Consider the following 63,041-nt stretch of genomic DNA (forward strand, 5'->3'; position numbering starts at 1 on the left):
TTGAACCATCTCGGGCTCTGAGAACCTCGGGGAGTGGTCTCCTGGTGGATCCCAGAGTCAGGACTAAACATGGTGAGGCTGCGTTTCAGTGCTACGCAGCTAAAGTCTGGAACAGTCTGCCTGGAGATGTGAGGCAAGCATCTAGTATGCCAGGGCTTAAGACTAGGATGAAAACAATTTTATTTGGCAGTGCTAATACCAGCTAAATTTATTTGCTTTATTTCTGTACTATCTGATTTTAATCTTTAAACGTTAATTTATTGCTGTTTAAATGTTTTTACTGTTAAATGTTACTTATATCTGAGTTTGCTGTAGGTACATTGAGTTGCCTTTTTGTAAGAAACAGGCTTAATTGCCTTGCCCTGGTGGAGAAGGTACCTGTTCACTGTTGCTGCTATGGTGGCAGGCCTATCAAGACATGACATCAGAGTGTGTTAGTGATGCGCGGGTCGGGGTTTTTTCCAACCCGCGGGTCCCGCTCTTTTAAAAAAATTTGACTGCACCAAACCACCCCGCACCTCCGCTTCTATGTTTTTAACCCGCCCCGCCCCATTAAAACACATGATATTGACGAATGCTTTTATTTAGTCTGAGAAAGGTGCATATGGTCTCCTAAATTGGCACTGGAAACTGGCAACACAAAATGTATTTTCATTTGAACGTTAAGCCTATAAACATAAATAGGCAAATAAATAAAGTGTTTTAAAGCGTTTAAGTGTTATAAAGCACATAGCCAATGCTGCTGCTGTTGTCTGCACTGATTTCCTCGTTGAACCTGTCCCAAACCTGTGATTTAGCCATTTGACCCGCCTTCTTCTTTTTAAGGACGTAAACTCCCGAACGAATGTTATTCAACACTTCTTCTTCCATCTTTTGTTGCTTGTCTGCTTGGCGCTTTCTGCACGTAGCCTGCGTAGCCTACTACGCGCCTACGTGGACATTACGTTATAAAACGTGGCCTGTGTTTAAATAACTGATAAATATTTTGTCTTACATATTATAGTAACAAAATGTAGACACTGATTAAGGTCTTTATTTTCAGTTTGACAAAAAATAAAATTAATAGATAGAACTAGATATTTCAGAATAGTAAACCACACCAACCCGCCCCGCAGTGAAGCGAAAATTCTTTGACCTGCCCCAACCCGAACCGCGGGTTAGGGGGCGGCCCGCACATCACTACAGTGTGTGGGCCATGTTTTGTCCAACTATGTTTGATCATGAAAGAAGAATACAAGAGAGAACATGAAATTGTAGTCTTTTCACAGCTGACTCATGAATATGGGCCATAAATAGGAAGGTTTTCCAACAAAACTCAGCATGAAGTGGGATCCATTTCCCTCTGTTTATCCAGGACACAGGATGGATGGATGGATGGGTGGATGGGTGGATGGATGGATGGATGGATGGATGGGTGGATGGATGGATGGATGGATGGATGGATGGATGGATGGATGGGTAGGTGGGTGGGTGGGTGGATGGATGGATGGATGGATGGGTGGGTGGGTGGGTGGATGGATGGATGGATGGATGGATGGGTGGGTGGGTGGATTGGGTGGATGGATGGATGGATGGATGGATGGATGGGTGGATGGATGGATGGATGGATGGATGGATGGGTGGGTGGATGGATGGATGGATGGATGGGTGGGTGGGTCAGTTGGTTGGTGGACTATTTGTCCCATAAACTGTTTGAACTTTGCAAATCTGCAGTAGAGTCTTTATTCACATCATGGGCAAATCAAAGCCTGAAGCTTTCCCAGGTTTTCTTGGATCCATGTTTTCTTGGATCCAGGTTTTCTTGGATGCCTCCAGAGCAGACGTGACCACGTCAGCAGACAGTGGAGCTGCTCTGCCACATCACCCAGCAGCAGACTGACGGCTCGGTATGAAGATGCTGGCCACTCCTGATAAGGACAAATGGCGGCAAATGGGGACAGTGAAAGTTGGAGATGAAACGGCAGCGTGATGTCTTGTCTAGGCACATGATAGCCTACACTTGATGGCTAAAGAAAAACAAAGCAGTGGGGGAAAAAGGGAGCAGCTCAATAATCTGTGCAAGTTAACGCCTCTCACTGCACCACCCGGTGGGAAGGCAGCTGGTCTAATAGAGAGAAATTAACTCTGAGATGAAATAAGTGAAATGTAGGATAGAGGGGAAAGAATGAGTCAGTTTTTACAGTATAACTGTGTTAGTTTATATGGAGGGGAACGTCTCTCGTTTCATTTCCCCCACAAAAAACACATCAAATAAATGATTTTATGGAAGTGCAGCTATTTGCATATAGATAAAAAGCCAGTTTAATATCGTAAATGACCTTTTCATACAGCAATCTGGAAGATTTGGCTTTAATCTCTCAATAAATGTCTCACTATGTGTTTTCCTTCCTGGAGAGTGTGGGTGGTTGAAGAGGAGTGGAAGTGGGGTGGGAGGAGGGGGGTAAGGGGAGATATCACACAGGAAAAGGTTTCCCATTCATTTAGCTGCCTCTTCTTTAATTAATAGATTATGTACACATGCATGCTCCTGTCAATCTCTCTCAGCTTCTCATTACCACGGCGACCTCTCTCTCTGCTGCCCAGCAGCTTCTGCCACACACACCAGGCCCAGGCTGATGGCTGAGCAGGGATGCTGGGTGAGAAGCTCCATATGCTCCAGCCTCGGGGCTGCACAGCTTGCAACGTAAAGAAAGATGGCTGTGTCACTACTCCTACTAATTATTGTTTATTTTTTAAATGTTAATGCTGTTTTATGTACAGCACTTTGTGATTTTTATCTGTGAAAAGTGCTTTACAAATAAACTTTAATTAATCATGTATGCAACCAGATCTACTGTAACATATACAGGCATCGTTATGTTTTCAGTGGCGTACGTTGGTCCATATGTCGGCAACAAACATAAATTTATAGATGGAGTTTGATTACATTTTCAGGAAATCTCTGAAGTGGAATAGAGGAACAAGTGATTAAATTTTAGGTGTGATCCGGATCACTGTCTGGATCCAGGAATTGTTTTTAGGATTCTTTACAGGCGCAAACATCCGGGAACATCGGTGAACTTCATCACATCCGGGTCTTTCACCGGGAAAAACTAAAGGTTGCTAACGTAGCATCATTGGATTTTCAGCGTCGCTCCTCAGATTTTTCTCTGATTTTCGTCGTTTCCTGTAAATATGCTGAAAAGTTGTTGTGGTTGGCTGCCATAAACATGGCTGTTCCACAGACAACAAGACGGCGTTCTTCCAACGACCGAAAGGCAAAAAGCCCAGAAAGACGTGAAAGCTGGCTAGCTAGCAGCTTCCTGGTTTTTATTATCACCATTTTAACTATGACATGTTAATCAGCATGACAGTTATTTTAACTTGCTGCACAAACAGAGCAGAGGTGGGCTGAGCTTCCAGGAAAAGTTCTTCAGGAGGAATAACAATATTTAAGTGGAAAGAAGTCATACAAAAAAATGAGACTTAATAAGAGTAAAAGCATTTTTTGTGAGAAAACTACTCAAGTACTGAGGAACTGCTTATGTCTGATTTATTTTCTAAAAATATAATACGATGTGCAAATTTTGGTATTTACAAATTATAAAATTAAAAAGTAAATTAAAAAAAATGAGAAATTTACAAAATAAATGAAAGCACCAAAAAAAAAATAATAATAACAAAATAAATAAATTTCGTATTTGAGAATATAAATCTTGTCATGGTGTTCTGTGTTTCCCACCGACAGCCAGAGAGGGAATCTTGTCACACTCAGCTGTGGCTTCCAGCTCTCTGGCTCTGCCGTTCCCTCGTTAGGTCAACCACGTCCACCTGCTGGTGCCACCTGCCAAGTACTAATCACTGTCTCTATATAACCTGTCTTGTTTCACTCCATAGTTGCCGGATTGTCTTTGCTCCCATGCCCGACTCGCCAGCGTTCATCTCCGCACTGGTTCCCTGTTGCCGACTCTGCCTGCTCCTGACCACGCCTCACAGCTCAGCTCTGTCCTGAATCTGCCTGAAGTCGTCTCTGATTCCTGGTACCGACCTGCCTGTTTCTGACCTTGCTTTTCGTCTCAGCCCTGTTTAATCTCTGGATCACGTCTGGAAGGACATTTGCAGTGAGTCTCACCCGCTTTGAACACTTTCACATCATCCTCACGTTCACTCACCAGTCCTGTCATCTCAGTCAGTCCTGTTGACCCAGAGGAAAGTGGGAGACTGGGGTTCAATACCAACCCGTACCCACAGCAGTTGCAGATGGAGTTTTCTATTGTAGAGTATCTTACTTGTGTTTAGCTTTTTGTTGATGTTGAGGCAAACCCTCTGATCGAACAAATATCAGTCTATGACGCTAGAGGGGATTAACCCATTAAAATCCACATTATGGCACATTCAGCTCATTTGCTAAAGTTAACTTGATTAAAGTCTGATTTGTGGTTAATGGTTTTAATCTGAGCGTGTATGTATGTGTACATAGACAAGAAGCTTCTTTTTGAAATATGTATTGTTTGAGTTGGTTTAAAATGAAATATCTAAATAAAATGCTTGCAATGGTTGAACAATATGAAATCCTTTAAATGTGTACTATGGTGTAGGACTGTAAAGTTCAGATGGGAAATGAACAGGAAGTGAAGGGTGGGATATAATTTTTACTTTTCGAGCATGAACTTGGTTTAATTCTTTTTGTATTTGGAATTTTAATGGCTGTACATTTGGTTTTGTATGTGCTCGAAATAAACTTACTTTAAAAAAGAGAAAAAAAAGATACTTGCCAAGACCTGTTTATGTATCTGGACACTTTGAACCTGCTCTGTACTGCTGTCATGACTGTTTTGTTCTTTTTTTAAATGGCCCCTGGGGACAAACGTTTTATTAAATTGAAACTTATATTTTTACCCTATGGCTAATATGCGTATTAGTCCGATATGGTTAGCTTATGATAGCTAACGCTCATTTATTTCTCTACAGAAAATCTGGCCTGGTTAGCTTATTTATTTCTCTACACATAGGCCTACGCATGTGAGAAGGATGGCATCTCCCTGACTAATGAAATGGTGATCTTAAATATAACCATCAGTGAAATTGACAGGCCTGTCATCCTTTATATATGGACACCAGTCCAACCCACCATAGGCCAGAACTGCTCAGAAGGACCCAGTAGATGTTTTTATTCTGACCAACTTGTCTCTAAAGGTACCAAATCTTTGTGATGTCGTGGCAACACTCAGAACAACAGGTGTGATATGTGAGGAATAAAGTGTGAAATAGGGAGTGAAAGGTACGACAGACCAGAGGAATAAACAACATTTAAAGACCCTTTAACTTTACCTCACCAGTGTGTAAAATAAAGTCTGACCTTAGGTGTGATAGAAATACATTTACAAGTTGTGTGTATTTGTATATTAAATCCATGTGTGCATGTAATCACCAAATCCCATGATAACTTAAATAACAATGTGTTAAGTTATTGCAATATTTGGCGTGAAGGCATGAACCAGCTTCAGTGCAGCTGCAGACTGATGCCTGGATGATGGACATCAGGAAGTGGTTCAATGAGAACGTGGAGAAAGGAACAGTGTCACAGCAAGAATCAGCACCTTCCAGCAGGTTGGATGGTTCTAGCTAGAGATGGGATCTATGGCTCATTGAAGGGAGTCGGATCTTCAGGAGCCAATCCTTTCAAAGAACCATCAAAAGACTGGCTCGTTCTTGCAATATCTTACAAAACTTCACAACATATAAGAATGACAAACAATCAAAATAGTCAGTGCAAATTCTAGAAAATGTTTTAGGTTGGAACTTGCAGTATTTGTTTCTGAACAATTCTCTCTCCCCATAGCTTCACATGAATGGAGCGTGTTGGACGTCAGATGTCTATGATGTCACAAGTGTGATGAAGGCAGTGTGGAAAATTTAGATTTAAAAAGAGTGGCTCACAGCTGTGACTCGGTTCCCATCATTCATTTAAAAGCGCCATTCAAAAGAATCGATTACTTCATGAATGTCGCATCTCTAGTTCCAGCGACGTGACAAGATAACCATAGTAACCACAGGTGCATGTGACAGTCTCTACCTCTTCCTCTGGAGCATTGTCTGCAGCTGGATTAAGTCAGTCTGACTCGTCCTTACTAAGTGCAGTAAGTCCCAGTTCCATGTTCAGTCTGTCCGGTTTCTGTCTGCTGCAGATGTTTCCTGATGTTTTACTGAGATGAAGCTGCACTAAATAGACCAGGACCAGTCTGGTTGAGCTCTAGTTGCCTTTCTCTGAGACCAGCTTATGTAAACATGTGCAGGTTAGCAGCTTGCTAAGCATACCTCGTACCGAGCGTTCCACCACGGTTCCTCTGGCTGGGATGTCGAAGCTTACCGAGCGTTCCACCACGGTTCCTCTGGCTGGGATGTGGAAGCTTACCGAGCGTTCCTCCACGGTTCCTCTGGCTGGGATGTGGAAGCTTACCGAGCGTTCCACCACGGTTCCTCTGGCTGGGATGTGGAAGCTTACCGAGCGTTCCACCACGGTTCCTCTGGCTGGAATGTGGAAGCTTACCGAGCGTTCCTCCACGGTTCCTCTGGCTGGGATGTGGAAGCTTACCGAGCGTTCCTCCACGGTTCCTCTGGCTGGGATGTGGAAGCTTACCGAGCGTTCCTCCACGGTTCCTCTGGCTGGGATGTGGAAGCTTACCGAGCGTTCCACCACGGTTCCTCTGGCTGGGATGTGGAAGCTTACCGAGCGTTCCACCACGGTTCCTCTGGCTGGGATGTGGAAGCTTACCGAGCGTTCCACCACGGTTCCTCTGGCTGGGATGTGGAAGCTTACCGAGCGTTCCTCCACGGTTCCTCTGGCTGGGATGTGGAAGCTTACAGAGTGTTCCTCCACGGTTCCTCTGGCTGGGATGTGGAAGCTTACCGAGCGTTCCACCACGGTTCCTCTGGCTGGGATGTGGAAGCTTACCGAGCGCTCCACCACGGTTCCTCTGGCTGGGATGTGGAATCTGGTAAATGGAGTGAGTGTAACTCTTTACTACCCACCTCTGACCATGGACATGTTTTCTATCAGAATGAGACACTCAGCATGTGGGAAAGTTAATTCCAGGGAACATTTCTGGATGTCACATTCATCTAAACATTTTTTATTTAGTTACAGTAACTCCTAACTAAATCCCAGCAGGTAAACGGGTTCATTTGACTCATTTCTGTGCCCAAATGAGTTTGCCAGTGTGTGAATGAGTGATGATTCATTGGTTTGAAATGTTAATAAATGAATTCTGAGCATCCACATTCATGCCATCTGGTTCCGACCTACAGTGACACATGCAGCTGAAGGTTTAGAGCGAGCCGGAACGTAGGCTTTGCACCAAGATCATTTAGTAAAAATTTCCTGTTCAAGTTTCCTCGTTTTCCACTTAATTCCATGGTCGAGCAGGACGGAGGCACAGCAGGAATCAAATCTGACATTCATCTAGTCTAATTGGAAAAATGGTGTTAATGAGTGAATTCAGAAATGAGTCACTCGGCGTTAATCAGTCAGTGGAGGCTTTCTGCTCTACAGATGAAACACGTTGAAGCTCCTGTCACCGTTAACGTTTGTTTTTCTAAGGAGCATCAGCAGACATTTCCACCCGTTATCACTGCAGAAGATTCACAATTTATTGCTCACAGATAGTTTATAAGAAAAGAAAATGTGGAACTAAAATAAAACTGTACACTGATCTCTACACAGCACTGAAACTCCTCAGCTGTGGTTCAAAGTAATAAAATAGTGGGAATAATTATTCTATTGAATAAATATTTTAAATAAGGTTTTATTACTTTGCATATTTATTTTTTATACCTAATATACATAATTTTATTGCTTTAATTTTTCTTCAGAGACTAATAAAGTATTTTCTATTAATTTCTTTCTTAAATTTAAAAAAATGGTTTAGTGTTAAAGAGTCATTTAATAACCTAAAGGTTCTTTAAAAATCATCAGGAGATGAGGTGAGTGTTTAACACATGGAAAAATCTGGAGGTGATGGAAATAGGTGCAACACACTTGACTAATACTTGGCCAGCGGGCGTGGCCCCTTGGGGCCTCTGCTCCATGATAGTGGCTTTCCTCTGCCATCTTCTGGGTGGGTGCCTGGAGACCCCTGTGGTGGACTGCCTGGGTTTCATGTCTGGGCCCTACAGTTATATGTTCATATATCCGTTGCAGGTGTTATTCATGTTTTTCTTACAGTGTGTGCAGAATTATTAGGCAAATGAGTATTTTGATCACATCATCCTCTTTATGCATGTTGTTCTACTCCAACAGGTACAGGCTTGAAAGTCTACTACCAATTAAGCATATCAGGTGATGTGCATCTCTGTAATGAGAAGGGGTGTGGTCTAATGATATCAACACCCTATATCAGGTGTGCATAATTATTAGACAACTTCCATTCCTTTGGCAAAATGGGTCAGAAGAGAGACTTGACGGACTCTGAAAAGTCAAAAACAGTGAGATGTCTTGCAGAGGGATGCAGCACTCTTAAAATTGCCAAGCTTTTGAGGCGTGATCATCGAACAATCAAGCTTTTCATTCAAAATAGTCAACAGGGTCGCAAGAAGCGTGTTGAAAAAACAAGGTGCAGAATAACTGCCCATGAACGGAGGAAAATCAAGCGTGAAGCTGCCAAGATGCCATTGGCCACCAGTTTTGCCATATTTCAGAGCTGCAACATCACTGGAGTGCCAAGAAGCACAAGGTGTGCAACACTCAGGGACATGGCCAAGGTAAGGAAGGCTGAAAAACGACCACCACTGAACAAGACACACAAGATAAAACGTCAAGACTGGGCCAAGAAATATCATAAGACTGATTTTTCTAAGGTTTTATGGACTGATGAAATGAGAGTGAGTCTTGATGGGCCAGATGGATGGGCCCGTGGTTGGATCAGTACAGGGCAGAGAGCTCCACTCCGACTCAGACGCCAGCAAGGTGGAGGTGGGATACTGGTATGGGCTGGTATCATCAAAGATGAGCTTGTGGGACCTTTTCGGGTTGAGGATGGAGTCAAGCTCAACTCCCAGTCCTACTGCCAGTTTCTGGAAGACGCCTTCTTCAAGCAGTGGTACAGGAAGAAGTCAGCATCATTCAAGAAAAACATGGTTTTCATGCAGGACAATGCTCCATCACACGCATCCAAGTACTCCACTGCGTGGCTGGCCAGAAAAGGTCTAAAAGAAGAAAAAATAATGACATGGCCTCCTTGTTCACCTGATCTTAACCCCATAGAGAAGCTGTGGTCCCTCATCAAATGTGAGATCTACAGGGAGGGAAAACAGTACACCTCTCTGAACAGGGTCTGGGAGGCTGTGGTTGCTGCTGCACGCAATGTTGATCGTGAACAGATCAAGATCCTGACAGAATCTATGGATGGCAGGCTTTTGAGTGTCCTCACAAAGAAAGGTGGTTATATTGGTCACTGATTTGTTTTTGTTTTGTTTTTGTTTTTGAATGTCAGAAATGTATATTTGTACATTTTGAGTTGTTATATTGGTTTCCCTGGTGAAAATAAATAAGTGAAATGGGTATATATTTGGTTTTTGTTAAGTTGCCTAATAATTATGCACAGTAATAGTCACTTGCACACACAGATATCCTCCTAAGATACTAAAACTAAAAAAGCCCCACTCCAACTTCCAAAAATATTCAGCTTTGATATTTATGAGTATTTTGTTTTCATCGCGAACATAGTTGTTGTTCTATAATAAAATGAATCCTCAAAAATACAGCTTGCCTAGTAATTCTGCACACCCTGTATAGGTGCTCCTGATAATTCTCTACTTTGTTTTCTTACAAAAGAAAACAAATTTGTTCTGTAAAGTTTCTTTAGCGGCTGTTTTTTTCTGTTCAGGTTTTGAGTGTACCAATTAAAGTCTGATTTTACATTCTTTTGTCCCACCTGTCAGGTCTAGCAATAATGTGTAATTACACAGAAAACTAATAAAAATCTTAAAACTAATACTAAGGGATCAAGGGAAGCCTGATATCCACAAAGGTCATCTTTGGAATGTAAATGAGTGGTGGCCTAATGGGTACAGAAGTAGACAGAACTGCCGACCAAGGTGAACCACTGTGGGAAAGGCCCTAATAATAATATTAATCCGGACTGGGAAAATTCGGCTCTGCATTGTACCCATCATGTCCTAGAGATGGGTCTCTGTTAATGTCACCGGGTGGGTATCCTGACAACAATGTATTTTAGGCGATAGTGGTTGCACACCTTGATGATCAAAGTAAGTCATAAAAAGCTCTGTGACAGTGAAGCAATCCATCTTCTGGGTCCTCAGTGAAGCAAGACACATAAAAGAAGGGGGCTGTGGGTTTTCATGGCAAATTCCAGGTTTCATTTCTCACCTTGGTGGCGAAGAATGCAAATAAAATCCAGATTATAAAACAGGGTAATGTGTGGGCTTTGCCCCACTCATGTGTGGGATGAGAATATCAGTGGGCCTCTTTTTCATTTGTATGTCCAGCTAAAGAAACTCACTTGAGATGAACGAAGCATGTCTGATGTTACCATGTAATAAAATCTTTACCTCAGAAGGTGGGGCGTCTCACCCCAAAAGATGAAAGAGCATTGGCAGCTTAATGATGCCAGAATGTGGTGGAAAAAAGACCATTATATCTTCCCATCTGTGACAAATCCTGTTAGTAATGTGGCATGTAAGGATGGAAGAGCACGGATGTTCTGTCTAGCAGACATCTTATTCATCTGATTTGAGGATGTAGATCGATGGGAGCATAAAGGAGAGCAATCACCAGTAGGTCTGCTTAATTCTTCTGCTGTGAGTGTAGTGGGCAAACGTAATCACTCCTGGCTGATATGTTGGTCACACAAACAGCTAATAATATTTCACTGTATGTATTTAGTTGTTTTGCTCTTCAATTTGATGTCAGCGATACATTAAGCCTGATGTAAGAAAAACATTTTACAGCTAATAAAGCTGACTGTCACCATATTAGCAACAGTTTCACTTTTTCATTCATCATTGCTTCTTCAGTGTTAACAATTACGTAAATTTCAGGTCATCAAAATAATTTGGGGAAACGGCTGGAGGGAGCATACACTGCTTTATTCTTAGCACCCGGAAACAACACAACACGGCAACACTTCCACTCCAGTTTTAGCTGTATCACTCCGCCTTCTCTCCACTGTTGCAGTAGAACATTATAGTACCAATAGATGTGAAACTTCTGTTCACAAAATAATCATTAACGATCAATTATCAGTAGCATTTAATCGTCAGTAAAAGTTAATCGTCAGTGACATTTATTCCTCAGTAACATTTAATCGCCAGTAACGTTTAATCATCAGTGACATTTAATTATCAGTAACATTTAATCATCTGTAAAGATTAATCATCAGTAACATTTAATCGTCACTAACGATCAATTATCAGTAACATTTAATCGTCAGTAAAAGTTAATCGTCAGTGACATTTATTCCTCAGTAACGTTTAATCGCCAGTAACGTTTAATCATCAGTGACATTTAATTATCAGTAACATTTAATCATCTGTAAAGATTAATCATCAGTAACATTTAATCGTCACTAACGATCAATTATCAGTAACATTTAATCGTCAGTAAAAGTTAATCGTCAGTGACATTTATTCCTCAGTAACGTTTAATCGCCAGTAACGTTTAATCATCAGTGACATTTAATTATCAGTAACATTTAATCATCTGTAAAGATTAATCATCAGTAACATTTAATCGTCAGTAAAAGTTAATCGTCAGTAACATTTATTCCTCAGTAATGTTTAATCGCCAGTAAAGTTTAATCGTCAGTAACGCTTAATCGTCAGTAACGTCAGTAACATTTAATCATCAGTAACATTTAATCATCAGTAACATTTAATCGTCAGTAATGTTTAATCATCAGTGACATTTATTCATCAGTAACATTTAATCATCATTAACATTTAATCATCAGTAACATTTAATCGTCAGTGATGTTTAATCATCAGTGACATTTATTCATCAGTAACGTTTAATCATCAGTAACATTTAATCATCAGTAACATTTAATCGTCAGTAATGTTTAATCATCAGTGACATTTATTCATCAGTAACGTTTAATCATCATTAACATTTAATCATCAGTAATGTTTAATCATCAGTGACATTTATTCATCAGTGACATTTAATCATCAGTAACATTTAATCATCAGTAACATTTAATCGTCAGTGATGTTTAATCATCAGTGACATTTATTCATCAGTAACATTTAATAATCAGTATAATTTTATCATCAGTAACATTTAATCATCAGTATTATTTAATCATCAGTAACATTTAATCATAAGTAACATTTAATCGTCACTAACATTTAATCATAAGTAATATTTAATCATCAGTATCATTTAATCATCAGCAACATTTAATCATCAGTAAAATTTAATCCTCAGTTACATTCAATCATCAGTAAGAATAATAAGTAATGATAAATCATCAGTAACATTTAATCATCAGTATCGTTTAATCATCAGTAACATTTAATAATCAGTATAATTTTATCATCAGTAACATTTAATCATCAGTATTATTTAATCATCAGTAACATTTAATCATAAGTAACATTTAATCGTCACTAACATTTAATCATAAGTAACATTTAATCATCAGTATCATTTAATCATCAGCAACATTTAATCATCAGTAAAATTTAATCCTCAGTTACATTCAATCATCAGTAAGAATAATAAGTAATGATAAATCATCAGTAACATTTAATCATCAGTATCGTTTAATCATCAGTAACATTTAATCATCAGTATCGTTTAATCATCAGTAACATTTAATGATTATTAACATTTAATCATCAGTAACATTTAATCATCAGTAACATTTAATCATCAGTGATGTTTAATCATCAGTGACGTTTATTCATCAGTAACGTTTAATCATCATTAACATTTAATCATCAGTAATGTTTAATCATCAGTGACATTTATTCATCAGTGACATTTAATCATCAGTAACATTTAATCATCAGTAACATTTAATCGTCAGTGATGTTTAATCATCAGTGACATTTATTCATCAGTAACATTTAATAATCAGTATAATTTTATCATCAGTAACATTTAATCATCAGTATTATTTAATCATCAGTAACATTTAATCATAAGTAACATTTAATCGTCACTAACATTTAATCATAAGTAACATTTAATCATCAGTATCATTTAATCATCAGCAACATTTAATCATCAGTAAAATTTAATCCTCAGTTACATTCAATCATCAGTAAGAATAATAAGTAATGATAAATCATCAGTAACATTTAATCATCAGTATCGTTTAATCATCAGTAACATTTAATAATCAGTATAATTTTATCATCAGTAACATTTAATCATCAGTATTATTTAATCATCAGTAACATTTAATCATAAGTAACATTTAATCGTCACTAACATTTAATCATAAGTAACATTTAATCATCAGTATCATTTAATCATCAGCAACATTTAATCATCAGTAAAATTTAATCCTCAGTTACATTCAATCATCAGTAAGAATAATAAGTAATGATAAATCATCAGTAACATTTAATCATCAGTATCGTTTAATCATCAGTAACATTTAATCATCAGTATCGTTTAATCATCAGTAACATTTAATGATTATTAACATTTAATCATCAGTAACATTTAATCATCAGTAACATTTAATCATCAGTGATGTTTAATCATCAGTGACGTTTATTCATCAGTAACGTTTAATCATCAGTAACATTTAATCATCAGTAACATTTAATCATCAGCAACATTTAATCATCAGTAACATTTATTCATCAGTAACATTTGATCGTCAGTAACGATTAATCATCAGTAACATTTAGTCATCAGTATCATTTAATCATCAGCAACATTTAAAAATCAGTAATGTTTAATCATCAGTAACATTTAATCATCACTAAGAATAATAAGTAATGATTAATCATCAGTAATATTTAGTCATCGGTAACGATTAATCATTAGTAACAATTAATCATCAGTAACCATTAATCATCAGTAACAATTAATGATCAGTAGCGCTTTATCATCAGTAACAGTCCATCATGAGCAACAATTAATCATCAGTATTATTTAATCATCAGTAACATTTAATCGTCACTAACAATCAATTATCAGAAACATTTAATCGTCAGTAACGATTAATCATCAGTAACATTTAGTCATCGGTGTCATTTAATCATCAGCAACATTTAAAAATCAGTAATGTTTAATCATCAGTAACATTTAATCATCGCTAAGAATAATCAGTAATGATTAATCATCAGAAATGATTAATCATCAGTAACATTTAATTGTCAGTTCCATTTAATCATCACTAAGAATAATAAGTAATGATTAATCATCAGTAATATTTAGTCATCGGTAACGATTAATCATTAGTAACAATTAATCATCAGTAACGATTAATCATCAGTAACAGTCCATCATCAGCAACAACTAATCATCAGTATTATTTAATCATCAGTAACATTTTATCGTCACTAACATTTAATCATCAGTATTATTTAATCATCAGTAACATTTAATCATAAGTAACATTTAATCATCAGTATCATTTAATCATCAGCAACATTTAATCATCAGTAACGTTTAATCATCAGCAACATTTAATCATCAGTAACATTTAATCGTCAGTAACATTTAATCGTCAGTATCGATTAATCGTCAGTAACATTTAGTCATCAGTATCATTTAATCATCACCAACATTTAAAAATCAGTAATGTTTAATCATCAGTAACATTTAATCATCACTAAGAATAATCAGTAATGATTAATCATCAGAAATTATTATTCATCAGTAACATTTAATTGTCAGTTCCATTTAATCATCACTAAGAATAATAAGTAATGATTCATCATCACTAATATTTAGTCATCGGTAACGATTAATCATTAGTAACAATTAATCATCAGTAACGATTAATCATCAGTAACAATTAATCATCAGTAACGATTAATCATCAGTATTATTTAATCATCAGTAACATTTAATCATCAGTAACATTTAATCGTCACTAACATTTAATCATCAGTATTATTTAATCATCAGTAACATTTAATCGTCACTAACATTTAATCATCAGTATTATTTAATCATCAGTAACATTTAATCATAAGTAACATTTAATCATCAGTATCATTTAATCATCAGCAACATTTAATCATCAGTAACATTTAATCATCAGCAACATTTAATCATCAGTAACATTTAATCGTCACTAACATTTAATCGTCAGTATCGATTAATCGTCAGTAACATTTAGTCATCAGTATCATTTAATCATCAGCAACATTTAGTCATCAGTATCATTTAATCATCAGCAACATTTAAAAATCAGTAATGTTTAATCATCAGTAACATTTAATCATCACTAAGAATAATCAGTAATGATTAATCATCAGAAATGATTAATCATCAGTAACATTTAATTGTCAGTTCCATTTAATCATCACTAAGAATAATAAGTAATGATTAATTATCAGTAATATTTAGTCATCGGTAACGATTAATCATTAGTAACAATTAATCATCAGTAACGATTAATCATCAGTAACAATTAATCATCAGTAACGATTTATCATCAGTAACAGTCCATCATCAGCAACAATTAATCATCAGTATTATTTAATCATCAGTAACATTTAATCATCAGTAACATTTAATCATCAGTATTATTTAATCATCAGTAACATTTAATCATAAGTAACATTTAATCATCAGTATCATTTAATCATCAGCAACATTTAATCATCAGTAACATTTAATCGTCAGTAATGATTAATCGTCAGTAACATTTAGTCATCAGCAACATTTCAAAATCAGTAATGTTTAATTATCAGTAACATTTAATCATCAGTAACATTTAATCATCACTAAGAATAATCAGTAATGATTAATCATCAGTAATGCTTAATCATCAGTAACATTTAATTGTCAGTTACATTTAATCATCACTAAGAATAACCAGTAATAATTAATCATCAGTAATGTTTAACCATCAGTAACACTTAATTGTCAGTTACATTTAATCATCACTAAGAGTAATAAGTAATGATTAATCGTCAGTAATATTTAGTCATCAGTAACGATTAATCATTAGTAACAATTAATCATCAGTAACGATTAATCATCAGTAACAATTAATCATCAGTAGCAATTAATCATCAGTAACAGTTAATCATCAGCAACAATTAATCATCAGTAACGATTAATCATCCGTAATATCTCATTCTCTCTAACATTGAATCATCAATAATGTTTAATCATCACTAACAATAATCATTAATGATTAATAGTAAGTGATAATAAATCATAAGTATCATTTAATCATCAGTAACATTTAGTCATCAGTAACGATTAATCATTAGTAACAATTAATCATCAGTAACGATTAATCATTAGTAATGATTAATCATCAGTAATGTCTCATTCTCTCTAACATTGAATTATCAGTAATGTTTAATCATCACTATCAATAATCAGTAATGATTAATAATCAGTGACAGTTAATCATTAGTAACATTTAATCATTAGTTAGTTAGATTACCCTTTACTGGAAAAAAGTAAAACACTGTTCATTTTGATGCTTTCACTCCCATCATGGACATGAAAGTATGTAGGGATGAGAGGGACATGTCCCTATCATTAAAAAGCTACTTCTGAGTTTTTCCCTACCATTTTCTGTCGCACAAACACCTGAGAGATCTATGCTGTCTATCCTCTAAATGCAACTTTGCTTGTGTAAGTCTTGCCTTGTGACCTATTTCTGCTGAAATGATTGGCTCTGCCTTTTCATTTCTTGCTAACATAATTGGTTGTCCCCACAGTCACTATCTGTTGAAAGAGTTAACCTAGCTAGTGGTTAACAGTGGTTGTCTTCAGTCAGAAACTCAGGAGACAATTAAGTACAGGAGGACATCAGAAGTTACTTTAGAGTTGGTTTTGAAGCTTTAGTCTTAAAGAATTTATTTTCTCATCCGCTACTGAGTCATTAATGATAGTGATAATAAAAATGACTCAGCAAAAAACATGCTGTGTTATTTTGTCAGGTGACATAATCAATGCCTCAGTTCAAAGAGGAGATAATGAGGAAGGTGGAGAGGAAGGTGAGCTTTATTTCCTGCTGTAACATGGTCTACATAATGCAAACTGAATCAAAGTCATACTATGGCACACTGAAGCTTTTACCTGACCTTCACATAATATTGTACCAAATAAAAGAGATATTTTATTTAGGACGGATCCCCCCAAAAATTAGACAGTTTTTTAGTTAAAATGAGAAAAATGATCATATAAAATTTAACATTCTCTCTAACAAACTATGCAATTATAATGATTCAAAATGATCAAATATAGATGTTTTCTAACTTATAACTGCAGGGATGATAATGTACTTTATTTCATTAGATAAAAGAAGAGAGGCAGGAAGAGAGGAAGGAGGAGAAGCAGAAGGAGAGGAAGAAGAGGCAACAACATTCCAGAAATCATTCATTAAAATAATTCTTTTTCAGACAACAAGAAACTTGTCGTCTGTCTCTGAATAGAATGTTCTGGATTCTAAACGTTTACTTTAGATTTTCTCTGCTCTGCCCTCTGTTCAGGACCCGTACTCCTCCAAGACTTGGAGGAGGACAGGGAGCATCATGAAGGCCTCCTCTACTCCTGTCTGGAAAACCAGCTGTGCTCAAACAGACAGAAAGGCTCAAAAAGAGAAGTAGCTAAATCAATACTGCCATCATCAGCCTGAATCAGATGTCTTCCAGCTGCAGGGTTAAAGACGGGGTTTGACATATGTGAACATTAAGAGCGCTTTGATGGAAATGGCTCTGTGTCAATGTGTAATGACAGCAGTAAAACTGGAGTATGAGATCATCTTCTTTACCACAAGGCTTGGAGCTGTTTGCAGACAGCATACAGACTTAGTGAATCTCAGTCTTCAGAGAATCGGGGGGAAGTGATAGAATAGAATAGAAATACTTTATTAATCCCTTCGGAGAGCCCTCAGGGAAATTTGGGTACCAGCAGCAATACAACACCAACAGTAAAGCAGGATAAGTACAAGATATAATATATACAGGTATAAAGTAAAATAGAGGCAATAAGGTGCAAGAAAAGTATAAATAGAATGCAATAAAAAAAAAGATAAGTTAAATAAAATAATATAAACAAGCATTGCACACAGTAGAGGTGGTACAGATTCCCAGTTCACTATTGCATGTATAAGTTATAGCAACTGTTTGTATGGGTTATTGTGCATGTGTTCTATCAGGCGGACTGCACACCTCCCTCTCCCCCCTCCTTCTCCCCCTCCTGCCTAATGCAGAGTTGTACAGTTTGATGGCTCGGGGGACAAAGGAGTCTCTGAGCCAGTTGGTCCTACTCTTGGGGAGGAGCAGCCTGTTACTGGTCAGGCTTCTCTGTGCACTGATGACAGTGTGCAGAGGGTGACTGGCATCAATCACAAAAGCCAGTAGTTTTTTAGTGTTCTCCTCTCTGCCACTGTCACCAGGGAGTCCAGCTTCATGCCAACCACAGAGCCCGCCCACCTGATGAGTTTTTCCAGCCTGTTAGCACACCGTTTTGTCATGTTACCCCCCCAGCAGAAAACAGCATAAAAAAGCGTACTAGCCACCACAGACTGATAGAACATCCACAGGAGTTTCCTGCAGATGTTAAAAGATCCCAGTCTTCGCAGGAAGTACAGACGGCTTTGGCCCTTCTTGTACAGGTGATCTGTACAGCATGTCCAGTCCAGCTTGTTATCCAGCCACAACCCGAGGTACCTGTAGTTCTCTACAATCTCCACCTTATCGTCCCTGATAGTCACTGGACGTGGTTGTGGGCTGAACTTCCTGAAGTCAATAACCAGCTCCTTAGTCTTTGAGGTGTTAAGCTGGAGATGGTTCGTCTGACTCCAGGTGACAAAGTCACTGACCAGATTCCTGTACTCGTCCTCTCCATCATCCCTGATACACCCCACGATGGCTGTGTCATCTGCAAACTTCTGGATGTGACACAGCTCTGAGTTGTAACAGAAGTCTGAGGTGTAGAGTGTGAAGAGGAGGGGGGCCAGCACCGTCCCCTGGGGTGCTCCTGTGCTGCTAATAACAGTGTCAGATGTGGTGTCCTTTAGCCTGACGTACTGCGGTCTCTCTGTGAGGTAGTTACCAATCCAGGACACCAAGCAGGGGTCCACCTGCATCTCCCTCAGTTTGTCCAGAAGCATCAGGGGCTGGATTGTGTTGAAGGCACTTGAAAAATCCAAGAAGAGGATCCTCACTGTGCCCCTCCCCTTATCCAGATGTACTTGGACAGGGTGTAGGAGGTAGAGAATAGCATCCTCCACACCCACACCTGCGCGATAGGCAAACTGTAGGGGGTCCTGGGCCGGTTGCACTTGGGGCTTGAGGAGATTGAGGATGAGCCGCTCCATCGTCTTCATCAGCTGGGATGTAAGTGCCACCGGTCTGTAATCGTTCAGCTCACCAGGGCGTTTTTTCTTTGGAACTGGAACAATACAGGATGTTTTCCACAGGGTAGGCACTTTCCCCAGCTGTAGACTGTGGTTGAAGACATGCTGGAGTGGTTCCTCCAGTTCAGCAGCGCAGGTCCTAAGCAGACGAGGAGGCACTCCGTCAGGGCCAGCTGCTTTCCATGGGTGGAGCTTCCTCAGTTCTCCCCTCACCTGTTCTGCTGTTATGTGTGGAGGATGTTGAGATGGGGGGAGGGGTAAAGGTTGACAGGGGGGCTGCACAGGGGATGAAGTCAGGGAGGTTGTGTACTGCAGTGGGCGAGGGGGGACCGTGGGCTGGTCAAAGCGGTTAAAGAAGATGTTCAGCCTGTTTGCTTCTTCCACTGTCCCCCCCCCGCTGTTATGGCCTTTAATCTGCAGCCTGTGATGGTGTTGACACCATCCCAGACCTCCTTCATACGGCTCTCACTCAGTTTATCTTCCACCTTCCTTCTGTAGGTGTCCCTCGCCACCTTCAGGCATTGTTTCACCTCCCGCTGTGCTAATTGCATTTCCTCCCTGTCATGGTTCATGAAAGCCACCTTCTTCCTGTTGAGGGCAGCTTTGACATCTTGTGTTATCCAAGGTTTGTTATTTGGATAACAACGGACAGTCTTATTGGGGGAGACTACGTCCAGCGAGAAGTTGATGTAGTCCGTCAGACAGTGAGTCTGCTCCTCTATGTCCTCACCATGTTGTCTCAGCAGTACATCCCAGTCAGTGATGTCAAAGTAGTCTCTCAGAGCATCCTCTGCCTCAGGTGACCACTTCCTGATTGAGCGTGTGGTTTTAGACATCCTTTTGACCAGGGGGGTGTACTGTGGCTGTAGGTGAACCAGGTTGTGGTCAGACTTTCCAAGTGGGGTGAGGGGGGTGGCTGTGTAGGCATCCTTCACATTGGAGTACAGCAGCTCTATTGTTCTGTTGTTCCTTGTGGGACAGTCTACAGCCTGGTAGAAGGAGGCCAAGGTAGAGTCCAGGGAAGCATGATTAAAATCCCCAGATATGACCATAAACGCCTCGGGGTGCTTAGTCTGCAGCCTTGCTGTTACTGTGTGTATCTTCTCACAGGCAGCTGATGCATCCGCGCTGGGCGGGATGTAAACACAGAGCACGATCACGTGACTAAGCTCCCTTGGCAAGTAATATGGCCGCAGACTAACGGCTAAGAGTTCCAAGTCATGGCAACACAGTTCCTTTTTCACTGAGACATGTCCTGGGCAACACCAACGTTTGTTCACATAAATGATGAGCCCCCCACCTCTGCTCTTACCTCAGGCGTTCATGTCTCTGTCAGCTCTCACAGCAGTGAAACCCGGTAGATCCACGTAACCATCCGGTATCGCATCAGTGAGCCATGTCTCTGTGAAGATGTATAAGCTGCACTCGCGATAACTCCGTTGATTGTTCGGTGCCAACAGCTCGTCCATCTTGTTAGGTAGTGAGTTGACGTTCCCCATTAGTACAGAGGGGATCACTGGCTTAAAACGTCGTCGAGCAGCCTTTAGCTTAGATCCTGACTTGCAGCCTCTGTACTTCCTCCTCAGCTCTGTCGGGTACGTTGTGCTGCATTCCGACGTCAGTCTTCCATGCAAAAAGTTCCTCTCTTGAATAAACAAGACGACGTGCAAGTTCCATGCTAGAGTTCAAAATATTCAATAGGATATATACATATATAAAATAAGGAATAAAACAATAAGAAAGAAAGAAAGAATTACTCGGGTGCGTAAGAGACACTGGTAAGGCAGCTGTCTCCTACAGTGGCGTTAAAAAAAAAAAATGATGATGAGTCAGCTGTGGACTCATAGGTAATACAGCATTTACGAAAAGTTCTTCTAAAAACTGTTTCTTTCAAACATGTCTTGTAAAACCATTTTTGGCTGATCTCTGATAGTTAATCAGCTTATTTTCATACTAATCCTGCTTCTTTGTGACGATGCATGCGATCTATGAAAGGAAACTGTACGCAGACTGATTCCAGTCAAGGCTGCAGTAACTACACACCGAGCTATCAATTATAAAATTCACAGAAAACGGTCTTTCATTGACTTTCAGGTGACTTTCAGGTATAGTAGGAAGAAGTACAACCCCAAGGAAAAAAATTTGGGATGCTGTTTAAAATATAAATAAAACCAGAGTCTCATCTTTTTATCCCCAGTAGCAGATCACCAACACATCAGAGGATGAAAGGGAGACGTTTCACCATGAGATGAAAATATGAGCTGATAGTGAATCTGATGCAGCAAAACGTCTGGAAAAAGGTGGAACAGGAGCAACAAAAGGCTGGAAAAGTACCTGGTACAAACCAGAAACACCTGGAGGAGCATTGGACAACTAACCAGGTTACCTGGCTACAGGTCAGTAACATGACTGGGTATAAAAGGAGCATTTCACTTATGGGTTGATGGAAATCATTCTGTTTGTATTTACATTTTTGAGAAATATCAAACTTTTTAGGAACTGGGGTGTAAATGCCCAAGTAGGGGAAAAAAAGAACACTTTTTGTTTGTTTAGATGGTTTGAGCCTTCACTTCAAAACCAAAGCAACATACTTTTTCTGAAAACGTGAGATAGTAAGGAGATCACATCTACCACTGCTGACTACCCTCAGCCTCCAGAATATTATTCAAGTTGCTAATGATGTTGCTGAAGGGACTTCTGGGCTGGCAGTCAGCATTTCATTCACTCATCATCGCTCTCAGGGACGTTACCTGGTTCAGTCGTCCTATTGTAAAAGGCTTCAGTTCGAGCTCACTGATGGTGGAGCAGGGTGCCTTCAGGACTGCACAGTTTCCTCCAAGCTCCACAGTCCTTTTTTTTTATATAAAAATAATAATAAACACATTTTGAAAAATATGTTTCCTCTTATTCTTCTTAGTTTTTACCTCCAAATAAGCTGCAGGCTAGTGACCCTCCTGTATTTGATCGAAATTAAACACATGAATTGGACTGACCGACAGTTATGCTGTTCACACGTGGAGGCTGAAAATGAGAAAAATGAAGCCATCGAGGAACCAGGAAAGGTTTTCTTGTTATAGGCACGATTTCAGAGATCTACCGGCTGGTTTTCCTTCTCCGCAGAAAGCAGCAGAAAGCTTCCTTTTCATGGAAAAAAGGAGATCCTCTCATGAAGCCCATGAGACCAAATGTACCGACTGCATTCAGACGTGTCAGCGTTGGGTGAAACGTCTGAGGAACGTCTTCAGGGAGAACAGGGACCTGCTACACTCTACAGACCAGACAGTGTTTATTATCTACTCTTTACAGGAACATAGACAAACTGCATTAAGGCCCATTTCTGCTCCCTTTACGTATGTAGATAGGTACGTTTGATTCGATCATCACTGCCCTCATTCTTCCACGCATCCCTGACGTTAGCGTGGTTGTCAGCCAATACATCCACCAGAGGGCAGTGCGGAGTTCTGATGGCAGGTTTATATTCCTATCATAAAGCACTTTGTGGTTTTAATTTGTGAAAGGTGCTATATAAATAAAATTTCCTTCCTTGCTTCCTTCCAGTTTAAGACAATAAAAATGTGGTGATGATGGCGATCCTAATGATGTTCGTTCTCAGAGACATAAAAAGAGATAGCGCAGTAGACGGTGGTGGTCTGTGTGGCTTTTAAAACATAGACATATATGCGTAGAAGCTTCATTACACGCTGGAGCATGATGCAGCGTCGCCGCCATATTGGATGGGTCTCCGCATTCCAGACTAGCTTCAGAACTAACCGGAGTCCAGACAGCTCCAGCAACTATTTGAATTATTGTAGAAATATTCTTGTGTTCAGTGTTTTTCAGGTCGTAGAGGAGTCACATGGGATGTTTTTGTTTTCAAGATCTCAAAGTTCAGTTTTGAAATTGTTACTAATTGATGGATATGAACAATTTATTTGAAGGAAGAAAATGCTGACATTGATTTACATTCTCAAGACGCACCTAGTACTTTTACAGCCAGTGTTTGTAGTGCACTTGACTCATTTACCAATCAGGGACTGTGCTGCTGCTCTGTCACCATGTTTCGTGTTACATGAGTATTTGTAGAAAAGCCAGTTAACACCTTTCAGTAACTAAAATTACTAGGCGTCTTGTTTTGCAACGATCACATAGATGAAACTTTTTCTTTTGAAGGTATCTGTCGGCTTTGTCATGGACGCCGACACGTTGTTGATGATTCCTGAAGTTCAGCGTTATGCCTGCACGTTTCAGTCAGGATCACCTGTTCAGCTCTGTCAGGGCATCAGGTAGAATTTCCATTATAATTAGTGTTCTTACGTGGGCTAGATCGGATATCAGTGCCATCTAGGTGAGAAAATTTAGCGATTCTTTTTTTATCCTTATACATCACTAGTTTACAGTATGTTTTGATGTGATTGACCTCTCAGACTGGTCACCTACTGGTGGTTATCACCTCATGAAGTAACCAACCCCTAACGTAAACGGCACCTCTGACACCAGTATCTAACGTTTTATACCCGACCTGTGGGGGCATGGTTATACAGTTATTACCTTACTTACCTTTTATAGCCTACCTGTGTGGTCAAATTAGTATACACTTTCTTTATTTGTCTTCAAAGGTAATATTCATTTATACATTTATTAATATTTTACCATATGTCATTGTTAAAGAGCATAATAAAGGTGATTTCAGTGATGAAAGCAGGTGTTTTTATGTAATGGTGACCTGGATCATAATTACATCTCTGCTGTTTCTAACAAACCAAACCATGAGAAAATCGGGTAAAAATTTGTGTTGCGATGATTGTAGTTGGGCATACACCTGAGACATAAATGCACTGGAGGCACATGGGGCACCAAGATGGCAGCCGCATTGATATGTCAGTTCCAATAGGCAGCGTCAGTCTACAAGGCGTCTACGTATATTATGTCTATGTTTCAAATATGTCATGGCTTCTTCTTTGTTCCTTTTGTGGGTCTCACGTCAGCTATCCTGCTCAACACTGCCCCCCATGGTTTCCAATGGTACTGCTCTGTTTGCTCTGTAAGGATATGCATCCGCAAGGGCCCCGAAAATGTAGCAAATTAGGCTTGTAAAGGACACAGAAGACATACTAAATGATCTGTATTCCCCTTTAGCATGGAGCATCAATGGGCCTTTTTTCTGTCTCCATAGAAACCATCTTCTCACACTGACATACCTACAGAGGAAAATAATAACCCAACGTGCATCTTTTAGCTGTGCAGAAGTGAGGGGGGTAATCTCAAAACTCCACGTGAACATGCAAATCTGTGCAAAACACTAACGTGATGCAGACATTATGTTTATGTGTGAAGGTCTTTTATGGGTTCACATTTGTGTTTGGATTTAAAAAACTTTACACATCAATTAGTCCGCATTTGTAACCATCTTGAAAATAATATTAAAAATAATGTCATGTTTGATGAGTTGCAGAAGGGGTCTCCATCCTCAAACTTACTCCTCTTTATCGGTCAGACTGTTCTATTCAGTTAAAGACACATTAGGTTAGGATGCTTCCTGGTCCAGCCTCGTGGAAACCCAGGACATGCTGGAGCAGGGTTAATAAATGAGAGCCTCAATCCAGCAGGTTTGCCATGTGTCCCTGGTCCAACACACCTGATTCAAATTAATGAGTCACTATGTAGAACCTGACAGGCTGTTGGATCCATTTAAACTGAGTCAGGTGTGTTGGAGCAGGTAAACATTGATAACCAGCTGGATGCAGCTGGACCGGACTGAGTAGCCCTGTGCTGGAGGGATTATGTGACTGGCAGCAAAAAGTGGTGACAAGTAGGACGAAATGTGCTGTGAAACCCTTCGGTTCATCCCAGTATGCCTGCAAAGCAGAGCAGGACGTCCACCAGCATCTCTGAGCAAACCAGCCTTCATGTACCCTGCAGCCATTCCTCCTTTTGTTTTTTAGGACATAAGGATATGTAAACCTCCATGAACAACTGGGCCAAGATGCTACTATGAAATAGGAGATTAGCACAGCTAATCAATGAGCTGTCAGTAAGTCACCAATTTCCCTTCGTTAGAGTCCAGAACTCTTATTTATCAGCCATTCGTAAAAACTGCCCAAACCAACATCCTTCAAATGAAATCTATAATGTTCTTAAGTACAAAGATATCTGTATTTATCACACCTGCAGAGGTCAGTTGTAGCTTGTTAGTAAGTAATCAGCTGATTCTACATCACCTGCCGGTGTTATTTCCATTCAGAAACATCCTCATTAACCAGATGTGGTGACAACACGTCTCACGGAAATCACAGATGTTCCTCTGCAGCGATGGAGACTAAGAAAGAAGGACTTTCTGCTGAGACTGAAGCCAAAACATCTGTTTAGTTCACTTGTTCCAGTTTAGTTCATTATTTAAAAAACACAGACGCAAAACTTTCAGAGCCGGAGAGAAATGTGATTTGACAGTCCTCTGAAACTTTGAGCTGCATGAAAGAACAGAAACTAGAAAAAATAAATAAATGCTGTAGAGAGAAAAGAGTGCATTAAATGAGTAGAATTTAATTATGTCTGTTCTTCCACGGGTTTTTAAATGTTCAATACAAAATTAAAATATACAATAAATTAAAATTAAATAAAATATGTGCAAAGTTCCTGCTCAACCTTTTTTCTTACTCTTTACAGGTTAGTAACTATTCAAAGTGACCAATCTATAGGTAACAGTACATGTCAGGTAAGGAAACATGGCATAAAACGCAGCAAATAAAGCCAAACTGTGCAAGGATTCACATAAATAACTGAAATGAGGCCCAGATGTTAGCAAACCAGCCTACAGCATACCTATGCTAACATTTGGCTTTAGCATAATTAGCTTGATTTTACAACTGAAAATACAAAGCTTCAGGTACTATTCTGATGCTCCCAAGTTGGAACCAACTTAAATAAACAAGGAGCAATCCTACTCTCTGACAGATCTACTCCAAGAATCAGACAAATGACCAGGGGAGCTCTCAGCCTGCATGTGCTCTGGGTTCATATAGTCCTCCACGGTGCAATGACACAAGTCACCACCAGAGGTCCCTCACGTTTGCTGAAGAATGACAGGAGTTAGACCAGCGCTCAAAAGATGATTTGGGAAAGTAAATATGATAAACTGCCTATGCCCACTGCTCTGGCTAACAGAGGCTTCTGATGCCCCAGCACAGCCAGAGGAGGATGCCCAGGAAACCGAGCCCAGCACCATCTCCACTGGAGGCTATATGGAGGAAACAGGAGCTGGTCCGTCTTTTCTAATAAGCAAATTAGTCTAGTTGTAGAACTGCTGTATTTAATCAGGCTCATGTTTCCCATGCTGTGCACTAAAACAGGGACATGTTCTTGTTCTTGTGCCTGCCCTCCGTGCGGCCCGCGCTGTGGCACCCGTCGCCCTGTGCTGCCCGGTGCCCCTGCCCCATCGCGCCGGGGGGTTCCGGTAGGGGGTTTCTCTGCTCTGGTCTGAGTGGGCTGCTGCTGATGCTTGGGGGTGCGGTGTGATCACGGCCCCCTTTCAAGCACACATTTCTTCCTTGTTGCATGGCCCCACACACACACGTTACCACGTGCATGCTTACAAACGTGCCCGTCTCTCCATCTGCTTCTACCAGATGTTGCTGATGGTTGTGTGTTGGTACGTTTCTCTGCAGGTACATTTGATGACTACTGTACTTTTTCATATCATCATTATCCTATTTTCTTTATGTATCATGTAGTACTGTGGTAGTTTATATGGTTTTTTTGTGGTGTGTTTTAGGCAGCCTAGACAACTGTTTTTTACACATTTTAATCCTTTTCTCCCTTTTTTGTCCCTCTTCCTCTATCTCCCTGTCAGAATCGGTACTGACATATAAAAACTAAAGAAAATAAGATTACAATAAAAATAATAAAAACATCAAGGGCAGCCATGTATATAACATGTCTCCCTTGGTAGAGCAAATCTGTCCAGCAAAATATGGCACACAGACCACCGTTCTGTATGTTAGGATGCTGGACAGGACAGGGTTAAAAAAAAAAAAAAAGAAAGAAAGAGAATTTTATTCATACTTCGGCCAAAGTCAGTTCAACAATGAAGAAGATATTAACTAATGGCGTGATATTCTTTCATGTAACATTTTGGCACACGATTTTAACTCCCATTTTTAGGCTGCCAAACAGCCCCTTTTTATTCTTTTCCACCTCACAGGTTGGGATTTCGATCTTGACCTCCAAAAAGTTCCTTTTTTTTGGCAGAACATCTCCTCTCCATGGTTTGAACTCACTAAGCGAGGCCACTGGACCACTAATAATTAAGGGTATAACATGTAAATGTCAATGTATTTCAGCTGCTGCATTTATCAAGGCCTGATTATTCCTATGCTCCACAAAATCCACAACATATGTGAAGTTGGGGGAGTTTAAAGCTGGGAAGCCACATTTGCCAGCCTATCTGGGGGGATGCCGAGGTGTTCCCAGGCCAGCCAAGAGACATCCCCGCAACATCTCACCAGGGAGGCGTCCAGGAGGCATCCTAACCAGATGCCCGAGCCACCTCATCTGGCTCCTCTTGATGCAGAGGAGCAGCGACTCTACTCTGAGCCCCTCCTGAATGACTGGTTTAGCTTTACAAGCAATTTAGCCGCTAATAACGTTTTAGCTCTAGAAGGAGTTTAGCTGCTACTAGCAGCCAGTGTTGGGCATGTTACTTTAAAATTTTATTACAATTTCTAGTTACTTCTTGCAAAATGTAATAGCATTAGTAGCAGAGTTGCAGCATTATAAAAGTAATTACTCAGAAAACTAACTAACAGTTACTTTTTTTTTCTGTCCAGCACGGTGGTGACAGAATGATGGTCTGGCTGCTGTGTTATGCAGAACAAATTTGCATTGCCAAGAGGAGCTTTAGGGGTATAAAGCTCCTTTTGATAATTAGATTTTTTTAAAGATCTATTTGTTTATTTATTTAAAATCTTATTTATTTATTTTAAATTATTGAATTTATTTAATCTTGCTTAAACTGACCGGAGGGGACAGAAAAATGAAGAATTGTGAACAGAAGTAAAAAGAAAAGTAGAAAAAAAGGAAGAGGATACAAAGATCTTCAGTCCAACCTAACAGCTGCTACACCTGTACAGAAACACAACAGAGAATTTCCTACAGCTTTTACAGGTAAACTAAGCAGACAATCATCAGGAGTTCCTAAAAATAACCAAGACAGCAACAACAACATGTATCACAACAACAACCAAAGAACCAGAAACACACACACCTGAACCAAAGCATCTCTTAGTGTATAAACACACTGGACACCTCAGTGCTGAGTCAGCATGCAGAGGATGAGGAAGGAGGAGGATCAGAGATGAGTGTGATCCTGCAGACATGATCACAACTCCACAGAGGCTAGAGGAAGACTAGGGTACCCCCCCCCTACCTAGAAGAGGAAGGCCTCAGCCAACCCCCCCCCCCATGGTCACAGGGCACAGGCCCCAGACCCTACCAGGCATCAGCCATCCAGGGTGGCCCGAGTAAAGGGCCCCGACCCCAAGAGCCCAGAGGCAGTCCCACAGTTGCTGGAAAATATTCTCAAATAAACCAAGATCTGTGCAGAAGCACAGCTGATAAATGAGGTTCTGGGGGGCTTTGCCACATACAGCCATTAAATGGCTGCTGAGTTTTAGACATTCCAGTCCTAAGGAGGACTCCTCATCCTTAAATTGAGCTTGAAAAATAAATTTCCTAGGCGGATAGTTTATAGTAAAAAGTATGAACATGGTTGTTGATGGTGTCTGGGTGGGTCTGCGTTCCTGCTGCAGGATCCATCTGCTTCTCTCTTCACAAAGCTCCATATTTGCCTGCTTTATATTCATATCTAAAAAGCTTCTGGCCAGCAAATCATAATTAGTTTGTGACCAGTAAATTAATTATATAATGGATCTACTGAAGGCTGTTTTAGATAACTGAAATTCTTACATGAAACCCGGAAAGCAGACTGCAGGGAGCAAAGCAACATCGTGTGTGGAATCTGAAGCGTTCTTCTCTCCAAACAGATTATTAAGCCCCAAATATGAACACAAGCAGTTAATCATCGGAGCACGGTGACAGTTTAACAGTGAGGAAGTGGAGGAAGCCACGAGGGAGTTCAGGCCTCTGTCCTATGGTCTATGAAGAGAGTGATGGAGAGCAGGATCACAGCGCCCTGCCCTGCTGATGCATTGGCTAGACTAACTATTGATCGGCTCTGCCTGTTCACGTTGATACATCATGTCATCTTTGTTTAGAGAGTGGGATCTAGGACACGAGCACTTCCACTGAGAGCTTGTGAAGTTAAAGCCCTTTCCTCTGGGTGTATGCCACTGTGATGATGGATCAGGTCATCTGCCTGGTCCCAGAGCCTGACTGCGGAGCGTCATCTTCATCAGACGACGCCAGACAGGACGTCCATCATCACAAAGCCGTGCCTATTGGCTGAGCCTCCGCCTGCTTGCATCATCACATCGGCAGCAGCTTCATCATTTTCAGCCATTAAGAGCTGAACTTTTGGCCCAAACTGCAGCTCAGCGCTTCACCGTAATCATCTGGGTTCAAGCACATGGAAACCAAGAGCCTGAAATTCTCACTGTCAGATTCAACATGCTGAGAACTGACAGGATGAATCAAGACCTTCAACTGGAAACTGCCAACGCTCCCACAGAAATGCATGAAACAGCCAGTCTGTGAAAAAACCTGCTCAGAGTCCACGAGACTGAGTAAAAGCAGCTAAACGGAGCCTGTAGTGTCACCTCTGTAGCTGCTCTGGTTGCTAGCATGGTAGCCTCTGTGCATGATGAGTTGGAGCACAACAGAGAGGGAGGAGGAGGAACCTGCAGGCTGTGAATTTCCAAGACACATGCATCCTCCTCTCAGGGTTACTAGGTTCATATTATGAATTATTTATTTTTTTTTACTTTCAAAGCAAACATAGCAGATCAGCTGTTTTTCATTCACGCTTGCACACGCCGCTTCAGTAAAGGACTAAATAAGCAGTGTTGCCAGATTGGAAATGGATCATAGCAGGAGTTGAAAATGATGGTTTTGTGGGGAAAAGTGGTGCAGACGGGGCTCAGGAGCGTGATCATCAGGCCTGAGTAGATTATAGCCGAAGACGTAGTTCCAGCCTTAAAGCTGCAGACTGGAACAAACTCAAAAGTCAAAAACAGAAAAATGTAATCAATAAATACAAACTGTTTCTACTGGTTTCTAATGACTTTACTAAAACAACGGTTATGTTTTTATTCTTTATTAATGAAGCATTTCTGTAAATCTAACACGGAGGCTGTGTACAAGAAGTGGATGAGCAGACTATTTCCTGAGGAAGCTGAGATCCTTCAGCGTGGGCAGCAGGATGTTGGGGTCTTCTTCCAGCCTGGTGTTGCCTTTCTTTGCTGCCGTGTGTTGGGGCAGCAGCATCACAGCCAGCGACACTAACAGACCTGATAAGATCATCAAGAAGGCTGGCTTTGTGCTGGGTCTCAGGCTGGAGTCTTTAGGGACCGTGGTGGAGAGTGCTGGACAGACTATTATCCATCATGGACAATGATCAGCAGCCTCTCCATCACACAGTAGATAGACAGCGGAGGACCTTCTCTCAGAGGCTGCTGCAGCTCTGCTGTGGAAAGGACAGATACAGGAAATCTTTCCTGCCACCCGCCATCTCACTGTATTGTCCCTGTGTGTATTGCTGCTGCTGCATTGTAATCTCTATCTATCCATCTATCTATCCGGCCGCCCGTCCATCTATTTCTATCTACTCACAGTGGGTCCACATACATGCAACTGCCACCATGTTTACTACAGTGTCTCTGAATGGACAGACAAGCTTTAAAATTGCAGTAGCAGCTTTATCTAAAGGAGGTGGAGCTCCACACGGGATCAATAAGCCTTGAAGCACCATAGAAGAAGACAGTACACATGTGGCTGAAATCATGTTGGACTGAAAGGCTGAGATCACAGGTTTAATTGTTCAGAATTTTCATTCAAATATCAGTGAAATTAAAGATGTCAAAATCAATGCCTTAACGGCGATAACTCATTTATATAATTAATTGTGTGAATATTTTTAACGCTTTAACCCATTTCTATCTTTAAACTTATTTTTGCATTTATGATGCTGTGATAAAGATGTTTATCCTAAATCAATGTGCAGAATTTATGTGCTTTTTAATTGTCTTGTATGAACTTAAGAAGAACTTGACTAAACTGATGTGTAGAAATCAAGCATTATTGAGCTCAAGGGGAGGGTCTTAGAGCATTTAAAGGAGAGTGAGAAGTGGAGTGGATCTTTTGGTTGCATTGCTGGCAACGGAAGGATGCTTTGAGGATTGCGGTTGAACTATTTCAATATTTGGCCGGTCGAAGGAAAGACAGAGTTTTTTGTGATTTCTTTTCATTCCTTTAAATAAGTTAATAATCCTTACACTGGACATTTTTGCACTGTTGAGCACAGTTTGGGAGAAACCCGCACAATACACCACCAACTGAAGAGCGACTGAGCCTGTTTTATTGGTTAACGAAGAACCCCGCCACTTGAATATAAACAGAACATTGATGGAGCAACACTCTTCTTCTTTCCTACTGGTTAACAGTAATCCCAACGTCATTATATAAATACGAACTGTGGCGCACACACACACTCGAACATCAGGCCCAGCTTGCTGACACACATCAGCACAATGACAGATCCAGAAGGCAGATTTATAATAGTTACATTATCTAATAAAAAAAATATATATATATATATATATATATTTATATTTTGTAAAGGCCATGACAGATAATAAACATCACAATGAAGATCAAGACAAATGCCACGACGAAGATCATGATGGCCCCTACAAAGATTGTGACAAAGGTCACAAAGAAGGCCTCGACACAGCATGATGAAGGCCAAGATGAAGATCATGACGAAGATCATAACAAAGAACACAATGAATACCCTACAGGTCTCTAGGATGACTTCGAGGATTCCACCACTTCCATCAGAATAGAAATGTTTTCACCAGAAACAAAGGAAATCACAATTCATACACTCATTTGCAGGGATTCTTTTCTGAAAGAAATGGACGTAAAGCACGTCTCCAACCTCTTGAGGGATTCCACATGGTGAGCTAATCAGAATATGAGCATATTGTCATTGTTGCATTGTCGTATCCAACCAGGGATGGATAAAGTGATGCTTCCATACCTGCCAAACAACATATCCAATTCAATGTGTTCTAAATAGCCAATATTTTATATTATTTGTAGTCTAATTTTTATCATTTTAAAGGTATTTTTCACTTCATCTTTAATTTACTCTGATATAATTCATTATTTTCTAAGCACTTCTTTAAGCTTTAGATTTCACATTGTCCTTGGACTAAAGATAGAAAAAGTATCGACATCAATGGAAAATATTGTAAACAGCCAGTGACTCGGGTCACTCGGGCCAGCGACTTTATTCTTTGCAGCAGAATGCTTCTTGAAGTCTTCTTTGTCTCGATCTCAGCCACCAGGAGAGGAAACCTCTGCTTGTTCTTATTTAATTGTTCATTATTTCTTGGTAGATTTTACATTTTCATCTTGTAGCTGGTTATTCTGTTTGGGGATGAACTCTGGGCCTGAAACCAGTTGAACGGTGAGCTGTAAAGACTACAAAGGAGGATAAATGTTCTGATGGAACCCATGCACGTGGGTCACCCTTTAAATGAAACCAGTTTTTCAACAATGCTCCAAAGATGCCAGAAGCATAAAAATGCAGAAAGCATGGAAAAGTCAAGCAAATTCATGCAACGGATATAAGATTTGAGAGAGTAAATAGATCACACAAATGGTGTGGAGGACGTTGGCCGGGTTAGAGAAGAGGCTACTACCAAAGGAGAAAGGAGTAGATGTCGTCAGATGGCCAGGTGGGAAAATGTTCTAGTCCTATGAATTAGCACCATCACAGGACTCAATCAGCTTTATTACAACTGGTTTATAAGTGGCTCCAAAATGGATTTTGGCATCCTTCCCACCCTGGGACTTAGGTTGGCTTCAGAAGTGACAGAAAGAAGGTGAATGAGGAGCTACAGTAGTTTTATTAGTCATGCCACAGAGGTAATGCAGAATACACAAGGCTGAGAGGGACCACTCAAAAAGCAAGAAAGCATGTTGCACCTCCCCTCATCCTTTAATCAGGCCTCACTGGAACATCAAATCATTTTCAGCGGTAGAAAATCTGACTGGAAGAAAAAATATACAGAAATATTTTTCTGACCAACTCAGTTTAACATGGTTCCCAAAAGTTTTTTCCCAAAAGTCAAAAGAAAAAAAAACACTAAAGGCACAGAAACTTTGGTCCAACCGAGTAGCCCTCTCAGGTAAACTGTCACATGACAATGACATCACAGTGGACTGGAACTGCTTCCACAGCATGCAACACATCCTATCATCACTATGCATGCCTCAAAGACATGGTCAACGACGACACCTCACCGCTAGCAGAAAAGCATGGAACGCTTCAAAAACAAACTTCATGACCACATTCAGAGGAGAAACCTTACCGTCCAGTAAGATAGGAGAGCAAGTTAAACTGGCAGTGACATGTTGCCTCGGTCTGAAGCTAACAAAGCTACAGCTGGACAGTCTGGAAAAATGTCCCAGGGATGGTGGAAAACAGACAAAAATATTCTATACCCATGTGCCTCATCAGGAGGACCACCAGGAGGTGTCAGGCTGGTTGAACAGTTGATCTTGTCAAGTAAGGCACGGAAGTACGATATCTGTTCAAAAACACATGATCAGACCAGGGGGACAATCAATACGTCTCCTGTTTGACATATGGAGATTACAGTTCATGGCAGGAGAGATCCAGTTCTTTTTTAAAGAAAAACATGACAAAAGTCAAAGTTTCAGTCCCTTTCAAGGAATGACAGAATGCAGAAAAAAACAAACTGATTGGATCAATGTGGTCCCCCTGTTGTTCCCAGTCGGCCCTTTCTAAACCAGAACAACCAGCAGTCTCTGGGTTGCATTTTTAAATTGTGGACTTGGAGAAAGAAACCCTGAGGTGCTGGTTTCCTCCCATGTTGTAGTTGTGAAGGTCGATCAGAGCCTGGATGGCCTCCTCCACCGTTGACATCTGAATCAGAGACATTTTACGATCCCTGGAAGACATCAGAGGACACTTTAATCCACAGCTGAAAAAGGACCCGGCTAATGTCTGACCATGCTGAAAAGGATCGTCTACGTACTGGAAAAACTTGAATGCTTTCACGGTGCCTCCTGTGTTGGAGAAGAGCAGTCGCAGGTCTTCCTCCGTCACATCTTGTCTGGGAAAGAAAAGGATACAGATCAGAGAGGGAGGAAGACACCATGATGATGACATTTTTAATATTATATACCATACCAAATTTGATAGAAATGAACACAACCACAACTGAAACAAAGTGTTGAATATAACTAGATACTGAAAAATTAAGAGATAAAACATCAGACATGTATAAACATCAGAACTAAAATCCAGCACAATATGACCGATTAAAACTAATCAGCTCAACTAAGGAAATTTAAGTATCGCTTAGATTGAAAGCCAAAGAATAAAAATGTCCACTACTCTGTTTTCCACCAAGGGGGTCCGGCTGGAGATGGGGAAGTTCGGCTTGGTAAACCCTATGTTGTGTTCCCACAGCAACTGTACCTGCCCCTGGCAGCTTGATAGCGACAGAAGCATAAGCTACGTTAAAGCGGCCTTCCTTAAACTAGTGCGTTCCAGTTGTCTTGTAATTCTGAGTGAAGGCGATATCATTACCAAGTAACTGGTGATCCCGAGCCAGTTGCTGAAAACAGGACGTTAGTAGCTACTGGTTTTAGTCCTGGTATTTCAGGGCCCCTCTGAAATCATTTTTACTCTGCACTTTAACCAACTTATCTAAACTGAGCACAATCCGGTAAGCTTTTTTAATTCATAATATGCATAATATTTGTTCAGTAATTGCTGTTTTCCATTTCAGATGAGTAAATTTGTCGACTAGGTAAGAACATCAGTCATTGATCCTAAGAGCATATAGCAAATGACTGAAAAGGCCTAATGTCGAAGTCTAAACAAAATTTGGTCCCTATTCTCGAACATCAGCTCTGAAGGTAGGGTTGATGTTTTTTTGTGATTTCTTCTTTTATAAAAAGCAATAGTGGCATCCAGTCATCAAGCTGGCATTTACTGGGTTAAAATCCTCAAAAGCTTTGAATTATAGATAATTTTATATTGGTCGTGAACATTTTTGTCCTTCACGACTTAAAGAGAGTAGAATTTTTTTCCAGCGCTCTGCTAACCTGTTAGAAAATTTAGAGTTGAACTCTGGGCCACCTCCTCCCTGAGCCGCCACCTTATCGCTGTTTGTGCATCCTGACGATCCTAGCAGCAATGTTGTCGGGGGGCTCATGCCCCTGGTGGGGTCACCCATGGCAAACAGATGTCTAGGGGAGGGCGCAGACGAAGTGCGGCTCAAATCACCCCTATGATGATGAGAAAACAAGGACCAAGGTCTCCCTTGCCCGGACGTGGGTCACCGGGGCCCCCCTCTGGAGCCAGGCCTGGAGATGGGGCACGGAGGCGAGCGCCTGGTGGCCGGGCCTTTGCCCATGGGGCCAGGTTGGTTCTACGTTCCTACCCTCACCTATGGTCACGAGCTGTGGGTAGTGACTGAAAGAACAAGATCACGAATACAAGCGGCCAAAATGAGTTTCCTCCATAGGGTCAGGGTGGCCGGGCTCTCCCTTAGAGATAGGGTGAGAAGCTCGGTGATCCGGGAGGGGCTCAGAGTAGAGCCGCTGCTCCTCCACATCGAGAGGAGCCAGATGAGGTGGCTCGGGTATCTAGTCAGGATGCCACCTGGACGCCTCCCTGGTGAGGTGTTCCGGGCACGTCCTACCGGAAAGAGGCCCCGGGGAAGACCTAGGACAGGCTGGACAGACTACATCTCTCGGCTGGCCTGGGAACGCCTCGGGATCCCTCCAGATGAGCTGGTGAATGTGGCCGTCGAGAGGGAAGTCTGGGTTTCCCTGCTTAGGCAGCTGCCCCTGCGACCCGACTCCAGATAAGCAGCAGAAAATGAATGGATGGACTCTGGGCCACATGTACAAACACAGACGAAATGCTGGCCAGAGGAAACATCCATAGTGATGCATGAGGGTTAACTAAATGCAGGTAATGATTCTTCCTCTTGTGTCCACGCAGTAAAGACGACTGGGTACTGCATATTTTCAGCTGTTCATGTGGAGCTTTACCCTGTTGAATCCTTGGCTGACTCCGTACTTACGGGATATTAGAGAGGTGAAGAGTGGCTGAAGGAGGAAAGATGTTCTGGAAGTTCTTGGAGCCAGGTTTCTTGAAGCGATGGAGAGGGGAGTTGGCGTAGTCCTTGGTGAGGCCCTGGTCATCCAGACCGTCACGCGGCAGCGCCACAGTCTGATGCTTGGATAGCGTCACCCGGATTATCTTCCCATACATCTTCTGGCCATTCAGGTGGCTCATGGCTTAGTTCGGGGTGAAGGAGACAAAAGGTCAGTGCAACAACACTTCTGAGTCTCATCAAACCTAGTTTTGTAAATGTCAAGCTGTTATCCAGACATTCAATAAATTCTGTGTGCTGTAAAAACAAAGTCGAATCTTTGCAGCTTCTTTACTGACTGAAACCCAGATGTCAGATATGTGCCACAATATGGGTGACACCAGGTGAAACCTGATTATACACACAGCGAATCAAATGAGATGAAATAGGATCTTGTGTTGTCTGTTCAGGACATTAACCTCTTCATCACGTACCTACCAAAGAAAATAAAGTATGTTTAATGCTGATCTCTACAGAAAGCTGAGACATGAGAGATTACTACAGAAGTCCCAGAATCCACATGTGTGTTACTGTGTCAGAGTAAATTCACCTGGAACACACCTCCTAAAAAACAAACCACATTACTTTCAGTGGAAACCAGAAGATAGCAGCCCTGTTTATCTAGGAATCAGTAAAATAGTAAATGGTAAATGGTCCGTATTTATATAGCGCTTTTCTGTACCAGGATACCCAAAGCGCTTTACAGTATACAGCACATTCACCCATTCACACACACATTCACACACTGATGGCGGAAGCTGCCATGCAAGGCGCTGTCCATAAAAAGTTAACCTGAGCAGGTTTCCAGGTGTTTAATAGAGGTGTTACGCAGGTAAATATCTCAGGAAGCCATCAGCCAATGATAATGATGGACACCTCTATCAATGGTCAGTCAGGAGAATCCAGGCCCACATTCACCTAAAGCCCGGTACACAAATAGGATTTTCAAAATCTGGTGAGTTGTTTTATCAGTTTCAGACCCCACACATGAACGTAACAATCAGGCATTTAACAATGTTAATAGCACTGTGTGTGGTGGCTCCAATAATCTAAGCACAGAAAAAAACACAGAGTCTGATCTAGAATCTAGTCCTCAAAGCCAGAAATCTCACATGGCCAAATGTGATCCAACAAAAAAAAAACAAAGAAGAACCATGGCAACAACCAGCATAAAAGAAAAACCACAGCAACAACCAGCAAAATGTGAAGAAGAACCAAGACAATAACTAGCAAAAAAACGAAGAACCATGGCAACAACAGGCAAAAAAACCAAGAAGAACCATGGCAACAACTGGCAAAAAATCAAGAAGAACCATGGCAACAACCAGCAAAAAACCAAGAAGAACCTTGGCAACAACAGGCAAAAAACCAAGAAGAACCATGGCAACAACCAGCAAAAAAACAAGAAGAACCTTGGCAACAACAGGCAAAAAACAAAGAAGAACCATGGCAACAACCAGCAAAAAAACAAGAAGAACCTTGGCAACAACAGGCAAAAAACAAGAAGAACCATGGCAACAACAGGCAAAAAACAAAGAAGAACCATGGCAACAACCAGCAAAAAACGAAGAAGAACCATGGCAACGACAGGCAAAAAATGAAGAAGAACCATGGCAACAACAGGCAAAAAACCAAGAAGAACCATGGCAACAACCAGCAAAAAACCAAGAAGAACCTTGGCAACAACAGGCAAAAAACCAAGAAGAACCATGGCAACAACCAGCAAAAAAACAAGAAGAACCTTGGCAACAACAGGCAAAAAACCAAGAAGAACCATGGCAACAACCAGCAAAAAAACAAGAAGAACCTTGGCAACAACAGGCAAAAAACAAAGAAGAACCATGGCAACAACCAGCAAAAAACCAAGAAGAACCATGGCAACAACAGGCAAAAAACCAAGAAGAACCATGGCAACAACCAGCAAAAAACCAAGAAGAACCTTGGCAACAACAGGCAAAAAACAAAGAAGAACCATGGCAACAACCAGCAAAAAACGAAGAAGAACCATGGCAACGACAGGCAAAAAATGAAGAAGAACCATGGCAACAACTGGCAAAAAACAAAGAACCAAGGCAACAACTAGCAAAGAACGAAGAACCTTGGCAACAACAGGCAAAAAACAAAGAAGAACCATGGCAACAACAGGCAAAAAACTAAGAAGAACCATGGCAACAACCAGCAAAAAATGAAGAAGAACCATGGCAACAACAGGCAAAAAACTAAGAACCATGGCAACAGCTGGCAAAAAATGAAGAACCATGGCGGCGACAGGCAAAAAATGAAGAAGAACCATGGCAACTGGCAAAAAATGTAGAACCATGGTAACAACCAGTAAAAAACGAAGAAGAACCATGGCAACAACCAGCAAAAAACGAAGAACCACGGCAACAACCTGAAAAAAACGAAGAAGAACCATGGCAACAACCTTCAAAAAACGAAGAAGAACCATGGCAACAACCGGCAAAAAACGAAGAAGAACCATGGCAACAACCAGCAAAACACAACGCCAGAGCTCTAGATTGCGACCAAATGGTTCCATTTTGCAACTAAAATGTGAGACGGTGAAGTGAATTTTTCATCTACTCTACAACAGTGACGATACATTTGTGGGTCTTTTTCTTGTAGGATTTATAACTGAATTTATTTACTCTCTAACAAACTTCTGCTCACCTCTTCAGCCAAGTAGTTCACAGTAATAACAAATTAGCTGCTGGTTTGTCGACTCAAACTAACTTCAACACGTGAAAAGGAGACGAACACCAATGAAGACGACGACGGCCAATGTGTGTGTGAGCGGTGACAAACGAGCACTGTGATTGGCTGATGTGTGGAAAGAGGCGGGTCTTGGGGGAATTTATTACCAACTTAGCAACTTTCTTGCTATATTTAGCAAATTTTCAGACCCCTCTAGCGACATTTTTTTTTAAAAAGCAACTATCGACAAATCTAGCGACTTTTTTTTTTTTTTTTAAACGACTAACGACAAATCCCAAATTTCCCTGAGGACTCTCGAAAGGGATTAACAAAGTATTTCTATTCTATTCTTTTCTAAATCTAGCAAGTTTTTCTGGTGTTATTGGAGACTTTTGGAGACGAAGGTGAATGAAGGGAGTTTATCTTCCCAACGAGGAGCGGTGCTGTGCAGACCCTCTCATACGAGGCTTGGTCTTCTCGCAGCAGCAGCAGCTGCATTCAGACGACGTTCACCTCTGTTTCATGACCAGGCAGGAAATGAAACGTAGAAGCTGCTGCTGGAGGATCCTGCTGGTTTACCGTCACAGTAACATCTGTTAATGAAGAGTTTGGAGGAAATATTTAAAAAGTTTAAAGTGTTGTGACATGTTCCAGACTTCTAATTAAAAAACAAAATACACTTAATAAAAAACAGAACTAAAAAATAAAGAAAATATTGACAATTATTTTTTTTTTTTATTTTGCTGTTCTAATCATTTTTAGGTTGTCTTTTTTTTTTTTAGCAATTTTTGTCTTTCCTACGACATCCCTCTTTATAACAGCATCCATTACAACTACATGTACCAGGCTGATGATGCCAATTAGCGACTTCTAGGACAGCCAATAGCTGCTGTTCTTACTGAGGAGTGGGAACAGCGGCTGGAGGAGCATCAGTCCCTGAAGCTGTTTATTACCAGGAACTACATGGACCAGTCATACCATGTCCTGTGGGGGATGATGGGGACAAAGTTGTCGTTCTGCTTCGACTACAAAGTGAAAATCAAATCAAATCAAATCAGATTTGATTTGACAAGTTCTATGTCTACTTGTTCTGTATTCGTGCGGCCAGTAAGATGTTTTTTTTTCAACTGCAAAAGAAAAGTCAATTGTAAACATTGTAATTTCTGAATTTATTGTTAAGTTTTTATAACTAATACAGTGAAAATGAGAGGAAATGTGAATATTTGCTATGCAAAGCGATTTCAGTGTGCGCCCCTAAATTTTCTGCTTGCACCCTAAAAATTTAAGTTAGGGGCTGCCGTGCTCCTCGTAAAAAAAGTTAGTCTGGAGCCCTAAACACAGAATAGCAGAGGACATACAGGACGAGGGAATGACAGTGGTGTTGGGACTATTGTTAAGAGAAAAATCCAGAACTAAAAAACAGCTGACTGGAGACGGTGTGAACACGGACTTTATATGCTTCCCCAGTCAGCTCGCTTTCTGATTGGCTACGCTCTGTTCCACGTCACCATCCACAGAGTCACGACTCAGGAGTCATCGGCTTTCCTCACACGTGAAGATTTCTGGTGGTAAATGTTGAACATCCTCAGACCACAGATCATTTATAGGAAAAACTTATAAGATGTAAGATAATCTGGTGTTTGCTGTCCTTGCTCGGGAAGGACAAAATAGGGACAAAAGCAGCGCGATAACCTTTATGTGTTTACTAGGCCTTAGAACCACCATGAGAATCCAGAAAGAAGTGAAGCCCAAGATAGTCTATGATAAGAAGAGAGAATCCTTCACTATAAAACCTCTTTCATCTCTATGGAAACCAGCAGGACCTTCACTGTTCATGTCAATCAAAGGCGGAGTCATAGAAGAACACATTAGCAGCGTTTTTAGAGCTGGAATCAAAATTTTCACCACAAACAGCAACAGTTAGAAGCATTGCTGCTTCCTTCTAGCCATGTTGCTATGCTACATGTTAGCATCGCTGCTTCCTTCTAGCCATGTTGCTATGCTACATGCTAGCATTGCTGCTTCCTTCTAGTCATGTTGCTATGCTACATGCTAGCATTGCTGCTTCCTTCTAGTCATGTTGCTATGCTACATGTTAGCATTACTGCTTCCTTCTAGCCATGTTGCTATGCTACATGTTAGCATTACTGCTTCCTTCTAGTCATGTTGCTATGCTACATGTTAGCATTACTGCTTCCTTCTAGCCATGTTGCTATGCTACATGCTAGCATTACTGCTTCCTTCTAGCCATGTTGCTATGCTACATGTTAGCATTGCTGCTTCCTTCTAGCCATGTTGCTATGCTACATGCTAGCATTGCTGCTTCCTTCTAGTCATGTTGCTATGCTACATGTTAGCATCGCTGCTTCCTTCTAGTCATGTTGCTATGCTACATGTTAGCATTGCTGCTTCCTTCTAGTCATGTTGCTATGCTACATGTTAGCATTGCTGCTTCCTTCTAGTCATGTTGCTATGCTACATGCTAGCATTGCTGCTTTTTTCTAGTCATGTTGCTATGCTACATGTTAGCATTGCTGCTTCCTTCTAGCCATGTTGCTATACTACATGTTAGCACTGCTGCTTCCTTCTAGCCATGTTGCTATGCTACATGTTAGCATCGCTGCTTCCTTCTAGTCATGTTACTATGCTACATGTTAGCATTGCTGCTTCCTTCTAGCCATGTTGCTATGCTACATGTTAGCATTGCTGCTTCCTTCTAGTCATGTTGCTATGCTACATGTTAGAATTGCTGCTTCCTTCTAGCCATGTTGCTATGCTACATGTTAGCATTGCTGCTTCCTTCTAGTCATGTTGCTATGCTACATGTTAGCATTGCTGCTTCCTGCTGTCTACGGACATCTGCTGGACTGTAGCATCTCATGCATGATGAAGAGGTTAAATAACAAAGTAGGAAATGACAATGAAGCATATGCATATGAAGCACATAAGGATCATAAAGTGTCACCAGACCTCTGGCCGTGTGGTGACATACTCACCTAACTGAGCCTGATTGGAGTCAGACATCTGAATCAGAGCACTGTCCTTCTTATTGTAAAGTATTTTCACCCTCTGGACATCACCATAAACTCCTGCATCAGAGCCACAGGCAGGCAGGAGAAGAGATGCGGTGGAGAAAAAGCAGACAGTTAGAAAACCCAACGTTAGCACTGGGAAAAAAAAAGATATTTGTAGACAAGAAACAGAGGAAAGAACAGGAGAATACATACAGGAAGATTACAGTAGACTAAAGAGGGAGAGGAGAGGAAACAGAACAGGAAAAGAGAGCCCCCCTCTACACAGATAGGTTATCAAGCTGTATCAGATGGCTAGAAATAAAACATGCAAAAACAACGGCTTAACCGTGCATTAACACACTACTACGCTGACAGTTCAGTTCAGTAATAAACATTAACCCAAACCAGAGAACAGGGGGCCAAAATGGTTAAATAATTAGAGAAAAACTAAGAGAAATAAGCGAAAAACTGTACTTAAATGAACTAAACAGGCTAATAATAATAATAATAATAATAATAATATTAATAATAATAATAACACATGTCTGAAAGATAGAACTGAAACAGAACAAAAAGAGAGACAGAGTGACAGAGAGAGGAGAGAGAGCTAACGATAACATACCGAAGAGGGTAAACAGACTTTGGGGCGTAACCATCTTTAGAGGGAGAGAAGAGCAACAAGCAGCGTGAGACAGGTAGAGAGGTAGAAGAGTCGGAGCGGAGCGGAGGTAGAGATGGACAGATCGATCCAGAGCGGAGGTAGGTAGGAGGGATGGTGGTTTTTGTTTCCCCCCCGGAGAGTGATGGAAGTGGTGGGTCATGGAGGAGAAGGAGTCATGGAAGGGGGTTTAGGTGGTTAATGTCGGAGCAAGAAGGGGTCGTTTGAGGTTAAATATTTCACCCCCACCCCCCCAAAACCAGCAAGATGGATTGGAGGGGGTGGCAAGACAAATGGAGGAGAAAAAGAGGGGATGGGGAGAGAGGGAGGGAGGGAGGGAGAGAGAGAGAGAGAGAGAGAGAGAGAGAGAGAGAGAGATGGACAGGGAGGTAAATGCAAATTGGGAGAAATAAATAAAATTTAAAGTGAGGAAGGGGGAGGGACAAAAATAAAATATAGGTCAGTACAATGGAACAATGCAGGTAGTTTGGTCAGATAATGGCTTGGATCAATGTTTTCTTTAGTTGAAATACCCTGGACAAGCATGGGGTAAAAAGGTACAAAATCATAATAAAAATCAGCAATATAAAGTCAGAACCATGGGACCAAAAGGACATGCGGCAGCTCAGAAACCTAAACATCTACCATCTGTCAGCAGAGAAGTGGACCACACGGCTGAGAGAGGCTGGGGGAAAGTTGGTTAGGAAAACCATGCAGGTCAACTTCCTTTCAGCGGTGCATGCAAGAGTTGATGTGAAGTCCAACTGTTTAAAAGCTGGACTTCACACAAGTCACACAAGAGGCTTCAGGACAGTATCTGAACATCAGGGCTTGATACTGTCAGACATTCATTCACAGTCAGATGAGCAAAGAGAGAGAGGAGAGACAAATTAGATCGCATTTAATCTGCAGTGTAAACAAAGGAAAGGGGAGAAGAGACTGTGGGCAAGCGTTTCAGAGAGGCAGGTGTTTGTTCCGGGAACATTAGGAGACAACAGAATGATCTCATATGAGCTTTCATATGTGCTGAGCAGAGGTGGGAGCACCATGAGAGAAAACAGAAGAGAGACAGTTAGCAGTCAATTCAGTCCACAAAGAAGGAGGTTAGAGGAGAGCAGGGTGGTGGTGGCGTGAGAAAAACTCTAGGGACACAATGAGTCTTCTAAGAAGGGAAAAAAAAGCATGACCATGTATGTAGACAGGACACACACATAAATAAAAAGCTTTGGATTAGAAAGGTGGAGCATCAACTGTTTACTGGGACAGTTTCATTAATTAGACTGATCCGTAATGATCTGGTCATGACCACTAACAGATTAGTAGGATGGTCAGTAGGTCAGTACGATTGTCAGTAGGTCAGCAGGATGGTCAGTAGGTCAGTATGATGGTCAGTAGGTCAGCAGGATGGTCAGTACGATGGCCAGTAGGTCAGTAGGATGGTCAGTGGGTCAGCAGGATGGTCAGTAGGTCAGTGGGATGGTCAGTAGGTCAGCAGGGTGGTCAGTTGGTCAGCAGAATGGTCAGAGGATGGTCAGTAGGTCAGTGGGATGGTCAGTGGGTCAGCAGGATGGTCAGTAGGTCAGTGGGATGGTCAGTAGGTCAGCAGGGTGGTCAGTTGGTCAGCAGAATGGTCAGTAGGATGGTCAGTAGGTCAGTGGGATGGTCAGTAGGTCAGTGAGAAGGTCAGTAGGTCAGCAGGATGGTCAGTACGATGGTCAGTAGGTCAGTAGGATGGTCAGTAGGTCAGTGGGATGGTCAGTAGGATTGTCAGTAGGATGAAGAGTACCCAGTAGATGTGGAAGCTTTTGAAGTCTTGGTGCTGGCTGGTCAGGTTGAAGCATATGGCCGCCCCTACAGAGGCGGGTTCTTTCTGTTAAAAAGGGCTTTTTGTCTTCACAGTCTCCCATTGCTGTCCATGCTCAGGACACAGGATTACATTAAAAAGAGGGTTTGGAGCCTAAACCTAAACTGGTTTCCATTTATACTAAACTGGACTGATGTGAATGGATTTAAGTGGATTATAAAGAAAATGACGTATCTTGGTGCTGTTCTTTGAAAACACAAATCCAGGCAGACATGGCTCAGTTGTTTTTAATCCATGTGACCCATATCGGATTTTTCAATTATTCTGAATGGCACGAATCAATCTGAATCTTCTTTTATTCATAATTCTGTTGGTTGCGACTGAGGTAGTCTTTCCAAGCCAATACACGGTCATGTGAAGCCTCCATGTCTACTTTAATAAACACGACGCACATGTGTGCCGTTCACACTGAAGTGTGATGAAAGTCGCAATTGAACAAGCACGCAAAAAAACTGGATTTAGGTAAAAAGAAAATGGGATTTTAGCATAAAGCCCTGCAGTGTGAAGGTGTATATCGTTAGCCTCTGAAGTCACTTCTGTTGCCACTTAAGGTAACATGTTCTATACAACGGTTGTGAGACCTATTGAATCATTTTATGGTAAAAACTTTGCTTAAACCCTGTTGTATACAATCTGACACCTATCTCTTCTGCCCCCTGGTGGACACCTATTGCCCAACAACAATTCTAACATATTAAACGGTAATAAACACAAAATATATGTAAATTATTTTTGTTCATTTTATTGTTTTTTTTTTAAATATATATTTTGTTCAAGGGCCAAATAAAGACTTAATAAAGACCATTATTTCTTGGTTTTAAAAAGTTAAAACATTTATAAATATCAGCTGATGAATGAACATCATGCTGCAGTTTTACCAGATCAGATCTGGGACGACATGAAATCAGGCTTTAAATCTTTAAGTGTGAAATACATTTAGGAGATTTTCCAAATCTGAGCCAGCATTCATAACCAAGGATCTCCAGCCTCTGGTTATACTTGTAGAGGAATAACTTTATGGAAGGGTCAGGTGTCCAGTTGGTGGACAAACACCCGTAGATGGCCATGGGTCAAGGGTCAACAGACCTTCAATACACCATTTTCTTGGATTATCAGCACCAGTAATGTGCAGTTTTATTTTAAATAAAGGGATTAAGATTCAGGGATTCGTGTATCTGCGGTCTACCTTTTCCCTGTTTCTTAACACAATAAACAGTTAAAAGTGTGAAAAAATAATACTAAACAGATTCTTCATAAACAGAACTGTCCAGGTTTAAAGGAGTGCTTTGGGTTGGAACAAATGAGCCTTAAAAAATAAATAGAGCTCCAACATACAGTCTAAAATGTATTCTGAAAGGCAGAAAACAATCAAATAAAAATGGGTCCACAAAGAGGAGGACGGACTGCAACAGGAACAAAACGACAGAGGTGGTAGATGGTCCATCTCACCGGTGTTTGTGTTACTAACCTCCTCGTTGAGGTTGCTTACGAGCAGGACCCCGCTGGACCCCCCCTGCCCAGCCAGGACCACCCTCCCTGCAGCAGCAGCTGCTGCTGCTGCAGCACTCAGAGGGTTCAGAGCTCCTGATGGAAAATAGACAAGAAAAGGAATGAAGAGCAGCCGAACTGCAGCATATTCATCTTTAATGACTACAAACTAATGGGTGAGTCTCATCCAACAGCTTCAGATCAAAGAAGGAAGAGTAAAAAAGGGATCTACCTGGGATCTTACCGAGGAGGGAGCTGGACTCTTTACTGAGGGCAGCAGCCACAACGGGGTCCAGACTGGGCTGCCCGTCACCAGCTGGCAGCTCCGGTCGGGTGTAGTCCCGACTCTTATCGTTGTTGTACTTCACATTGAGGTTGACCAGCTTAGAAAAGTCGATACGCAGTGTGCAGCATGAGTTGTAGATGTTCTGGCCATCCAGTGCCTGTAGAAAAGACCACACTTCAGGCTCCACACGGTGTGATGGGTGAACTGTCTGCAGCAGAGCGTGAGGGGCTGCTCACCAGCTTGGCGTGCTGTGCATTAATAGGATCACTGAACTGCAGAAGAGCCTGAAACTGATTGTTCTTGGTGAACGTGATTATCTTCATGACCGTGCCAAACTTGGAGAAAATCTGCAGAAAAAGGAGCATAGAAAACAAGCAGCTGTAAGCAGCGCGTCTTCTGAACCATGGTCAACAACGAGAGAGTTTACCTGCTGCAGAACATCCAGCGTTACAGGGTAGAACATGTTGTCGATGATGATCCGAAGCACAGGACTGGGGGCTGCAGCAAGAACCTCCTGCAAGTCTGAGCTGGGTGACTGCACTGCTGACACCGCCTGCAGCATGGCCTGAGTCCGCTGCAACCAAACACAAGCTGTCAGACACGCCGGGAGGGGCCGAGACCAGGTCCGAGACCGGGTCCACACCACATCCGCCAGTACTCAGGCTACAGTATACATTCTGTCTTACAGTCACATTAAAGTTCAGAGCCTTTACGTCAGAAGTAATGGATGATAAATGTGTTTCTATAAAGAGGAAGTGAGTTGAGCTTATCCTTTTTGTGTTCCCACTGATTAGAAACCAGATCCTAATGTTGTTAGTGGAGTTTCAGACCACTGGAAGATGATCTTTAGGGTGCACTAACCTGATTGCTTGAATCAGTTTTGAGCTCTTTGTGATTGGAGAACTGAATAAAGACGGGGACGTTGCGGACATGTGGGGGGACTGTGGTGTAGTAGTTCACCAAGGTGATGGCTGCCTCCTCTGTCCCCATCTCCAAGAAAGCCTGTAAGGACAGAAGAAAATTTAAAGTCAACATTTTTGTGCCTCAGCAAGTGACAGTCTCATCACTGATCACCTCTTCCAAGACATCTTCCTCAATGACAGATTTAAAAACACCAGAACATTATCCAACAGAACCAAAGGAAACGTAATCCACGGCTGCAGCGGCAGACATCTTCAGCAGCTACACATCTGAATACCAAGAAGCAACTGTTGGTCAAGTGAAGTGGCACAGTGACCAGAACAAAGCCGTTGTATCAGACAGGAATCTAAGCTAATGCTGGCTAGCTTTTGTGTGGAGCTTCCTGATGAGAAGGCTGAATGTCCGCAGCACTCATGTAACACACAGTTATCTCCTGGCAGCTCAGGAAGGAATAACCTGACCACCGTCCTCCAGGAAGAGAATAGGGTGTCCTGTACAGGCGTCCTTTCATCTACTCACCTGGTTCTTTCCCTTTAGGGTCAGGATGTTGGTGACTTTACCAAAAGGCAGACCCAGAGCGATGACTTCAGCGTCAGACGCCTCATTGGGCAGCTTCCTGATGTGGATCACACGCGATGGTGGGGCCTCGTCCACCTTTAGCTTCTTACTATCGTTGCCATTGGAACCATTGGAAGCTCCATCTAAAAGTTAAGCATGAAAACTTGTTAAGTGAACTGTGCTCAAGCTTTGCAGCCAACCCCGCAGCTAATAATCTGGAGCTGCTTGGAAACAGGAAGTCACTGATGGCTGCAGTAGTTTCACTTATTAACCAGGCTGAGAAGCTAACTGTGGCTAACACAGCACAGAATGGAGAAATCTGGACTTCACATAAACCTTCTGAAAAACATATTCATCCTCAAGTCCTGCTCACTGCCGCCTTTGGAAGATAAAGATCTTCCATTCTGGATTTATTCTTACAAACACTCAGAAGAAACCTTAATTTAAGCACCGATATGTTTAAACAAACACCTGGTTAATAACACTGCTGACCTGGTTAAGAAATCTGCTGATCTGGTTAATAACACTGCTGACCTGGTTAAGAACACTGCTGACCTGGTTAATAACACTGTTGATCTGGTAAATAACACTACTGACCTGGTTAATAACACTGCTGATCTGGTTAATAACACTGTTGACCTGGTTAAGAACACTGCTGACCTGGTTAATAACACTGTTGATCTGGTAAATAACACTACTGACCTGGTTAATAACACTGCTGACCTGGTTAAGAACACTGCTGATCTGGTTAATAACACTGCTGACCTGGTTAATAACACTACTGACCTGGTTAATAACACTGTTGATCTGGTAAATAACACTACTGACCTGGTTAATAACACTGCTGATCTGGTTAATAACACTGTTGACCTGGTTAAGAACACTGCTGACCTGGTTAATAACACTGTTGATCTGGTAAATAACACTGTTGATCTGGTTAATAACACTGCTGATCTGGTTAATAACTCTACTGATATGGTTAATAACACTGTTGATCTGGTTAATAACACTGCTGATCTGGTTAATAACACTGCTGACCTGGTTAAGAACACTGCTGACCTGGTTAATAACACTGCTGATCTGGTTAATAACACTGCTGACCTGGTTAAGAACACTGCTGACCTGGTTAATAACACTGTTGATCTGGTAAATAACACTACTGACCTGGTTAATAACACTGCTGATCTGGTTAATAACACTGTTGACCTGGTTAAGAACACTGCTGACCTGGTTAATAACACTGTTGATCTGGTAAATAACACTACTGACCTGGTTAATAACACTGCTGATCTGGTTAATAACACTGCTGACCTGGTTAAGAACACTGCTGATCTGGTTAAGAACACTGCTGATCTGGTTAATAACACTGCTGACCTGGTTAATAACACTACTGACCTGGTTAATAACACTGTTGATCTGGTTAATAACACTGCTGACCTGGTTAATAACACTACTGACATGGTTAATAACACTGTTGATCTGGTTAATAACACTGCTGACCTGGTTAATAACACTACTGACATGGTTAATAACACTGTTGATCTGGTTAATAACACTGCTGATCTGGTTAAGAACACTGCTGACCTGGTTAATAACACTGCTGATCTGGTTAATAACACTGCTGACCTGGTTAAGAACACTGCTGACCTGGTTAATAACACTGTTGATCTGGTAAATAACACTACTGACCTGGTTAATAACACTGATCTGGTTAATAACACTGTTGACCTGGTTAAGAACACTGCTGACCTGGTTAATAACACTGTTGATCTGGTAAATAACACTACTGACCTGGTTAATAACACTGCTGATCTGGTTAATAACACTGCTGACCTGGTTAAGAACACTGTTGATCTGGTTAATAACACTGCTGATCTGGTAAATAACACTGTTGACCTGGTTAATAACACTGTTGATCTGGTTAAGAACACTGTTGACCTGGTTAATAACACTGTTGATCTGGTTAATAACACTGCTGACCTGGTTAAGAACACTCTTGATCTGGTTAATAACACTGCTGATCTGGTTAATAACACTGCTGACCTGGTTAAGAACACTGCTGATCTGGTTAAGAACACTGCTGACCTGGTTAATGACTCTGCTAACCTCCTGGTTAATAAAACTGCTGACCTGGTTAATGACTCCGCTAACCTCCTGGTTAATAACACTGCTGACCTGGTTAATGACTCCGCTAACCTCCTGGTTAATGACTCCGCTTACCTCCTGGTTAATAACACTGCTGACCTGGTTAATGACGCCGCTAACCTCCGAGTTTATAACACTGCTGACCTGGTTAATGACTCCACTAACCTCCTGGTTAATGACTCCACTAATCTCCTGGTTAATGACTCCACTAACCTCCTGGTTAATGACTCCGCTAACCTCCGAGTTTATAACACTGCTGACCTGGTTAATGACTCCACTAACCTCCTGGTTAATGACTCCACTAATCTCCTGGTTAATAACACTGCTGACCTGGTTAATGACGCCGCTAACCTCCGAGTTTATAACACTGCTGACCTGGTTAATGACTCCACTAACCTCCTGGTTAATGACTCCGCTTACCTCCTGGTTAATAACAGTGCTGACCTTGTTAATGACTCCACTAACCTCCTGGTTAATGACTCCGCTAACCTCCTAGTTAATAAAACTGCTGACCTGGCTAATGACTCCGCTAACCTCCTAGTTAATAAAACTGCTGACCTGGCTAATGACTCCGCTAACCTCCTGGTTAATGACTCCGCTAACCTCCTGGTTAATAACACTGCTGACCTGGATAATGACTCCGCTAAACTCCTGGTTAATGACTCCGCTTACCTCCTGGTTAATAACAGTGCTGACCTTGTTAATGACTCCACTAACCTCCTGGTTAATGACTCCGCTAACCTCCTAGTTAATAAAACTGCTGACCTGGCTAATGACTCCGCTAAACTCTTGGCTAATGACTCCGCTTACCTCCTGGTTAATAACACTGCTGACCTCGTTAATGACTCCGCTAAACTCCTGGTTAATGACTCCGCTTACCGCCTGGTTAATAACAGTGCTGACCTTGTTAATGACTCCACTAACCTCCTGGGTAATGACTCCGCTAACCTCCTTGTTAATAAAACTGCTGACCTGGCTAATGACTCCGCTAACCTCCTGGTTAATAACACTGCTGACCTGGTTAATGACTCCGCTAACCTCCTGGTTAATAACACTGCTGACCTGGTTAATGACTCCACTAACCTCCTGGTTAATGACTCCGCTAAACTCCTGGTTAATGACTCCGCTTACCTCCTGGTTAATAACAGTGCTGACCTTGTTAATGACTCCACTAACCTCCTGGTTAATGACTCCGCTAACCTCCTAGTTAATAAAACTGCTGACCTGGCTAATGACCCCAATAACCTCCGAGTTAATAACACCGCTGACCATGTCAGTGACACCTGTGATTGTTGCATCTTAAATGAGGCTGGACGTGTTTGGAAGCAGCAGGAGGCGATTTGCTTCACAAACTGCAGAAGGTTCAGTTTATGAAGCAAGATGGACATTTATTTTACAATTTTGTCTTTTTTTTAAGTAAACGCATCAGAACAGACATCCTGGCGTTCATGGACTGCAGGCTGGCGTCCAGGTTCAGGATGAATTAAGGACCTGCTTGTACATAAATCTGCTTTTACATCATCTGAATCTGAGCGTGTGATACTTTATAATCAAGTTATCACTTATCACAAAATCGGGACAAACAGGTTTCAGTGCACATCTTCATTTATTTGTTTTCATTCCTTGTTATTTCCTGGTCTTTGTCTCACTGGCGATATGAGTCAGTCTGAGTAAGAATAACACGACTGCCACTCTGGCTCACTTTAAGGGCCCCAAGAAACCATTTTAATTTTCTCAAATTCCTTGTTTTATTATGTGGCCTACTTTTTTTTCTAGGGTAATGTGCTTCATCATGCAGTGAAAATATCCTATTTATCCTTTTATTTTGGCTCTAGAGGCCTTGATTAGACAGCTGTTTGGCAGGAAAGAGGGAGGGGCCTGGAGGTCAACCAGTCATAGTCTTTTTACTTTATAAATACGCATCAGTCTGTCGTATTGCTGGTTTCATCAACAACAGTAGATGTTTTGTCCAGGACTGTGATGGAGGCTGATCTCTGGGTGTATCCTCAGTCTGATGCTGCACCACAAACATGCAGCTTTTTCCTTCTGCAGCCGCGTAGCGTTGGATTTATACATTTATTCATCGTCTTAGGTGTGTCTGACAGCCTCTTAGCCATGGCTGAACTTCTGGAGGAAACTTTATCCCCGTGTTAGAATGACAGTTATTCCCTCCAAACAAACCCAGGAACTCATCCTTGTTGGATATTTCCTTTGGATATTGACAAAGAAGAGATCAATCTGTCATTGTGGAGTTTTTTCTTGTGTTTCTAAATTATTTTCATTATTCTAAATGTTCAAAAGCATTTTTATAATGTAGTTTCCAGAAAGAAGCCCTCAAGTCCAGGTAGAGAACCTGTTTCCATCTGTTTTTCTAAGAAATCCACACTTTACCTATAGGATTTATGTATTCTGCACACAGCAGACATTTAGATGGATTTTACTTTGTTGAGGTTATTGTGTTAAATTGGCATCAAACGATGGAAATGAATAAAACTTAGAACCTAGAAGGAGTGTTGATGTGGTTTTACTCGTTGGCAATGGGAAACTAATTGAATCAAAATAATTGTGATTATTTCTGACAGTAATCGTACCAAGAACATCTGTAATGGTGACATCCCTAATGAGAAGCTCCCGGTCTGATTTAGATTCTTCCTTTGGATCTGATTCACTTGGTCGTGTGCGGTACCAACAGTAAGTTTGGACATTTAATTTAAAATGAGTGGGTACGTGTCCCCAAATGTAGTGATGCAAGCTGTTAGTTCCACGTTTCCTCCTCTCTAAGTGCTGTTTCGCAACACAGTGAGCATTAGCTTTGTGGATCTGCATCACCCCCACCCAGCCAACAAGATTCCTGGAAAATGGAGCAGTCTGCCCACCAGTTGCTCCACCGGTTCCTCCCACTCTAGTTGGTGCTGTTTAGGACCGGAGGAAGTGGTTCTCCCACATTCATCTACAGGCAGACTTGTTTTTTTTAGATGTGATTAAATGATGAAGAAGGTTCCTTAACAAACTACATGGTTTTATTTTCTGCTTTGAATCCCTCTTCCCTGATGAAACCACCATATCTGGCCTGGATCTGGATAGATATGCCCATCAATCTTCTGTCCATCCCTGCCTCAGACCGGTCCCAGAGGTGACGCTAGCCGTGATGACAGAGTGGTGAAAGCATTTCCATAAACATGGGTTTGTATGTTTGTCTCTCCTTCCTAGCAACCTGATTCCACTCATGTTCTCTGAGATGCTCCAGATGTGATGTGAAGAGCAGGAGGCATTAAATGCAGCTGTGGTATAGGCTGCAGTCGCTTGCTGTTTGGGTGCCCACCTACTGAGGAGGGCGGTAATTCACACACTAAATATCTCATGACAGAACAGTTCAACTCCTGCAGCTTCATCAGCATCTCGTTAACCCTTAAAACTCCAGCCCATTTTTTGCTATTTTTGGTCTCCTGGTTTTTCCAAAATGTGGAAATGCCTGCAAAACCTTTAAACATGGTCAACGTACAGACATTATTCTCTCAAGTCTTGGCTTTCAGGAGGAAAAAAAGTCACCATGCACATCTCCGTAACAGATTCCTCTTTTGGCCCCAGCCTTGCTAAAGTCATTGTCTCAATAGTCCGTCCAGGTTCGGGTTTAATCAAAGCATCAGTGTAGAGTATTTCTAATTTTTTGTCATAAACCGCGAATGACACTTAATTTTTATTCAGCAAATAATGTTCTGAGGCCCACTCAAAAAATCCACAGCAGGGGAAGGATGTGTCTGGGATACGAGGGGGGCGTCTGGCACACGAGGGGGGCGTCTAGGACACGAGGGGGGCGTCTGGGACAGTGTGAGTAAGAAGAATAAGTAAACCAAGTTATTGCTTAGTCTTTATACAGCCGTAAAGGAATAGGACTTTACCGTGTAACAATGTGATTAATCACGCTTTAAAATTTTAATCGTTACCTAGCACTAATTTACATTTATATTCATATATAAAAATAGATTTTTTAATAAAAATGTACTATAAATTATACTTTTGCATGAATTAGATAATAAAAATGAATACAATAAAACATTTAAACATATAACCCCCATCATTTAACCTGTTTAAACAATTTTTGAAGAAACATCTTAAAAAATAAGGGGAGCATCTTCTTGCGGATACGGGGACACCCTCCCAAGGCTGGCTTGGACTTCGTATACAAGACGGACTTTTGGATGTTGACCATGAATTGAGCTGATTTGCTGTTTTATTATTTTGCTTCATAAACTGTGCTATTTCTAGTTCTTTTTTGTCTGTTCTTTTGTCTTTCTTTGGTCTCCTCTTCTTACTTGTATTCTACCCTTGACCTTTCTGTTGAGAAATGTTAAAAAAGCAAATAAAAAGAACAAAGAGAATATGTAAATGTGTAACTGAGGCTAAATATGTTGAAACTTTTCATTTTTCTCCAGAAATTTCAGATTGTTCATAACATTTTCTAAAAGAAGAGTTAATTAAATGTAAATACCTTAATGTACTTGTGCGTCTTTGTTAAACATGTTTTTAGATGTTCTGCTGTTATTTTATCGATCCGGCCCACAAGAGACCAGTTTGTTCTGTATGTGGAGGCTGGACTAAATGAGTCGGACAGCCCTGACATAAGCGATCTAGAGGAGTTTTAAGGGTTAATCTGTTGAGTCCTGCTCAACGCCACCTGCTACAACCAATCAAACAGCTTCAGTTAACCCCTCTGTGTATGCAGGGGTGGTCGGAACGAACTCACCACTCATACTGCTCATGCCAGAGTTGGGATTGTTGTACATACTCAGCTCATCAGATCCTCTCTGTGGGGAAAGACAAAAGCAGAAACAGAGGCATGGTGGTGAGATTGGCCTTCCAGACAACAACCGAGCAGAGCCCTCTGAGGACAGTTTAAGGCTGGAGAAGTGGGTGGAGGGGGGGGTAAAACAGCACCATTGTGATGTGGCTCCTCCTTTACTGGTCTGAGTTTAATCTTGCAGAATTTAACATGTCAAGATGTGTCATTTCAGCCTGAGCTATACCAGGTCCCAGAAGGTTTGCCGGAGCTGCCGGGCGCCCCACGCTCTTAAACCTGACTGATGGGATGGCCAAGAATGTGGCCAGGGACCCATTAAACACACAACTTTATAACGGCTCCAAAACACCCCCACCTTGTTTCTGTCTGACTGAATTTGAACCAATTGTTCTTCTGTCACTAACATTCTTTATGGTTCCGATAAACTAGACGTTGCAGGCCCCGCTACAGCAACATGACACAAATAAATTGAAAGGGTAATAAAGTTGTCTGACTTGAGCCACGATGTGAGCACACGGTGAACGAGATCCAGCAACACAACCCTCTTCCTTTGGTCTCTGACGCTGAAAGGTTGATGAAATAAAGGGAAGGAGGGGTATATTCCAGCTGTTCTGTGTTCCTCCCAGAGAGGACTTTAACTTGGTTTAGTTCAGACCCAACTGCAGCTGGCACCCAACAAATCATGTTAGAAACCCGGAGCAAGAACCTAGGCCCTGCTTACTTTATTAAAGCTGTTTTTATGCACTGATAGAGTGAGAAATGTTTTAAAGAGAGGCAATTATACTGGCCTTAGCATGAGTGTGCTGCTTCAAAAGGAAAGACTAAATAAAATGTGATGCCATCTTCATGGCACGATGCTTTAGATATTTTCCACAGATGTTATTTGAGCAACAAAAGGTTTTAAAGACGTCACGTTCCCACGTTAAGCCACTTCTCTGTCAGACTGTCTGGTTTTCACAGAGCCTCGTCTCCACCAGCGGGTCGGCTCAGGATGGTTAGGGTGTGGCTACGGTCTGAGAGGCGAAGTATCAGTCAGATATCGACAGATGCCTCAGCATGATGCCATCGCAGCACCTTCATTTGCACGTGCTAACCACTAGCTTGTCAATGGTATTTTCTATAGATGTTAGCCTTAATGCTTTCAGAAGTGAGATTCTCACCATGAATAATGCGTTCTGGCTGAGACCTGTCCTTCCCTCAAGCAAAGCTAAATTAACAACGTATGGCCTTAATTTTCTTTTTTCACAGTGGCCATAGTTACACAATGTGTTTTCATTCAGAATTAAATAATTCAGAATTAAAGTAAAAGTTAAATTAAATGGAAATAGTAATGCTGAATTGAGTTTAACATTAAAACAGGTTTAATTGCTTTGGTTTAACTAGGCTTTGGCTCTGGGGGCTGGGAAGGGTTCTGATTGGACGGGCGGACGTGACGTATTTACAGGCAGAAAACGAACTCCAGTTCCTTCTTTTATTTTCGTGGCGGACCACATAATAGGAACCATTTTGTTTCTAATTTAGAAGCTGCAGCTCGACACCAGCATCCTGCTTCACGGTGGTCAACTGAGGAGGAGGAGGAAGAGTACCATGTCGTCATGGTGATAGAACAAGGAAACAAGCACGCTCAGAACAAAGGGAATTAATTTAAAGCGGAATGAACGTTCACATGATGGAGGAGTTATTCAGTTTAGATTTATAATCAGAATAAACCAGCCACTTACTTCAGATTTAAGTTTAATTCAGAATGTCTTTTTTTATTTGGAATAGGGTGTTTACAAGCTCATTTTAAAGAGGATTTAAGCTTAATTCTAAATCAAAAGGGAATTTAAACTCTCATCTGAATGTGGCCAATGGCTCCGATTGTTCAAAGCCTCGGGGACCCGCTGTGTGCAGGTTGGCAACCACTGTGCTACAACATCTTCTATGTCAGTTCCTCTCTGGTTCCCTGGATGGCCTGTTTGTTTTCACGCCATCAGTGGATCACACCAGCGTTAAGAAGCGCCCAACCACACCACGCAGCCGGGCTGGCTCAAACCGGACCGACCCGCGCCAGGTCATCCGACACTGGTCCTCAGATCCAAGGCCAGTTACTGATTATGCCCCAAATATTTTATTTTTCCATGTCTTAAAAGAGCAACTGAAGGAAAACTCTATTGTTTCTATAATAAATTAAATTCAACAGATCAACTGATTAAACTTAAGAAATAAACATCCTTTTACATTCTCAACTAGAAATAGTTGTAAATTTACTGGAAAAGTAAAATGGAGTAACGTTTGCCTGCAGTCATGTGATGCATGTGAGGAAGAGGAAGAAAACTCACCTTCACTCCTACTGCAACATCACTGATGCTGAAAGAGAAAACATTTTCATGTGGTCACAATTACATCTCAACTGGAACATCACACAAAGTCCTGAATAATCTCATCAGAAGCTTCGTTAGAGGACATTTGTTCTCGGTGTCACGGCTTGCTGACTATTTCAGGCTCTGACACACCGAACAGAACAGATGAGGCACATTTTGAGGAAAAAACGGCTTCTTTGCTTTAAACTGAAAATTAACAGAACACTTTAAATCATTTCTAGTTATTGAGCCTACTAATTTCACATGATTGCAGGTTAATGTTTTATGTGTTAAATCATAACCACAGCATTACGCAGCTAAAAGCTGCCCCTAACATCCCAGTCTCCTGTTATTCATCCCAGTCTCCTGTTATTCATCCCTGTTATTCATCCCAGTCTCCTGTTATTCATCCCTGTTATTCATCCCAGTCTCCTGTTATTCATCCCAGTCTCCTGTTATTCATCCCTGTTATTCATCCCAGTCTCCTGTTATTCATCCCTGTTATTCATCCCAGTCTCCTGTTATCCATCCCAGTCTCCTGTTATTCATCCCAGTCTCCTGTTATCCATCCCAGTCTCCTGTTATCCATCCCAGTCTCCTGTTATTCATCCCAGTCTCCTGTTATTCATCCCTGTTATTCATCCCAGTCTCCTGTTATTCATCCCTGTTATTCATCCCAGTCTCCTGTTATCCATCCCAGTCTCCTGTTATTCATCCCAGTCTCCTGTTATCCATCCCAGTCTCCTGTTATCCATCCCAGTCTCCTGTTATTCATCCCAGTCTCCTGTTATCCATCCCAGTCTCCTGTTATTCATCCCAGTCTCCTGTTATTCATCCCAGTCTCCTGTTATCCATCCCAGTCTCCTGTTATCCATCCCAGTCTCCTGTTATTCATCCCAGTCTCCTGTTATTCATCCCAGTCTCCTGTTATCCATCCCAGTCTCCTGTTATCCATCCCAGCCTCCTGTTATCCATCCCAGCCTCCTGTTATCCATCCCAGTCTCCTGTTATCCATCCCAGTCTCCTGTTATCCATCCCAGCCTCCTGTTATCCATCCCAGTCTCCTGTTATTCATCCCAGTCTCCTGTTATTCATCCCAGTCTCCTGTTATCCATCCCAGCCTCCTGTTATCCATCCCAGTCTCCTGTTATCCATCCCAGTCTCCTGTTATCCATCCCAGCCTCCTGTTATCCATCCCAGTCTCCTGTTATCCATCCCAGTCTCCTGTTATTCATCCCAGTCTCCTGTTATTCATCCCAGCCTCCTGTTATTCATCCCAGTCTCCTGTTATCCATCCCAGTCTCCTGTTATCCATCCCAGTCTCCTGTTATTCATCCCAGTCTCCTGTTATTCATCCCAGTCTCCTGTTATTCATCCCAGTCTCCTGTTATCCATCCCAGCCTCCTGTTATCCATCCCAGTCTCCTGTTATCCATCCCAGTCTCCTGTTATCCATCCCAGCCTCCTGTTATCCATCCCAGTCTCCTGTTATCCATCCCAGTCCCCTGTTATTCATCCCAGTCTCCTGTTATCCATCCCAGTCTCCTGTTATTCATCCCAGTCTCCTGTTATTCATCCCAGTCTCCTGTTATTCATCCCAGTCTCCTGTTATTCATCCCAGTCTCCTGTTATCCACTCCATCTCAAGCCAGGGCACTAACTCTTCTTCCAGCCTGTAGTGGATGGTCAGCCTCCAGTATGAGAAGTCTGCAGCCTTTACATCACTTCACGTTTAATATTACTTTTTATCCCTTTCCACGGGTTTCACTGCATTAACAAGATGTGTATATGTTATTATTCCATGGTGGTATGTGTATATAAATATACATAAAGCGGAGGAAACAGGTGGTGTTTACACGGAGATGGAGGAAACTAAAACCCTACCTATGTCAGCTACGGCTAGGTAGCCACTGGACAAAGGATGAATGTTACAGTAAATAATGTAGCCCAGAGGTTCGTTAGCTTCACTGGCCCACTGTGGGAAAACACAGCCGTAAACCAGAAACTATTCAAACAAGGGCTCAGATTTGCCAGGGTTTTATCAAGCCGCTCCGTAATAGCGCAGTCAGTGCGATAAACACACGGGTTTGTGCTAAGTTACAGCAGCATGCTAACATTATGGTACTTCATCAACAGAAAGAGCGCGTGGCTATGGAAACACGAGCTCACGACTCTTCGTCTCCCTTCTTCATAAACTCATCCATCACAGACTCCGTGTTCTGTGTTAGCGCAACATACGAATCAAGTGGAGTTATGATAAAACATTACCCGTCCATTTCTTCTGCGATTTTAAAGTGTAGCCGCTCGCGCTCCCGTTTCCACTCTGGTTACAGTCCCTGCACGCGCACACATACACACGAAAGCAAAATGGAGGTAGGATGAAGTGGAGGCGGAAAAAGCCGAAAAGTTCCGAAACACTTCGGAGTGCACAGACTACGTAGACTACTACAGACTACGTATACTGCGTAGACTACGTAGACTACCTAGCCCATAGAAAGCTATACGAAGGTCGAATCCCAAATGGAACACTTGAGCACTCCTGCACTCACGGGCGCGCTCCCGCGAGGGGCTCGAGGGTTCAGTGGTATTCCAATTGGAATTGTGTGAGTGATCAAGGGATGATGGCGGACATTTTTGAGCCCTTTCTGCCCCCTTTCCATAAGTCAGCATCGATGCCAACTTTCGCTAAGGAATTACCCATAAATCACTGCGATGTCACGTGAAACACGGAGTTTACCGAGAGAAGCCGACGTGTGAAACATGTTCTTCAGTATTGTGGCGCTGGGTCGTTACCCAGCAACCCATGTGCATAAACATTAAACAGGTTAACCCTATATTTCTTCTTTAAGTTTTCCCATTTCTTTGCAGCCTGGCTGGGGGTCACAACCTTCTGCAGACCCATTTCTGCAATGATAACACTATACACATACGCACACAGACACAAATGCTGCTCATCAACACTGGTTTTCTTTTGTTTTCAGCCCATTTACTTTTATATGGATTACAAGAACTCAACACTTACTCAAATCCTTGTAAGGACGCGTTGCGGAAGCCCGTAAATAGCGCTTCATGTTTTATCCTGAGACAAATTAATTTTTTGGTTTGGTCTTCAGACCCTGTTGATGGAGATATTACGTTGTTATTAGCCACATTCTTTCAGACATTCATGACAATAAATCATGGCTGCAGTGTTTTATACTTACAGACAAATCGTCGCTGCAGCAACTTCTCTTCTGTCATTTTTTTTTTTTTTTTAAAGAATTGTAATCCTCTCGTTTTGGCGTCTCTCTCCTTGCAGTGCAGGTCTCAAAGTGCTGTCCCAATCCTATTTAAAGCATTTCGAGCCCTTGTGGCCTGTCACCCTCGACTCCTCATGCAGGTGATGTCATTTAGTCATCAGGGGCTCAGGGCGAGTGCTCAAGTTTTCGGTTTGGGATTGGGGGAAAGGCTTCATGTCATGGTGGTCCATGGGGCCGAACGGCCGTAGCTCGCGGCCATCTTACCACAGTGAACTCGCGCACTCATAACCTTGTTTTAATAGTGCATGAACGTTATAAATAACCAGAACTAGCTCAATTTTATACCTATTTTTAAAAGGTTTGGTTAGTTATAAATTCCAGAGATGTAGCTTTGACAGCTTTAACTTTCATATGATAATAAACTGATAGGTGCAGTGAATATACACACACACAAGGTATGTTAAATCAATAATTAGGCTACTCAGCATACAGAAACATTATAATATATATATATATATTTTTTGTTTGTTTGTTTGTTTTTTTTTTTTTTTTTTTTAACTTGTCCTGTCCAACATCATAGCAGTGAAATGATAATCTGGTTGCTGTATCGTGCTGAACAAATTTGCTCTGCCAAGGGGAGGCCTATGGGTAAGGCTCCTCTTGATAATCTGATTCATTTATTTATTTATTTAATTTGAATCACAGAATCTATGTAATCTTGCTGGACCTGACCGGAGGGGACAGAAAAAGATGTAAAATAGCAAAAAGAGCAAAAGGGAAAGAAGAAAGGAGACAAAAAGATCACAGACAGAAGGAAACGACCCTTCAATCCACACCATCACCAGACAACAAACTGTTACACCTGTACATGAACACACCAGAAAATTTCCTACAACTTCTACAAAAGCAAAATCACACACACACAGAAAAAACAGGGCTGCTAGTCATTAAGAGTTTTTAAATAATAACCAAATCAAAAAGACATAACAGCGACCAGATACTAACTCACAGGAAAAATACAAAAAAAAAAAAAAATTAATAATTATCGCTTAGTATTAAAACCCACTAGACAACTCAGTGACTGTGTCAGCATGCAGAGCATGAGGAAGAGGAGTGATCAGTGATGAAGAGTGGTGAGTGAGATCATGCAAATGCGACCACGCCTCCACGGAGGCCAGAGGCAGACCAGGGCCAGAGGCAGCAGACCCGGAGCACTAACCCAAGCCACCCCACCACGAAGACGACACCAGCCCCACCCGAAGGGCAGCAGAGGAGAGCCCCAGCAAAAGCCCCCCACGGTCCTGGGGCACAGGTCCCAGTGGGCCAAGAACAGCAGCCACCGGCCCCGCCAGGGACCGGCCACCCAGGGCAGCCCAAGCGAAGGGCCCAGGGCCCCAGGAGCCCAGAGGCTGCCTCCCCACCCCCCAAAGGCAGAGGGCCCGCAACATGCCTAGGAGGACCAGGCCCCCCCCAGACAGCCACCCGGCATAGGCCAGCACACACCCCGATGTTCCAGCCGCACACCCCGGGACGAGAACTGCACACAGCAGCAACCTAATATTAGTCATGTTATTATCAACAATGTTAATTAATAATAATAAATAAGGATAATAACAAATTTAAATGATAAAATTATTATAATACATTATTATAGAATGTAGTAATTATACTTATTTATACAAACTAAAATTGTTATGGTAAATGGAAATAATTTTAGTGTAATTATACCAAAATGTTATTATATTAATTTATAATTAAATTAACATGATTAATTATTGCTAAATAACATTTTAATCACAGAAACCTCTAAAATTCATACGTTTTGCATACAGGTACTAAAATGAACATGAACACCGACTGATCTTGGTTCTATGCTACCTTCTTTAACTGAAGTATATATATGTGTGTATATATATACATACACACACACACACACACACACACACACACACACACACACACATATAAAGCTATCTGTTGTTTTCTAGCTGGTACACACTCTATTAACCCCTTAAAAGTCTACAAATATAAAATATTACAGAATCTTACTGCCACATTTTGACAAGAGGTTTCGCAGGAAAAATCACCAGCGGCCTTCGCTACCGAAGAACAGGGTTTTAGGCTGGATTCAGAGCTCCTTCCATGTG

General features: G+C 41.5%; 1 protein-coding gene and 4 long non-coding RNA genes across 11 annotated transcripts; 2 read left to right on the forward strand and 3 right to left on the reverse strand.

Moving 5' to 3' along the window:
* Window positions 1-1,070: 1,070 nt before the first annotated feature.
* Window positions 1,071-25,933, reverse strand: LOC121628860. The gene is made up of 4 exons (XR_006008289.1): window positions 25,923-25,933; window positions 24,794-24,801; window positions 19,182-19,184; window positions 1,071-1,179 (listed from the first exon to the last, which is right to left on the reverse strand). It is a non-coding gene; the product is annotated as an uncharacterized LOC121628860 (long non-coding RNA).
* Window positions 22,051-32,171, forward strand: LOC121628866. The gene is made up of 3 exons (XR_006008294.1): window positions 22,051-22,061; window positions 30,316-30,320; window positions 32,094-32,171. It is a non-coding gene; the product is annotated as an uncharacterized LOC121628866 (long non-coding RNA).
* Window positions 32,172-32,935: 764 nt separating this feature from the next.
* LOC121628824 (polypyrimidine tract-binding protein 2-like) lies at window positions 32,936-60,101 on the reverse strand. 3 transcript variants are annotated; one of them, XM_041968195.1, is made up of 14 exons: window positions 59,924-60,101; window positions 57,637-57,664; window positions 55,304-55,322; window positions 48,334-48,515; window positions 47,755-47,895; window positions 47,321-47,467; window positions 47,130-47,240; window positions 46,840-47,050; window positions 46,588-46,703; window positions 43,220-43,253; window positions 42,580-42,672; window positions 36,818-37,034; window positions 34,754-34,831; window positions 32,936-34,666 (listed from the first exon to the last, which is right to left on the reverse strand). In XM_041968195.1, the coding sequence occupies exons 1-14, from the start codon at window positions 59,929-59,931 to the stop codon at window positions 34,537-34,539; spliced, it is 1,515 nt and encodes a 504-aa protein (XP_041824129.1). In that variant the 5' UTR covers window positions 59,932-60,101; the 3' UTR covers window positions 32,936-34,536. The 3 variants fall into 3 exon arrangements, with proteins under 3 accessions (XP_041824129.1, XP_041824128.1, XP_041824127.1); XM_041968194.1 differs by having other exon boundaries at window positions 46,852-47,050; window positions 55,262-55,322; XM_041968193.1 differs by having other exon boundaries at window positions 55,262-55,322.
* Window positions 44,643-45,049, forward strand: LOC121628854. Of its 2 annotated transcripts, none has more exons than XR_006008283.1 (3): window positions 44,643-44,742; window positions 44,782-44,805; window positions 44,978-45,049. It is a non-coding gene; the product is annotated as an uncharacterized LOC121628854 (long non-coding RNA). The 2 variants fall into 2 exon arrangements; XR_006008282.1 differs by having other exon boundaries at window positions 44,782-44,853; window positions 44,894-44,994.
* On the reverse strand, window positions 49,055-51,752 carry LOC121628850. Of its 4 annotated transcripts, none has more exons than XR_006008278.1 (4): window positions 51,490-51,631; window positions 51,235-51,261; window positions 50,662-50,868; window positions 49,055-49,095 (listed from the first exon to the last, which is right to left on the reverse strand). It is a non-coding gene; the product is annotated as an uncharacterized LOC121628850 (long non-coding RNA). The 4 variants fall into 4 exon arrangements; XR_006008275.1 differs by lacking the exon at window positions 49,055-49,095 and adding an exon at window positions 51,694-51,752 and having other exon boundaries at window positions 50,215-50,868; window positions 51,490-51,600; XR_006008276.1 differs by lacking the exon at window positions 49,055-49,095 and adding an exon at window positions 51,718-51,748 and having other exon boundaries at window positions 50,215-50,868; window positions 51,490-51,600.
* Window positions 60,102-63,041: the final 2,940 nt, after the last annotated feature.

This window comes from Melanotaenia boesemani, chromosome 18 (genome assembly GCF_017639745.1).
Source record: "Melanotaenia boesemani isolate fMelBoe1 chromosome 18, fMelBoe1.pri, whole genome shotgun sequence".
NCBI classification, from domain to species: domain Eukaryota; kingdom Metazoa; phylum Chordata; class Actinopteri; order Atheriniformes; family Melanotaeniidae; genus Melanotaenia; species Melanotaenia boesemani.

What these genes read in the sequence shown, in the direction of transcription:
- LOC121628824 (XM_041968193.1), bottom strand. An exon ending in AAACTGATTCAAGCAATCAG is followed by an intron (nt 47,468 to 47,754) that starts GTTAGTGCACCC and finishes GTTTGGTTGCAG; the next exon opens with CGGACTCAGGCCATGCTGCA. An exon ending in ATGCACAGCACGCCAAGCTG is followed by an intron (nt 47,051 to 47,129) that starts GTGAGCAGCCCC and finishes TCTTTTCTACAG; the next exon opens with GCACTGGATGGCCAGAACAT.